General features: G+C 34.0%; 3 protein-coding genes and 1 pseudogene across 4 annotated transcripts; all 4 read left to right on the top strand.

Moving 5' to 3' along the window:
• Window positions 1–34,621: 34,621 nt before the first annotated feature.
• Window positions 34,622–37,997, top strand: LOC108482775 (G-type lectin S-receptor-like serine/threonine-protein kinase SD1-1). 2 transcript variants are annotated; one of them, XM_017785885.2, is made up of 7 exons: window positions 34,622–36,076; window positions 36,160–36,291; window positions 36,438–36,553; window positions 36,648–36,858; window positions 36,953–37,190; window positions 37,269–37,419; window positions 37,505–37,997. In XM_017785885.2, exons 1-7 carry the CDS (start codon window positions 34,795–34,797, stop codon window positions 37,811–37,813), a joined length of 2,439 nt encoding a protein of 812 aa, XP_017641374.1. In that variant the 5' UTR covers window positions 34,622–34,794; the 3' UTR covers window positions 37,814–37,997. The 2 variants fall into 2 exon arrangements, with proteins under 2 accessions (XP_017641374.1, XP_017641373.1); XM_017785884.2 differs by having other exon boundaries at window positions 36,432–36,553.
• A 4,544-nt stretch (window positions 37,998–42,541) lies between these two features.
• LOC108482777 (G-type lectin S-receptor-like serine/threonine-protein kinase At4g27290) lies at window positions 42,542–45,989 on the top strand. The gene is given in 7 exon segments (XM_053030506.1): window positions 42,542–43,975; window positions 44,094–44,228; window positions 44,317–44,438; window positions 44,509–44,757; window positions 44,760–45,073; window positions 45,155–45,305; window positions 45,389–45,989. Coding segments are annotated over 7 exon segments (2,550 nt in total). The 5' UTR covers window positions 42,542–42,699; the 3' UTR covers window positions 45,692–45,989.
• Window positions 45,990–47,178: 1,189 nt separating this feature from the next.
• LOC108481882 (G-type lectin S-receptor-like serine/threonine-protein kinase At4g27290) lies at window positions 47,179–55,700 on the top strand (annotated as a pseudogene).
• A 1,148-nt stretch (window positions 55,701–56,848) lies between these two features.
• Window positions 56,849–60,814, top strand: LOC128279320 (G-type lectin S-receptor-like serine/threonine-protein kinase At4g27290). The gene is made up of 7 exons (XM_053019122.1): window positions 56,849–58,510; window positions 58,623–58,808; window positions 59,381–59,502; window positions 59,573–59,762; window positions 59,861–60,098; window positions 60,183–60,333; window positions 60,422–60,814. Exons 1-7 carry the CDS (start codon window positions 57,250–57,252, stop codon window positions 60,725–60,727), a joined length of 2,454 nt encoding a protein of 817 aa, XP_052875082.1. The 5' UTR covers window positions 56,849–57,249; the 3' UTR covers window positions 60,728–60,814.
• The last annotated feature ends 11,275 nt before the right edge of the window (window positions 60,815–72,089 follow it).

The following is a 72,089-nucleotide window of genomic DNA, read 5'->3' as shown; positions in this document are numbered from 1 at the left end:
AGCCTACAAGGAAAGGTCGAAGCACCCATGTTTATGGAAAAACGAGATCGCTTTGGCTTAGGATTCAAGCCAGATGCAAGACAGAAGAAAAAAGAGCAAAAGAAGAAACAAGAAAGGAGAATAGCGCGTTTGAGCGGGGGAGAGGTTAAGTGGGAGCCGATGACCTTTCCTCACATATCCAGTACATTCGTGTCGGGAGGAATTATTCACGCTGAAGGAAGAGCAACAAGGAAAGGATTTTCTGAAGAAATGTTGGAAGACTTAAGCATTAACGCCACATATAAGGAAGGAGCTAGAGTAGAGAATCTGTCGGGCATCCACCCTTATGAGCCAGAAAGTGTTCTAAATAATTGGACTGTAGAAAAGATTCCTATAGTCTTTAGAACCAATACATAGTAATGCCCAAAACATGCCTATTACTTCAGGCCTAGGAGTAATAAGTGTCCTTTTGTGAAATAGGCTTGTGTCCAAAATCGTTATTTCAATAAAATGCATTATTTTGTCTTATCTCGTGCAAATATTCTCTTATTCTTTCATTCATGATCATACTATACATGTCATTGCTCTTAGATTCTTTTGTTATTTGTATCTTCCTTCACACCTACAGCAGGTCTCCAGATATAAACGATATGAACGACGTTGCTACTAATTCAGAGTCTCCTTTTGAGCGGGATATGTGTTTAGAGGGATCTCAGGACTTTGAAGATGACAGAGACTGTAACTTATCCCCTGATTTGTTAAGGATGGTAGAACAAGAAGAGAAACAGATTTTACCTCACAAAGAATCAGTAGAAGTTGTGAATTTGGGAGATGAACTAGAAAAGAAAGAAGTAAAGATCGGAGTTGGCATTACCACAGAGACAAAGCGGGAGCCTATTGAGTTACTCTGAGAGTTCAAGGACGTCTTTGCATGGTCATATCAAGATATGCCTGGGCTAAGTACTGATATTGTGGTACACAGGCTCCCCATTAAGGAAGAATGCAAGCCGGTTCAACAGAAGCTCCGAAGGATGAGGCCAGATGTTTTGTTGAAAATAAAAGAGGAGGTCAAGAAGCAATTCGGTGCTGGTTTCTTACAAGTAGTCAAGTACTCAGAATGGGTAGTCAATATAGTCTCTGTCCTTAAAAAAGATGGAAAAGTACAAATGTGTGTAGACTATAGGGATCTGAACAAAGCCAGCCCGAAGGATAATTTCCTGTTGCCTCATATTGACACCTTAGTAGACAATACAACAGGTTACTCACTGTTCTCATTCATGGATGGTTTCTCAGGGTACAATCAGATCAAGATGCATCCCGAAGACATGAGTAAAACCACATTTGTAACTATATGGGGAACTTTTTGTTATAGGGTGATGCCTTTCGGATTTAAAAATACGGGAGCAACATATAGAGAGCCATGGTAACCCTAATCCATGATATGATGCACAAAGAAATTGAAGTCTATGTTGATGACATGATCGCTAAATCCTGAACAGAAGAAGAGCATGTACAAGTCTTGAGGAAATTATTTTTGAGGTTGAGAAAGTTCCAACTGAAACTCAATCCAGTAAAATGTACCTTTGGGGCCAGGTCAGGGAAACTGCTAGGATTCATAGTCAGTGAAAAAGGAATCGATATTGACCCAGATAAAGTCAAAGCCATACAAGAGTTACCTCCGCCGCGTATTCAAAAGGAAGTTCAGGGATTCTTAGGGAGACTAAATTACATCGCTCGGTTTATTTCACAACTAACCGAGAAATGTGACCCCATATTCCGTCTCCTTAAGAAACATAATCCTGGTGTTTGGGATACGGAGTGCCAGAAGACTTTTGATAAGGTTAAGCAATATTTGTCTAATGCCCTAGTGCTCACACCGCCTAGTCCAGATAAACCACTGATACTGTACTTGACGGTATTTGAAAATTATATGGGATGTGTACTTGGCCAACATGATGAATCAGGAAGGAAAGAAAGAGCGATATATTATCTCAGTAAGAAGTTCACCGAGTGTGAGACAAGATACTCGCCAATTGAAAAGTTGTGTTGCGCATTAATTTGGACAACCCGAAGGCTGAGACAATACATGTTGTATCACACAACTTGGCTGATTTCTAAATTGGATCCTCTGAAGTACTTGATGGAGTTAACTGTTTTAAAAGGAAGAATGGCCCGATGGCAAATTCTACTTTCTGAATTTGATATCGTCTATGTAAATCAGAAAGCTGTAAAAGGGAGTGCAATAGTAGATTTTCTAGCTAGTAGAGCTTTAGAAGACTACGAGCCTCTGAACTTTGATTTCCCAAATGAAGATCTGACGTACGTGGCAACCACTGAAGAAGACCCTCAAGAAAGTCACCCTTAGAAACTAAACTTTGACGGAGCATCAAATGCTGTGGGTAATGGAATTGAGGCAGTCTTGGTATCCCCAAACGGAGATTATTATCCCTTCACTAGTAAATTAGATTTTGACTGCACAAATAATATGGCGGAATACAAAACATGCATCATGGGCATCCGTGCAGCCATAGAACGCAAGATCAAAGCGCTAGAAGTATATGGAGATTCTGCGCTAGTGATTTATCAACTCAAAGGTGAATGGGAGACGAGAGATTCGAAATTGATCAACTACAGAAATATGGTCCTTGAATTGATTCGAGAACTTGATGATATCGTCTTCTGCTATCTCTCCAGAGAAGAAAATCAGATGGTCGACGCCTTAGCAACTTTAGCCTCTATGATCAAGGTGAACAAACAAAAAGATGTGAAACCGATCCAAATTAGTATTTACGAGGCTCCAGATCATTGTTACAACCTCGAAGAAGAAGCAGAAAATGATAATCATCTCTGGTACCACGATATCCTGCGGTATGTGAAGAATCATGAGTACCCCGACTAAGCTACTGAAAATGACAAAAGAATGTTGAGGAGACTGGCCGGCGACTATGTCTTGGATGGGGAGATCCTATACAAAAGAAGGAAGGATCAGGTACTGTTAAGATGTGTAGACGCTATTGAGGCCAAGAAAATCTTGGAAAAAGTTCATGAGGGCGTCTGCGGGACACACCCTAATGGCTTCACAATGGCTAGGCAAATTATGAGATTTGGTTATTATTGGTCCACTATGGAAGGAGACTGTATTAATTATGCCAAAAGATGTCATAAGTGCCAAATCTATGGAGATAAGATTAATGTGCCTCCTTCACCTCTGCATGTTATGACTTCTCCATGGCCTTTTTCGATGTGGAGCATGGATGTAATCGGGCCAATTTCACCAAAAGCTTCAAATGGCATCGATTCATCTTTGTGGTCATCGATTATTTCACCAAATGGGTGGAGGCCGCTTCATATGCTAATGTTACAAAATCAGTAGTTAGTAAGTTCCTAAAGAGAAAGATTGTCTGTCGATATGGAATGCCAGAAAAGATCATATCCGATAATGCATTGAATTTGAACAACAGTACTATAGCAGAGGTCTGCAGTCAGTTCAAGATCAGACACCACAACTCGTCGCCGTATCGCCCGAAAATGAATGGTGCAGTTGAAGCGGCCAATAAGAACATCAAAAAGATTGTTGGAAAGATGACTGAAACTTACAAAGATTGGCATGAGAAATTACCGTTCGCCCTCTATGCTTATCGAACATCTATCAAGACCTTTACTGGGGCAACTCCTTTCTCATTGGTCTATGGAATGGAGGCTGTTTTACCTATCGAGGTTGAGATTCCTTCCCTTAGAGTTTTGGCAGAAGTAAAGCTAGATGAGGCAGAGTGGATCCAGTCCCGATACGATCAGTTGAATTTAATCGAAGAAAAGAGGCTAAAGGCAATCCGTCATGGTCAAATGTACCAAAAACAGATGATGCGAGCCTACAACAAAAAGGTTGGTCCTAAAGAATTCCACGAAGAAGACCTAGTATTAAAAAAGATTTTGCCTATGCAAAAGGACTTCAGAGGAAAATGAATGCCAAATTGGGAAGGACCTTATGTGGTGAAGAAAGCTTTTTCCGAAGGAGCATTGATATTGACTGAAATGGATGGCAAGACTTTGCCCAATCCTACGAATTCAGATTCAGTCAAGAAATACTTCGCCTAAAAAAAAGGGGGGGAGAGGCTAAGGTGATAACTCACAAAGAGCACCTTGAGACCAAAGGGATTTTGAATTGAAAACCCTAAAGGGTGATTCAAACTTGGATCAAAGGTTGAGCCTGTGGTACTCTTGTAATATCTGAATTAGCAAAGAGGAGAGATGTTATATCTTGGGGCATCGACAAGAGTACTCTAGATCTCCTAAACACATATTAGGCTCAAAAAAGGGGTCTTCAAGAAGTTCATACAGGGGAGTTCATGCTGCGATATTTGGGGCATCTATTTTCCTTTTGTTTATTTTGTCTTCCAGCAATGCCTATGTTCTGTGATTAATCTATTCCTTTCAAATTTTGTTTCTAATGAATTCCAGTTCTATCCATTGTTACGATCTCTCTCAAGCACTTTGTATTGAAATAACGACTAATGGACTAACAACACTTTTGCAAAAGGAGTTCTATATATTACTCTGAAAGTTTCTAAATAGTACAGGAACCTGAAACAGGGCTATTATTTAGAACTAACCAAACTTAAAGATTGGAAACACTCGAGAAGAAAGAGTTTGAATTGGGACTACCTCTTCGGGTTTTCTGTTCAAAGATCTAAGCCGAATAAGAAGACTGGGTACCTATTCAGTGAAAGAACCTTGATGAACAAAGAGCAATAGCAATCCAAACATTAAAAAATGGATCATTCTCATAACATACCGCACTCATGCATTTATAGACCATTCATGGCATATCTAGTTAGGAGCATTTGATTCATTTCGATCATAGTATCCTAATCATTTGACATGAGCATAGATACATGGAATTGATTCTACAGGTGATGTCCCTAGAATCAGTGAATTCACAAGCCTTAAACCCCTAAGTAGTAGTGTAACAGGCTAAATTCACAGATCTTAACCCCTTAAGCAATTGGGAAATAGATCGAAGATGATGGTTCTTAACCCCCTAAGTAGTAGGGTAACAGGCTGGAAATTGCAAATCTCTTTTCCCTGAAATGGCATTGGAGTAGCTAAAAGCCACATCAGATCTCCTTGAAATTTCAGTGGAGTTGATTGAAGTCACAAGTCTTATCTCCCTGAAGTTGCAGTGGAGTAAACTGAAGATATTCAATCTTATTTCCCTGAAGTTGCAGTGGAACAGATTGGAGCTGAATTACAGATCTTATCTCCCTGAGGTTGCAGTGGAGAATATCGAAGCCATTAACCTTATCTCCCTGAAGTTGCAGTGGAGCAGGTTAAAACCACAAGTCTTATCTCCTTGAAGTCGCAGTGGAACAGACTAAAGATAGCAAATCTTATTTCCCTAAAGTTGCAGTGGAACAGATTGAAGCTATAAATTATAGATCTCATCTCTCTAAAGTTGCAATAGAGTAGATCAACACAAGTCTTATCTCCCTGAAGTTGCAATGGAGCAGACTAAAGATAGCAAATCTCATTTCCCTGAAGTTGCAGTGGAACAGATTGAAGCTATAAACCACAGATCTCATCTCTCTGAAGTTGCAATAGAGTAGATCAAAACAAACCCTATCTCCTTGAGATTGCAGTGGAGGGGATCAAAGCAACAATACTTATACCTCTGAGGATACAGAGAGGTTACTTGAAGAATAAAAGCATCAAAGAGAAATCAAGACTTGGCAGGTCCCAGTAAATTTGGCCCCTTTTATAGTCTTTACTCTATTCTCGTTACACGACAATGAGCAAAGAGGGGCAGCTGTAAATACCCGAATTTGCCCAGCCCAATCCTAAATAACCCATTAAACCCAACTAACCCAACAGCAACCCAACCCAAACACAAAACAAAAAAGGGAACTAAAAACCCTAGCCTAATCAGCCCTGCCGCCGCACTTGTCCCATCGCCCATACCGTCTGGCTCCACCCACCCCTCTGTCACTGCCATTGACTCCAGAGGCCTGCAAATAGATTAAAGAAAAGAAAAGGAGACAACAACACGCAAAAAAAGCTGATAGTAGTAGCAAAAAGGGGTAATACCATGTATTTGGCTATATATAGCCAAGCAAAAATTGTAACCTTTCTTTTTTTTGGAGAGAAGAAAAGAGAACAAAAAAAGGAGAAATACAGGAGAAAATCATAAACATTCAAACAAAAAGTTGTTTCTTCTCTCTGTAAATCATCTACTTTCATCTTACGAGTAGGTCTAACATACATACACGTATAGTACACATATACATATATATACATATATAAAAAAGGGAGAAAGGGAGAAACCATTACCGTCTCAGAGATCGGGAAAGCCAGGAGCTGAAAGGTTTCCAGGGTGCGTTTTGATCACTAAAAAGGGCTTTTGCTTGCATTAAACCCGGATCTGGGGAGAGAAGAGCAAAAGGAGCCGATTCGGTGCCACTTTTGCACCTTCAGCCACCATGCGCGGCGGACGCCGGCGACAAACGGGCCTCGATCTGGCGGTCAGAAATCGCTCTCGCCGGAGGGACTTATCCTTCTCTCCCCTTTTTTTCCCTCTGCACTGATGAAATGAAATTTTTACAAAAAATTTTTTCTTTTATTGCCCTCATAGTGCGACATCGTTTTGGAACAGACTTCCAATACCAAAAATGGCGTCGTTTCACGCCGAACCCGAAGACCCGACACAGAAGCGATGAGGATCCGCGTTTCGCTAAGGGGATAATTGTTTATGCAATTCCTCTCTGCATTTCTGCTATGTTTTAATCCAGTTTTCTTTATTTTTTAATTATGTCTTGTAATTTTAATCTTTTTAATTTGGTCCCCTGATTATTGAGGGAATAGATGTTGAGATGGCGTCGTTTAGGGACATGGTATAATAGCAGGATGGGTCCCCCATTTACTTCGTGTATTTTATTAAACCTCCTCCATTTATTTTTATTCCAAATTGGCCCCAGAACTTCATTCTTGTTTCGAATTCAATCCCTTTCTGTATTTAATGAGGTTTTTGCATTATTTTTTTACCCTTTTTGATATTATTTATTATCCTATTCATTATTATTATTACTGTCGTTAGCATATTATCACTATATTTTAGAATTTCTTTTTAAATTTCAATTAATACTTATATACATATATATTTTATATATATTCATATAGTTGTTTTATTATTATTATTCCATGTATACACATTTAAATACCATATCATACTCCATATTATACATATTCATATTAACATTATACCATGTATATAATTTTATAAATATATATATATATATATATATATATATATATATTTAATATATTATATATTGTGTACATACTTTTAACATCATCATGTATTCATTTTAATATATATGTATATATCTACGTAATATCATTAATATCTATTCTTTTTTTAAAAAATATTATTATTTTTAGTATGTATATACTATGTAAATATTACATTTTATTATGTATATATTTTAATACGGATTCATTTTTATATTACATGAATATATCTTTTAATATTGTATTTTTATTGTTATGCATATACCTTAATACTATATCATTTATATATTTTTATTTCTCATATTATCTTATGCTTATGTTTTTTTCTAAACTATACCATGTATATACTACTACTATATATCTATTTATATAGTTATTAATATTTTTTGTGTTTATGATTATTTCTAATATGTATGTATTATGTATTTACCTCTAATACTATGTATTCTATATTCTACTATTATCATTACTATATTTATTATTATTGTTGTTAATTTTATTATTTGACATAGTATTGTTATCAATTTTTTTTCTTTCTTACTATTATTATTATTATTATTATTATTATTATTATTATTATTTATCATTGTTTGTGTTATTTATTTATTTACGTATATATCATTTACTTAAGTTTTTACTTTACTTTTCGTTATCTTTGATCTGTGATTATTTCGCGTGTTTGCTAATTGTTGTTATTCTCGTCTTTTATCTTATTTTATATTAATGCATCTATTATGCTCATGTATGTCATCCCGTTTTTTTTTTATTCCCGATTTACAAATATCACTTTATAACTTCTAATTCTTTAAAACTAATTATTCCCTTTTATTTCAAGTTAAATTATTGTATTTCAAGCCGATTTTATAATTATTTGTTTAAAAATTCTTTAAAACGGAGTCGATGTTCGATGTTTAGCAATTCGGGAAATCTTGCCCTATTGTGTTGGGTTGCAATTTCTCGTTTGCCCAAAATAATCGAATATCTCTTTAGAATTTCGTTCATATTTTCTAAAAACTTTTTAAAACGAAGGAAATATTCGATGTTCGACAATTCGGGGAATCGTGTCCTATCGTGCAGGGTTGCAATTTCTCGTTTGCGCAAAATAATCGAATATCCCTTTGGAATTTCATTCGTGGTTTCTAAGGCGAGGCAATACTCAACGTTTGGAAATTCGAGAGATCGTGCCCTATTGTGCTAGGTTTCAATTTTTTCGTTGGACTAAATAGTTGAGCATCCTTTTGAAATTTCCAAATTATAAATTTTTGGAAATTGAAATCTATCGCGTTTTCGAGGGTATAAAGGATCGCATCCTATCGTGCTGGATGTGGTGCTATATTCCTCTGAAACAAGAAGATTTTGATGACCAATTCGGGTTATTCAAATGTGATCAAAAGTAACCTCATTTCAAAACATTTTAAATCTTAGATCCAAGGACAGTTATTTAGTCGATATGGTACCAATTTTGGGGCGTAATGAGGGTGTTAATCCTTCCTTGTACGTAACTGACTCCCGAGCCTGTTTTCTCAAAATTTCATAGACCAAAATTATTGTTTTAGTGAACCAGAATATTTTATTAAAACAATCAAATTTCTAGGTGATCCAATCACACCTAAACAAAAAAGATTAGTGGCGACTCCACGTTTTGTTTTCAAAAAAGTCGATCCCCGTTTTTTTTTAAAATAAAAATGGTTTCGATATATATATATATATATTATAATAACTTAATAATAGCTATAATAAAATATCTATTTAATATTCAATATCTATTTTACATTTGTATACACATATATAATTACATTTGTCTTTCTTTAATCTATTTATTATATAAATATCTTTTACTTAATAATAATATATAATTTAATAATATACTTATATAATAAGTAAATATACATGTATTTTACAAATGTATGTATATTAATATCACACATGTCACTATACATACCATACATTTGTCAACTTTTTATTTATTTATCATATAATATTAATTTAATAATAATAAATACATTAATATTTACTTAAATAATAAGCAAATAAATATATGTATTACAAATGTGTGTATTATATTTATTATACTTGTATTTTATTTTTGCCATACACTTGGCACTCTTTTTGGTTTATTTACTTATTTAGTCCTTTTAATTTTCTTTATTCTATAATTAAACTTTCACACTTCATTCAATTTAATCCTTTTATCTAATTATCCTTTATTTAAGCTAATTTGCTTCATTAAACTTTAATTAATCACTCTCTTAACTTCGTAAATATTTTTAATAAATATTTAAAAATCTATTTTTTAGAAACGGAGACCCGAAAATGCTTTTTTTTGATAACTGTAAAAATTCAGGTCATTACAATCCTTCCCCCTTAAAAAATTTCGTCCTCGAAATTTGCCTAAAAAGAAGTGGGATACAGAAATCTCACTGTTTCTTTCGGTTCCCATGTTGCTTCTTCAGTATTATAACTTCATCTTTCAATCTAGTATCTCAATTGGTTCTTCTTTTTCATACAACAAATCAGGTCAAATTTCAATATCTTTTGAGTACCAAATCCTGAAAAATCTCATAAAATTTTTTGTAATTGCAGAAGTAAAACCAGTCAATTCATTACCAGTCCAACTCTTTCTATAATCTCAGATAAAAAAAAAAAAGAACGGAAATTCAATTTCCTTAACCAACAGTAATTCAAGTAACTCTTCTGGGAGCATATCAAAATTTTCACATACTATTGCCACTGACTTAAATTTTAACTTAAATACTTTAATATCCAATACCTAAGCAAAGTACCATAACCCCTTTTTGGCACATTTCTATGTTGACATTATTAATATCACAAAGACAAATCATTCAATCTCCTCTGATTCGAAACAAAACATTTCATCATTCCATTCTTGAAGTCACATCAAACAATAATAACATCAAATCGATTAGAAAACAGTAGTATCATTATCAAACAGTTCCTGCAGATCTCATCAACCCATAAATACTGATCCAATAATTTAATGTTTCAATCCAAAAATTTCAGCAAACCCAACAGGCAAATCTTTAATGGATACTGAACTCATGTAATCATAGGAATAGTCAAACCAAGATCAACTTAAAATAATCATATTAGTGTCAATAAAGAAGAAAGTTCCTGTATAACATCCAGTAGAGATAAATCTTCTTATATGCAATTAACATATGCCCTGGCTGATGTTCATTCTTCAGATTTTGCAGTGAAGTCCTTTATCACATTTCGACTATCACTCATATTTCTAAGGTTACAGGATGATCTATCTCTGGTAGTTGTGTTACTTAGTCTTGAAGTTTGATTAATATTTTTTTTCAGCTTGCTTCAAGTAATCACTAAAATAATGATCAAAAGAATTATATCCAGTACATATTCCACTCTTTATTCTACATTTTTCAGCTTTATGTCTTCATTTAAACCATCTTCAAACCATATATATCTTACAGTTTCTGTCGGAATACACTCTCTAATACATTTATTCATTTAACAAATTCCTGTCATACACAGTTTCAATCATATAACTTTGTTTAAGCTTCAAAAATTCTTCACATCCCTGATCAAGAAATCCCTGACCGAAGTATATATATATATATTTCTATCAGAACCCTTTTTAAAAAGTTTCCAAATAACCCTTTTTTAATCACAACATAGATCAACATTTTCTACCACTAGTAAGCTGAATCCTTTAATAAAAATATTATACCTTTTTAACATCTAATCAGTGTACAGAACAATTCATTTATAATCTTGATAACATTCTCTAACCAAATTCCAATTCTTCCAAGACCATTTCCAATTAAAATTCTCAATTCTTCCACACTATGTTCATAGAGTATTAATAGTAGATGACTTACCCGTTCGGTCAATCCTTGTACCTTAAAGCACTTCGGGAACCGATTGAGAAACAGGAGGGGTAGATATCGTAGCAAACACAGTTTCTTTTTACTCACTAAATGCATCAGTCATAATGCTAAATAATTATATATCATCTTTTCTCTATCATTTCATCAGTCAACATTTAGCAATTAATCACTTATTAAGTTAATACTCACTATTCCCAATTCAGTTTCCTTTTTAATTCACGAGACTACTCGTCTCCAGTATACATTTCATAAACAATACCATTGATATGTTCATCTAACATTTTCAACTATAAAACAGTACCAAACAAATATATCAGCATCTGATCCCAACTCAATTTCGACTTAATTATGGCATGCACCTCTAGACTCCTTTTAGTACTCGACTTAATCCTAGAACCGGCTAAACCCGGTTAACTCTGATACCACTAAATGTAACACCCCCTACCCGTATCCATTGCTGGAATAGGGTACGAGGCATTACCGGAGATTACTGAACATTTTTAGATTTTAGAAATAATCATAATGTCTCTCTATTGGGCCCTCGAAGCGCCAAACATACATTAGAAACCAACCGGAATTAAATCGGGATTATAAAAAAAAATTCGCAAAATCTTAAATTTTAGTTTTCATCTAAGTACTTACTATTTCAATGCTCCTTATAATTAAACATGTTACCGTTCAATCAATAGTTTGGCACTTGTCTAAGCGTCAAACAACATCATTGTTAGTATACTTGCACACATTTCATCTAAATTCAACATTGATATACTTATTTTCTCTACATATCGCACTTGAGTTTAATAATAGCCTCAACTTACATAATTTCCTCGTATCAACATATCAAAGATAATCATATATGTACATGTCATGAAACATATCATGCTCTTACCGTTTCTTCATAAGCATATATCATTCATTTCATTATATCAATATTTCATGCTCCATCATTTCCATATATTTTATGTATATTTATTAGGTAATAGTTTATATCAAACTTGACATAAATTATATTCCATGTACTTATACTTATTTTGTTTATTTATCTTCATAATTATTCAATACAACTATTTTGTACATATATTTCCATATGACCAGTTCTTGTAAACATTTCACACAACCATTTCATATAACCATTCGTCATCTGATAAGTATTACCTGAATATCAATTGTTCAATAGATGTCATAGCGTCTCCCATCCATGGTCTTATTTATCTTTGACATGATGCCATAGTGTCTTTCAACTATGGTCTTACTCATTCATTTTCTGTCATGTTGCCATGGTATCTTTCAACCATGGTCTTATTTTTTTCATGTCACATTGCCATGGTATCTTTCAACCATGGTCTTATTCATTTCATATCAGGTTGCCATGGTATCTTTCAACCATGGTCTTATTCTTTTCATGTCACATTGCCATGGTATCTTTCAACCATGGTCTTACACATTTCATATCACGTTGCCATGGTATCTTTCAACCATGGTCTTACACATTTCATATCAGGTTGCCATGGTATCTTTCAACCATGGTCTTACACATTTCATATCGAGAGCACACTCATGAACCTCATCCTTACTGATGGGATTACCGGTCAAAGCTAAATCCACGTAATATAAACTCATAGAGTATTGTCGGGATTACGGTCGGGCTAAATCCCTACAACGACAATTACTCTAATGAGCTTGATCTGAATTACCAGTCCAGGCTAAATTCAGACCCTAATTCAGATTACTCGTCCGGGCTAAATCCATTTTACACGTATTCTTCGGGAGGGCTGTATCAGAATAGGATCACCCGTCTGGGCTAGATCTTTTTTACCGTCAATTCCTTTTCAGAGATCCATAGAATTTTCCTTTCATTCAATCGGGCTTTATTTTCAATTTATATCGAGTATTAGCAATATTTCATCAATTATCATGGATTGAACATTCAAATCATATTTTCATCACATAACCACATATTTCAAGTATTTAAAATACAATTCAAGTTACACAAACTTACCTCATTGCTTGTTTGTGTTTATAATTTCATTAATCTGATATCTTTTATTTTCCACGATCAAGTCTCATTTTTGAGTCGTCCGGATCTTTATAAATAAATTTGATCATCATTTTCATTCATTTCATATTCTAATGCATTTAATTAATGCTCTAGGAAAAATTACCATTTTGCCCCTAAACTTTTAATTAATGACGATTTCATCCTTAGGGTCAGGAAAATAAAATTCTTGCAATTTAATCCTTATTTCTAGATATTATCTCATACATATTAATAAAAATCCATGAATTCTATAAAATATCAGAATTTTCCATAATTTCAACACTTTTCAATTTAATCCCTAAAACATGTTTTCCCCCGATCTTGAACTAAATTAATAATTTCATTCAATTTTGTAATTTAAATAATAAAATAATCCATTTCATGCAATTTGGTCATTTCTGAAATTTTTACAAAATTACCCATAAAGTTTTACTTTTATTCAATTTAGTCCCTGAGCCTAAAACATGCAAATTAGCCATGCTAGATGAATATTCATACATATTTTTCCTCCTCCTCCTCTCCATTCCACATCCTTAGTGTATATAACACACTTGTAAGTAACATTATCTATAATTTTTATTATTTACTTTTATGAATATTCAAGCTGTCCATCTGTGTCATAGTCACTAAATTATTTATAACTCGAGCTACGGAACTCCAAATTAAGATTCGTTAATTTTTCCTGAAACTAGACTCATATATATTTTTACCATAACATTTTCAGAATTTTTAGTTTAGCCATTAGGTACATTTTATTCTTTAAATCCACCCCTATTCTGCTGTCTGACAGTTCCGACCCTTCTTCACTACAAATTAATTATCTCACAGTACAAAACTCGGATAATATTCCCATTGATTTCTCCTGAAAATAGACTCATTATGAATTCTAAAAATATAACTTTAATCCTCTAATTATTTGTCTTCAATTTTTGGTGAATTTTCAAAGTCAGAACAGGGGAACCCGAATTCATTCTGACCTTGTCTCACAAAATTCATTATATCTCATAATTTACAATTCAATTGCTTACACCGTTTCTTCTATAAGAAACTAGACTCAATAAGCTTTAATTCCATATTATTAATCCTCTAATTCAATTTCTACAATTTTTGGTGATTTTTCAAACTTAGACTACTGTTGCTATCCAAAATAGTCTTAGTGCAAAATGTTGATTTTCTACTTTTAATTTCAATTTAATCCTAACTAAATTCACTTACTTTTCTATCTTAAGTCATACTTTATTTCTACTCAATTTTTAACTAAACTCATATTTAACTATTAAATTTCCAGCATATTTTCCTAATTTCGAAAATTCATCAATTTAGTCCCTACAACATAAAACTTATGAATTAATTTACAATTCAATCCTTATTTCATTTCTAACTTGAATTCCTATCAATCTAACCCCTAATTCATCTTTTTATTCAACATGAACAATATTTAAAAATCTAATTACTTTCAAAATATTCACTTAATTTCATCAAAACCTTGTCCCAAAGCTTCCAAAACATCAAAATTAAGTAAAAAGGGGCTAAATTAACTTACCTATTTAACTTTCAAGCCTTGAAATCCCAATTTTTCCCTTTTTCCTTCTTTCTTTTTTCCCTTCCTTCTTTCTTTCCCCTGCTCTCTGTTTTGTTTCATCCTTTCTTTCTTTTCTATTCTTTTCTTTTTATTCCTTTTACTTTATATATATATATATATATATATATATATATATATATATATATATTATAATAACTTAATAATAGCTATAATAAAATATCTATTTAATATCCAATATCTATTTTACATTTGTATACACATATATTATTACATTTGTCTTTTTTAATCTATTTATTATATAATATCTTTTACTTAATAATAATATATAATTTAATAACATGTATTTTACAAATGTATGTATATTAGTATCACACATTTCACTATACATACCATACATTTGTCAACTTTTTATTTATTTATCATATAATATTAATTTAATAATAATAAATACATTAATATTTACTTAAATAATAAGCAAATAAATATATGTATTACAAATGTATGTATTATATTTATTATACTTGTATTTTATTTTTGCCATACACTTGGCACTCTTTTGGTTTATTTACTTATTTAGTCCTTTTAACTTTCTTTATTCTATAATTAAACTTTCACACTTCATTCAATTTAATCCTTTTATCTAATTATCCTTTATTTAAGCTAATTTGCTTCATTAAACTTTAATTAATCACTCTCTTAACTTCGTAAATATTTTTAATAAATATTTACAAATCTATTTTTAAAAGCGGAGACCGAAAATGCACTTTTTTAATAACTGTAAAAATTCAGGTCATTACACTTTTAATTGAGAAAAGGCTAATGTCATTTTTGGGGATAGAGAAAGGGACTCAATCTATTTTTTTATTTATGAACTAATTTCATTTGGATCTTGTACACCCGGAAGGGATGCATTTTTGGAGGATTTTGATGAGGATGACAATCTCTCTTTTTCTTCTTCAAGGAAAATTTCATACCATGACTTATTTGGTTTTGAGGAAATTTGAGTTTTTGTGAATGGTTCTTCTATTTTTCCTTTTCCTTTTCCTTTTCCTTTGTCTCTGAGTTTGGTCGGCATTTTTGAATAAACTCTCTAGTGAGAAAATCAAGCAAAGAATTATTTCTCCTTTGATGTATTCAATATCAAAATCAAATGTGCCCAAAATTGCTTGTCATCTTGCAAATATCTGTTTTGAGGCAATATTTTGAACATCTTTTTGTAAAACCTCTTTTGTTGATTTGCAATAAATTCATAAAAGAGATTTTTGATTTACTAAATCACTTTGAAATTTTATAATGCATAAAACAATTGATAAAATTTCTTTTTCTAATAGTACTATAATTTTGATGAGTTGGATTCCAATGTCTAGAGGTAAACTAGACTATTTGCTCTTTTCCTCCCTTAACTTGTTTCAGGATCCTACCATACCCTATTTTAGAAGCATCTGTTTTTTTTATCTTGGGGGCATTTTGGATAAGCTAAATGTAAATAAGAAAGTTTAGTAATTTGTTTTTCATTTGGGTGTGGTCATTTGTCCACTGTTATGGATTCTTTTTGATCTATCATATAAAGGCTTACACTAATATATTATTCGAATTGTAAAATTCAACTCAACTCAAACTCGAAACTCGAATTACTTATTTGAGTTGATTCAAAAAAATTAAATAACTCGATTTGATTAACTCAAAATTAAATTTTTATTTTTATTTTTCGAATCGAATCAAACTTTGCTCAACCCTACAAAGAATCAAATAGCAAAAAAATTTCGGAGTGTACATATTTGACCTCGCCTATCTAACACAATCTTCTTGAATAGAACCAAGCTTAAAGTTATTCAAAACTTGTTGAAAAGATAATCACTAGCCACGCTCCCAATCAAATGTATCTTTTCTAAGTGAAATGAGTTGGTGTGTGGGAATAAAAATAAACTTATGAGAAATTAACGAAGGCTTTAATGAGTGTATCAATGCCACTTTCTTTATGGTTCTATTTACCCTCACCTATATTATAGTGTGCAAAAGAATTACTGACAAATGAACCTTAAGGATACAATGAAACCCAATGATTGTCTACGTTTTGCACTGAGAGAAACAATTCACTGAGCATTGAAAGGAGCACAACAAATATATCAATTTCTATAAAGAATTTTTGGAGTAATTCTTTATAGATCAATTTAGGAATATAAAAGATGGTGGAAGAATAAAAAGAAATTTTATTTCTATATTATTTTTGGGTGTGTCATACAAATGAAATTTCACTACTATTTATAGTAAGTCTCATGTCTCTTCATAAGAACATAATTACCCAAATGGATAATAATATCTTTAATAATAAATATAATTATTAAATAGATATATACTTGAATAAATATGACTATTTGTTATTATCAAGTGACATAATTTTTAATTTAAGAGACGTAACTCATTAGTATAAATAGTGACAACTTTTGATTAATAACCAAATAACGTAACTTTTAATTACTTATAACTTTCTATTTGTAACTATTAAAATACAATATATATATATATATAAATATTTAAGATATTTTAATAGAATATACCATTACCAATACCAATTCCATTGATCGTTGATCCAAAATTTGAACTCGACAACCTTTCCATCTTTCCTTTCAGATAAAGCAAAGATCCTAGGGAATATAAATTTTAATGTTGAGTTCTTTCTTCTCTAATGTTCCCTACCCACATATCGGTCCAAAAGTTCACAATAGAACCATCTCCTAATTGATCACAAATATTAGCAAGAAAGCATCCTCCAAACTGATTCTAATTAGACGATGATCAAGTGTCCCACCAAACCCAAGATTTATGTCGAGATGCGAGATTTGTAGGGAGGAGATTATTAGCCCAATTTTCATACTAGGTGTTAATCACCTGTTTACAAAGACCAATTCTTTCTATGCCAAACCTCCACAAAAAAATTGAAAATCACCCATTAAAATTTTCAAAATAAATTATTTTATATAAAAATAAATGAATCTCTATCTTCTAATAAAAACCTCACAAAAATACTTTCAAGTGCGTCTGCCTAATTTGGTAAAAATTCTCCTTTCTTTTCAAATTGTATTGATTAATATTTAGAAATTTTAGAATTTAGAATTTAGAATTTTCTTATGATAGTTTATACACTACAGGAAAATAGGGTTTTAGCGGCGTTTTTAGCGGCGTTTTATCAAAAACGCAAAAATTTTAAAATCTGAGCAATAGCGGCGTTTAAGAAAACGCCGTTAAAAAGCGAAACAACAATGGCGTTTTTACTAAAACGCTCTAAAAACGGATCATTAGCGGCGCTTTCGGTAAAACGCCGCTAAAAACCAGAGCATTAGCGGCGCTTTAAGTAAAACGCCGCTAAAAACCAGAGCATTAGCGGCGCTTTCGGTAAAACGCCGCTAAAAACCAGAGCATTAGCGGCGCTTTCGGTAAAACGCCGCTAAAAACCAGAGCATTAGCGGCGCTTTAGGTAAAACGCCGTTAAAAACCAGAGCATTAGCGGCGCTTTCGGTAAAACGCCGCTAAAAGTCATAGAACCCCTAAACCCGGACAAAAATCATAAACACTAAGCTTATAACCCCTAAAACAATAATTATTAAAATTTATGGTTATACAATATATTAAACATTCTCTTATATAATCGTAAAAGAGATATATAGTATTGAATTTAAAATATTAATTAAATTAATTATCATTATAGTTTAAGATATATGGTTTAGGGTTTAAGCAGGTTTATGAGTTAACTATATATGGTTTAAGATTTACGGTTTAGGAGTTAACTAGTAATTGAAGGTTTATGATGAATTATGGGTTTAGGGATTATGATTTAGGGTTTAAAGGTTAGGGTTGAAGTTTACAATGGGACAATTATTAACTTCTTAAGAGATAATTTTCTTTCCAGATTCTTATAACATGCATGGGATGCTATTAAGAAAGGGTGATTTTGAATGTGGAATTAGCATTTGTTGAACTATTAGCTAGAAATTAACTGAAGAACATTTAAGATTCATGCTATTTTGTATATACTCATATTATTTAATATAAGAATATAAACATATATATATATATGTGTGTGTGTTTTAATTTGTACTACACTAACATTGCCCATACAAATTCCCAATAATATGTATACGATTATGGTTTAAGGTTAGCAGTTTTTAAAGTACTTAATTTATAGTTTGGGCTTTATGGTCTAGGAGTTATGGTTGGGTTAAGGTTACCGATTGATTTTGGGGTTAGGGGTTTTGTGTTTGTGGTTTAAGGTTTAGGGGTTTAGAGTATCAAGTTTAGGGTTTTAAATTTAGAGTATAATTGTGTACATGAATTCTGTAATTTGATGTAGATCTTGTAAAATATTTACGCGTTATTGATATAATAAATAGCATCATGTATTTTTAAATTAATTTATATGCATACATAATATGTAATTTAAAATGTGTATTAAATAAAATTAAGTTTCAACTATAGTTAGGGTTTAGAGTGTAAGTTTATTATTTGAGGTTTAAAGTTTAAGGTATAATATTATTATTATTGAATATTTAATATTTAGAATTTTATGAGATTCTTGGGAATTTGTACTAAACCTAATATAAATATATGAAATATAGATATTGTACTACACTAACATTCATCACAGTAACATTATTTAGATATAATTTAAAAGAAATTCTAAATATATAGTTTTAAATTTTGATCAATTTTTATAAAATATTAAGGTATTAGCACGCCACTAAAGATCAGAAATAGCGGCGTTTTTCAAGAAAACGCCATAAAATTTCATTATACATTCTGATAAAAGCAGCGTCGTTTCCTGAATAGTAATGGCTTTAGCGGTGTTTCTGTAATAAACGCCACAACTCGTATTAGAACGGCGTCGTTTTGTATTGTAGATAAAAGAGGCATTAGTGGCGCTTTGCTGAAAACGCCACAAAATTTCCATATTTTAAACGGCGTCGTTTTTTTCTCTCCTAAGGTTTATTGCCTTTACCCGAAATCAATTTCATTTTTTGCTAAGTAATTTTCCCCCATTTCGTATCTTGCTTCCCTAAATCCCTAAAACACCTCTTCTCTTTTTTCCCCAAATCATCCCCTAATTCCCCTATTCTGTTACCCCATCCCCAGAATCGCTAACATTTTCCCTTTCCTCTCGTCGATGGTCATACGCTTCATGGGTTTGAAATGGTTAGTTTTTGAGTCCCCTTCAGATTAATGTTTAGTTACTGTATTACTTTCCTTTTTTTTTTATTTGAAATGGTTTGAAATGGGTTTGATCTCGATGATTATACCCTTGTTTTAAGTAAACCCAATACCGGGTCTGGTGTTTCTAGTGCTGTTTTTCGAGATGTTGATTAGGTTTGCGGTTTCTTGTAAAGCTATATCTTATGGGGAAGTTATGCAAATTGCAATGGGGAGAACTGCTAGGTTTTTGTCTGAGATTTGCATAATTGTCAACAATGCAGGTGTTCTGATAGTTTATTTGATTATTATGGGTGATGTTATGTCTGGTTTGGTTCATTATATTGGGGTTCTCGATCGATGGTTAGGACTGGTTTTTGGGTTCATTCGGTTGCAATCTTTTATGTACAATTTTTGGTGGTTTATGATATATTTGGTTTTGTGAGGAGGGGGCTTTCTTTTTCTTTTTTTTTTCAATTTGTAATCAAACTCTGTTTTTTCTCCTTTGCTAATTTGGTTTAACTTTTGATTCTATTGAAGGAGAGAACTGTACCTACAAATGTTTGAAAATAGTGATTTTGAATTTATTGAATAGGTATTTAAACTGAGTTGAAATCATTATTATAAAAATTTTAATTGAATATAATTTTTTTCCAAATAAAATTAGACTTAGAATATAAAGCAGATAAAACATTTCGATTATCTACATGCATAGCTAGTGTTATTGTTGAACTATGTTTAAAGTGAACTGAATTTGAATTTGAATTTTAATATTTGATTCAAATAGTTGGATAATATGATCCATTTTTATTTTTAATATATTTATTTGATATTATTTAAATTTAAGCTAAGTTGTTTAGGGTAATTCGATATTTACTTTAAATTAAAAATAAATTGGGTCAGTCTCGAATTAAATTTTAAGTGAATCAAAACATTTTCATTGGTTGATGTTAGGTCAAGAACACCTTATTACAACGAAATAGAGTGTGAAAATAAAGGAACCTCTTTCCCATCCATATAATAATAATAATCAGGCTAAAGCTTGAATGGTTTAAAAACTTCTTTTGGACAGTGATGTTTACCTCATAGTTTATGTTCAATGAATCAATCCTATCTAACATGCAACAACAGCTTATATATATTGGATCTAATATGAGGACTATGAGGTAAAAACTTCTTTTGGACAGAGATGTTTACCTAATAGTTTATGGTAAAAAACGGTCTTTGGCATTAACAGTAATATTGTTAGTGCTTATATATATTTGATCTACTATGTTCCCAAATATATGGACAGCTTTCAAATTTACTGGAGCAACAACAGCTTACTGTCTTTTAATATGTATACAATGTAACTTACTATCTTTTAATGGTATTGAGCTTGGTCCTATTTCTCCTGTTAATGTTATACCATATTGCTGGCTGTTTTTTTTAATCATTTTATTTGTTTATTCCCACCTGTTATTATGCAATATAATTAATATTATACCAATCATTAAATGTTGTTTATTTTTAGAACTCATTTGATTGTTTTGTAGACCAGAAACAGACTTTTGTTCTTCAAATGCAATGAGTAGGGAAGTCTCTCGACATTATTAGAGATCAATCCCAAGCATCTCTAAATAAACCCTCAAGAAAACATTTCCATTTCAATCAAGGTAACATTTTTTTCCTAACATTTATGTTTCTTTCAACATGTTTTTCCTTTTATGTTTTCAATGTTTAATTAACATTTAATTACATTCCTAAAGTTTTAATGTTTTTCCTAACATTTAATCAACATTTTAATTACATTCCTAAATTTTAAGCTTATTTCATCCACTCTTTTTGTGTTTTGTCTCGATTTGGATTCCTTCATTAAGTTTCTGTAGAAGCTTACTTATCTTTTATTTTCAAGAAAGCAGATTTAGGTAATGGAAGATGTATGCACGTGTGTTTGTGTCTCTATATATGTATGTATTTGGCACTAGATGAAAGCTTTATTCAGTTTTGAAATATAGACCAAGTTTTGCATACATTGATCAATTTCTCGCTCTTTTCCTTTGAATACATGGTTCTCTTGATACTAAATACTCGGTACTTTCTGCATATTCGTGATTCTTATTAGATAAGTTATATATCAATGATTATGTTAGTTTCCATCAAGGCCTCTGTAAATATAAAGTTGGTATTCTGGTTAGGAGAAGTTAATGTTTATGAGTTTTGTGGAGTATGATTCTGCACATGCAAAGTTGGTTTGTTTCAATCTGTGCATTTTCATGTTTACATAATAATGGTGATTCCATTTTGGTTATTTAGACGTTATTTTGGTCTGTTTTCATGTTTCTATCAACTTATGTGTTTAGTGTGGACTTAGATTGATTTAAGAGTTTATTGCTGTTTTGTTGCTCACGTTTTATATAATAAAATTGTTATATTTTGGTTATTTAGATGTTCTTTTGGTCATTTTTCATGTTTCTATCCAACTTATGTGTTTAGTGTGGACTTAGATTGATTTAAGAGTTTATTCTTTGTCTTGTTGCTCACGTTTTATATTGTTGAATTCCTCTATTCATTTTCTTTCAGTTATGTGAAGAAATTGGCTGTGCTTTGACTGCTTTCTTATCCATTTGTTTATTATTTTTTATTGTTTGAATTGGAATTGTTCTGGGGTAGTTCTGCATTTATTTGCTCGGTAATTGAATGTTAAAAGCGCATTTCTTGTTCTGCGTCTGAAAGGGACCTTTTCGTTTGAGCTTCTTGGGCTGTTGTTTGGTTGTGAAATTTTATAAATAATGTTCTGAAATGTTGGTAATGAACCAAAAAAGAAGAGAATTGCCTGCCATGCTGAAAATTCTTGATGAGAGTCAAGAGAACAAGAGGTGGCTGTTGTCCTTAAACGAAATTGTTAGTATTGGAGTTTTTTCTTATGCTTTCTGTCTTTAGAATATTGATATTATTTCCTATGATGCTCGATTCATGTGTGAGTGGGAATGAGCATGCTAGTATTTGCTTGTACTTATTCGAAACCTGTTTTGGATGTAGGATAATGTGTTCGATTTGGGCACTTTAGGAAAGTCAAGGTTTGAAGAAACAAATTGTTGGATTTGCTAATTGTGTTATGTGCCTTGTATTTACAATTTTTTGCAGAGGTGGAAGTCATTTGTATGCTCATAAAAGATTTTGTATTTTTTTGCGAAATGGTTAGAAAAGATGTGCGTTTTGCGATTTTTTGAAGGGTGCTGACTTCATTTCTTGCTTCTGCTCCTCCTGCAAGTATTGGTTCAATGAAGCGCCATTTAATCTTGAATTAAAATTTGGTACTGGTATAGATAAAGTTTTATATTTTCTTAAACTAAAATATATTTGGTGCTACTCTTATAATCTTACATCATTCTACGTACTATCGAGCACACGAAATAATATTTGGTGCAACTAAATACACCACGACCATTGACATTTGTTCTAGGTACGCATCAGCCGTTTAGTTGCTAAATTTTTTTTCCTTATTTCTATGCATTTTCACTTTAAATTACTTAACAAATATTACTTTTTGGACTCCAGCCTCTGTTTGCTGGTGATAGTGGAGTAGACCAGGTACGTTTTATTAAGTTACGTTTTAAATATTTGAAATATGAATAAGTTTTTATATTTTGGTTCAACTTAAGTATTATTTGATTCAACTTAAGTATGAATTAGTGTGTTTGTGTCTCTATATATGTATGTATTTGGTACTAGATGAAAGCTTTACTCCAGTTTTGAAATATAGACCAGGTTTTGCATACATTGATTATTTTCTGGCTCTTTTCCTTCGAATACATGGTTCTCTTGAAATTAAATGGTCAGGTACTTTCTGCATATTCTGTGATTCTTATTAGATAAGTTATAAATCAACAGTTATGTTAGTTTTGATCAAGGCCTCTGTAAACATAAAGTTGGTATTCTGGTTAGGAGAAGTTAATGTTTATGAGTTTTGTGGAGTATGATTCTGCACATGCAAAGTTGGTTTGTTTAAAGCTGTGCATTTTCATGTTTACATACTAATGGTGATTCCATTTTTTGTTTTTTAGATGTTCTTTTGGTCTGTTTTCATGTTTCTATCCAACTTATGTGTTTTCTGTGCAGTGTTGCCATATTTTGCTAAGGTGTATAGCTTCATTGGCAGTGTCTTTGATCCTGGTACAAGTGGGCACTTGCAAAATTGATATAGGTAAAGTTTCTATATTTGCTTAAACTGAAATATATTTGGTGCTACTCTTATAATCTTACATCTGCTCTAGGTACTATCGAGCTTTGAATTAATATTTGGTGCAACTAAATACACCACGACCATTGGCATTTGTTCTAGGTGCGTACAAGTTTCGTTGCTAAAATTTTTCCTTATTTCTATGCATTTTCACTTTAAATTACTTAACAAATATTACTTTTTGACTCCAACCTCTGTTTCTTTGGTGAGAGTGGAGTAGACCCAGCACGTTTTATTAAGGTAGGCTTTATTTCAAAATTCTAATCAATAATAGTTTTATCATGATGATTTTGGAAAAATTAATATTTTGGGGTTGCGATTTTGTAAAGATTTAATTGCTAGTTCATTTGGAGTAGAACTATTTTGTTTCCAAATTAATTTTAAATATTTGGTTCAACTTAATTATTATTTGATTCAACTTAAGTATGAATAGGTATGAATTAATTTTATTACCGTGTAGCTTGCTTGTCCATTAAAATTACAACAATAGTGACTTTCTCTCCAACCTTATTTTAAATATTTTAAAGATCCAAAGTATATAAATTTGGAAACTTTGACGGGTTGCCTTATATCGAGTGCAAGATATAATGGATCCTCCTAGGTGTAACAACGCCACGTATGATGAATCTTAAAAATTCAAAAGACTTGAAAAAGTTCTATCGAGCTCATTTACTATTGAATATTTATATAACCTTAATTTATTTCCAATTTACTTATAAAAATTAAACTACGATTCTTTTTGATATTATTATATTCAAATTACTATTTTTTATATTAATAATGTTTTATTTTAATATTTAATATTTTTAAATTTCTTTAAAAGTTATAACTACTTTTTATCAAAATTACAACAATAGTGACCTTCTCTCCAACCTTATTTTAAATATTTTAAAGATTCAAAGTATATATTGGAAACTTTGACGGGTTGCCTTATATCGAAGTGCAAGATATAATGGATCCTCCTAGGTGTAACAACGCCACGTATGATGAATCTTAAAAATTCAAAAGACTTGAAAAAAGTTCTATCGAGCTCATTTACTATTGAATATTTATATAACCTTAATTTATTTCCAATTTACTTATAAAAATTAAACTACGATTCTTTTTTGATATTATTATATTCAAATTACTATTTTTTATATTAATAATGTTTTATTTTAATATTTAATATTTTTAAATTTCTTTAAAAGTTATAACTACTTTTTATCAAAATTACAATAATAGTGACCTTCTCTCCACCTTATTTTAAATATTTTAAAGATTCAAAGTATATAAATTTGAAAAACTGACGGGTTGCCTTATATCGAGTTGCAAGATATAATGGATCCTCCTAGGTGTAACAACGCCACGTATGATGAATCTTAAAAATTCAAATGTTTCAATTTAATATGTCCCATCTAATATACAAATATTTAATAAAATATTTTATATAGTTTTAACTTAAATTTAAATTATTATTGAAATATTCTCGTCCGTTTTATCACAAATATTATTCTCCGTTTTATTACAAATATTATCGTCCGTTTTACCATTTAAGTTAAACTTTTATTCAAACTAAATCATAGCTTTTAAGCTAAATACGGATGTCCACACGTTGCTTTAATATGTACTTAAGAAAAGATGACTTGTAAAACATAAATTAAATTAAGTGTGGACTATTTTAACGCACATGTGATTTGTCAAATAAAAGCGAAGCGACATGTATATTATTTAATTAAAATAATTTTTATAAATATTATTTAATTAAATATTATTTAATCCGCTACTTACCTGTAGATACTTGATATTTGATATGTATTATCCATGTGATTTTCCACATCGTGAAATAAAAACTTACATAATACATAAATATATTTGATATCATAATTTACATAACTTATATAACATATATAACTTACATAACTTACATAACCTACATAACTTATATAACTTATATAACTTAGATAAATATATAACTTACATAACTTACATAATACTTAAATATATTTTATATCATAATTTACATAACTTACATAACTTATATAACTTAGATAAATATATAATTTACATAAATATATATCATATCATAAATTACATAACTTACATAATACTTAAATATTTATCATATCATACATAACTAGTTTACAAAATTTACTTAACTTACATAATACATAAATCTATAGTCGAAAATCCGCAACTTGCCTAAATTAGTTTATACCCATTAGAGACTTGATATTTAGTATAATGATATGATTTAAATCAATTGAGAACATTTAAGTAACTGTAATATGTTGTCAACTTTAGATTTCAAGAACTACAAAATGGATAGGAGTTGGATGAAATTGTCAAGGGTAAGCAATGCCTATCAAAATGGAGTACAAACTTTTCTAAATTTTGCATTTCAAAATGCAAGCCAAGAGAATATGATTCTTTGCCCGTGTAATAAGTGTGGCAACATCTCTGGCATTTTCGTGAAGTTGTCTCTGAACATCTAATTGTTGATGGCTTTATTCGGGGTATAAAAATGGATTTTCCATGGAGAGTGTACATCTAGTGGAACTTCTTCAACGATTAATCGACTTATCCCGACATCGATTACCATCGATATGTTAGACAAGATGACATGGAAGATATGTTGCGGGATGCATTTAATATGCGTAGTCATGGTGAGCAATCGTTTCCACCTGACTTTATTATATCTGAGGATTGTAATATTGGTGGAAATGTTTTTTGCGAAACGGGAACAAGTGCACCTAATGAGGAGCCAAATGAAGAAGCGGCTAAGTTCTACAATTTACTTAATGAAATGAATGAAGAACTTTACGAGGGATCAAAATATTGAAATTGTCCTTACGCATTCGTCTATTTCATTTAAAATGTATGGGAGGGTGGACCGGAAACTCTTTTACAATCTGCTAGAGTTTCTAAGAGATGTTTCCGTTTGCAAAATTCCCGTCTTGTCAAGACATGAAGAGACTAATAAAAGATTTGGGCCTTGGGTGCGATAAAATTCATAGTTGCCCAAATGATCGCATGTTGTACTAGGGTGATCAAAAACCAACAATCTTGTCATGTTTGCGGTAAGTCTCGTTGGATGAATAGTAATCTGAAGATGTGAATACGGATGAAGGTGGGGCACGATTAAGAAAGAAGCGGTCAAGGTCTTGCGATATTTTCCCCGATACCAAGACTTCAAAGGTTTTTCATGTCCTCAAAGACAGCCGAATCTATGACGTGGCATAATGATCAACGGACCGATGATGGATTATTAAGACATCCTGCGGATTCTTTAGCTTGGAAATCATTTGACAGTAAATTTCCAAGCTTTGCAAGCGATCCTCGGAATGTGAGGCTTGAGTTAGCAGCTGATGGCTTTAATCCATTTAAAATCATGAGTACTTCGTACAGTACTTGGCCTGTGGTGCTTGTTCCTTACAATTTGCCTCCATGGATTTGCATGAAGCAATCTTCATTTATTTTATCAATGATTATCCCTGGAGAGAAAGGTCCCGGAAATGATATTGACATCTATTTGCAGCCACTTATTGAAGAGTTAAAACAATTATGGTCGGGTGTTGAGACATATGATGTATTGAGAAAGGAGAACTTTAATTTACGTGCAGCTTTATTGTGGACAATTAATGATTTCTCGGCTTATGCTAATTTATCGGGTTGGAGTACTAAAGGACGTTATGCCTGTCCTTGTTGTGCTACGCAAACTTGTTCGAAGTGGTTGTATAATGGGAAGAAGTTCTCTTACATGGGCCATCGTCGGTGGTTAGATGAAAATCATAAATTTAGATTTGAGAGAACTCTATTTGACAGTCTTGAAGAGTCTGGAGGAGCTCTGAAGGCACCGTTGGATCTGAAATCTTGTTTATGTTAAAAGATATCAACTTTAGTTACGGAAGATGAATCAACCACCTATCATGCAAACAAGGAGAAGATCGAGGGATGAATCTGATGATGAATCTGACGAAGAGGATGATCCTAATGAGGCGGAGTTGTGGAAGAAAAGGAGTATTTTTTTTGAGTTGCCTTATTGGGAGCACAACATTTTACACCACAATCTTGATGTCATTCATATTGAGAAGAATGTCTGCGAGAACATAATTGGGACAATTTTAAATGTCGATGGAAAATCAAAAGACAATCTTCAGATCCGACTTGATTTAGTTGACATGAGAATCCGGCGTGATCTTCATCCTCAAGTACTTCCGAATGGGAAATATCGATTGCCGCCTTCTATTTTTCAATGTCAAAGAAAGAGAAAGAAGTTTTCGCATGGTGTTGAAGGATATAAAGGTCCCGATGCGTGTCGTCAAATATATCTCGATGTGTGAGTTTCAAAGATAGAAGATTATATTCATTAAAATCACATGATTACCGCATCTTGATGCAAGATTTACTCCCAATTGCTTTACGGTGGTTGTATGTCAAAAAATGTAACGTCTGTATAATTGAACTATCCAATATAATGAAAGCTATCGTGGCAAAGTTTTGAATGTCGAAGAACTTGAGAAAGTACAGGATCGGCGGCTTTGACTTTATGCAATTTAGAGAAGATCTTTCCACCTTCCTTCTTCACTATTATGGTGCACTTGGTAATCCATCTCCCTCACGAAGCAATCCTTGGTGGACCGGTTTTTTATCGATGGATGTATCCTATAGAAATGTGCTAATTTATTTCTCAAGTATTCATTCATTCACCTCTATACATTTAGTTACAACTTTTGATAAATATTGTATATCGTGTTTAGGTTCCTAAGTAAATTGAAGTCATATTGTCGCAATAAGCGTTATCCAGAAGGATCAATTGCTGAAGGCTACTTGGCAGAAGAGTGCATGACTTTCTGTTCTAGATATTTAGAAGATGCTGAAACACGATTGAATAGACTAAGTAGAAATGTTGGGCTCAATGATAATGACTTGGCCGAAACTTATTTATTTCAAAGTTATGGAGAACCAATCGGCAAAGTTGAAATTGTAGAATTAGATGATATATCGTGGATACAGGCACATCGATATGTACTTTTTAACCACGATTCAATTGAACCGTTGCGCTAGTAAGTTATAAAATTGTCTTACATATTCGTCGTTTTGATTTGTTTATCTTCTAACCAATTAAACTTGTTTTTAATATAGTGAGTACAAACAAATTTTGAGATCTCATGCACGCCTCAAGATTACAACATCGAGAGATTAATAAGTTATTCACGAATCTTTTCATGAATGGTTAAGTCAAGCGGTATGTAACTAAAGTTAATAAGTTACATATAATCGCTAAATTTAGTTAATCAAATAAGAATGTTTTACATAATACATTTTTAATTATTTAATTTACTTTCGATTCAATAGGTTTGGAGTGGGAAGGGCGTCAATGACGAAGTTAAATGGCTTTCCCAAGGTCCGAAACGAGTAATAAAAGATATAGTGCATTCCTCATCAATGGATCTGATTTCATACAAAGTATCGCGAGAGAATGAGGAGAACTCAAAATTGTGGAGTTGTTGTTAATTCTTCAATTACAAGTTATGCTAGTGCTAGGGATAGTAATCCGGTTGAGGGTAATGTGGAGTATTACGGACTTCTTACCGACATTATTGAGTTGGATTACTATGGCGGATGGAAAGTTATCTTATTTGGTGTGATTGGGCAGATGTTAATACTTGCTCAAGGAATTAAAAAGATCAATTTGGGTTTACAATGGTGAATTTCTCTCGCTTGATTCACTTTGGACAACAATTGATGGACGAGCCATATGTATTTTCCTCTCAAGTGAAACAAGTTTTTACTCGAAAGATCCAATGATGAGGGTTGGTATGTTGTACTCGAACACCCTAGAGACTTGTTTGACATGGGTAATGGAAGTAGAGATGACATCGTCGAAAGATCGAAACATTACCTTTTCCGAACAAAACTTAGATGAAAATATCCTAGTACTAATACACAACATCAATGGGTTCGACATGATGTGGATGAAGATATTTACTGAATAATGATGTAGTAAGATTTTACAATTTTTTAATTATATGTAATATTATAATTTTAATCTTTGTCATGTTATATAATTTAACTATTTTATATGTACTACTATTGTTGTAATTTGTTACTAAAACTTTAATTATTTTATGTGTATTGCGGGAAAAATCGTAGAAGAAGAGTACGAGATTTAAGTATTATCCGAATACTCCAAATTCGGAAGAAAGAAATAGTGAACAATGAGCAGTTGTTGGATCTTGAATGTGCTGGAGACACTTGATGAGCTGAAGAATTTCAAAGTAATATTATGTTCATTTTACATGTGTTGACTTTTATTATTGAATTATTTGTCAATTTTACTATAATAATAGTATATCATTTTTCAATTTGAAAGTGGTGGGACACGCAGAGTTCGAGGACGTCGCTACTTAGAGATTTATCGACTTAGATCCTGTTGAGCTTGTTAAAGTAAGTAGAAATACTCATGGTCACTGTTGGATCTGAAGCTCGACTTTTAGCGAGCTATTTGGGCATTTTAGCACGAAATGCAAATATGTTGCCCATCAACTACGAATCATGGCATCACATGCCCGATAGCAACAAAAACAGCTCTCGCTAATATTAAGGTAACAAAATGTGAATGCAATTTATAATACTTTGGTTTAAGTTTCATTTATATTTACATTCTAAACTTATGTTTTTTAGGAGAGATTTGCTTTAGAAGTCTCCGATGATTATATCAAGAAGGCATTAGGTAAAAGATGGAGAGACAATAAAAGCACTTTAAAGAAACAATATTTTAAGAAAGACATAAGCCTCGAGGAAAAGCGAGAAATGTTCCGCCAGAATCTTTGAGGTATCAATGAGAAGATGCGGTTAGATTTTGGAATTCAAAGAAAGGAGAGGTATTGCGTATTTCCAAACTCTTATATATAGTGTTTACTATATACGTAATAATAATTTTATTATGTAGGACCGTGAGCGAGTTGGAACAAGCAAAGAGCAAAAACAAAAATTCACGCTACCAGGAGGTCGAGAAGTTTTGCTTCAGAAGTGAGGCCGAGGTATTATGAATTTATTAATTCTTTCAAATATTAATAACTTTCTATTATTAAATAATATTCTTACTACTATATTGTAGGAAGTCAAATCCGGACAAAAGTTGGACGCCTTCAGTTCTTTGAGATTACGCATAGGAAGAAAGATGGATCTCCTATGACATCCGAAGCTGGAGAAATTATGGTATATTCACTTAATAATATTTGATTTATTCTAAATATTTATAATCTTTAATTATAATTGTTTAATTCAATTAATCATTAGTAGTTTTAAAAAATGTTAAGTTATGTTGCATTTCTTTTTATTATATATTTCGTTTCTAACTCTTTAATTGATTTTTTAGGAGAAACTAAAGGAGAAGAAGGCGGAATATGAAGCGATTGCTTCGAGTGATAGTTCTGTTAATCTTGAGAACATTGATAATGTAATTATCCTTGAAGTTTTAGGTCTGAAAGGTACGGTCGGGTTCGATTTCAAGGATCCGTGTTACCCGACCCAATATTTTGGATCCAGCTCAAACAATACATGCCTTCCTAAGTCAAGCTCAAGTGAAGTTCGAGAGGTTAAGAGACCGAGATAGCTCAGATGCAAGCGAACACAGTTGAGCAAATTGTCGAGGTTCAACGAAAATATGAAGAACTCCAAGAACAACTTAGAGCAGAGGCAAGAGAGAGAGGAGGCGTGGCTGCATGAGAGAGAGGCAGAGGCACGAGCGATGGTAGCGAACGAGCAAAAAGTACAATGACCTCCATTCTGACTTTAGCAGATGATGCATATGTTTCAACAATCGCAAAAGCGCCGTCTTAGACATTAGTTTTCTTATTGTAAGAATGTTTTTAAGTTTTGTCACGTTTAACATTATTGTAAAACTATTTTAAATTATACTTTATTATTAATTATATCATATATCTTTAGTTAAATTTGAAGTATCATTTAGAATTAATATTTTTGGTTGTATTTTTATGTTAAATTCTTTGTTTTTGGCTACATTTTATATTATATTTGTTGTATTTGGTTGGATTTTAATGCGAGGAAATTTGGATATTGGTGAAAAAAATATTACAAATCGCCAAATTTAGCGGCGTTTGTAAAGAAGCGCCGCTAAAAGCCTTGACCTTTAGCGGCGCTTTACGCACAAACGCCACTAAAAAGCCTTGACCTTTAGCGGCGCTTTTCCCACAAACGCCGCTAAAAGCCTTGACCTTTAGCGGGCGCTTTACGACAAACGCCGCTAAAAGCCTTGACCTTTAGCGGCGCTTTACCACAAACGCCGCTAAAAGCCTTGACCTTTAGCGGCGCTTTTCACAAAGCGCTAAAAGCCTTGACCTTTAGCGGCGCTTTTCCAAACGCCACTAAAAGACTTGACCTTTAGCGTTTTTCAATAAACGCCACAAATTTTTGTATGTTACATATATAGTTTTTTTTGCGGCTTTTTAGGAAGCGCTAAAAGTTTTAGGGCTGCCGCTAAAGGCTAAAAAAGCGCCGCTAAAAGTCTGCTTTTCTGTAGTGATAATCTATATGCAAGATTTAGTTTATTTATTAAATGATTTTGGGATATTTAAAATTACTTACATCTTAATTAGGTAATTGTTTTAAAGGTTAACTAATACAAATCCTTCAAAAATTAAGATTGATTGTATTTATATAATCTTAATTTCTTAAATATTGATTAAAAATGTAGCGTTCTTATTTAAAATTTGTTGTTGATAGCGTGATTATTGTGAATCTTGTGTTTGAAAAAATATACACTTCAATTCTTTTTTGTGAAAGAAAAATATTAGTTGTTTGTTGGTTTCATAAAAACCTTTGTGTTTATGATTTAGAATTATTTGTTTTAAATATTTAACAAGAATGAAAAATATTTTAAAAGAATGTTTACTAGTAAAATAAAGGAAGAGCAACAAGAAAAAAGTGAGCAAACCAATTTGAAAAAAAAATTAAAAGAGTCAAATTGAATTTAGCATTTCAAGCCTTTTGGTCAATCCGAGCAAGTACCTTTTCTTATAGTTATTGTTTCAATAATTTTGTAATTATTTTACATTTAATTATATACATTCGATTTATCAAAAGTTAATATTATGTATTAATTTCTTTGAGTTTTATAAACGTATTAATTTTTAATAAACCAATGGACACTGCTTTATCCAACAAAAGGCTAAGAGCCTCCGCCACCAAATTGAAAAGCAAGGGGGAGAGTTGACAACCTTGCTTAAGTCCTCGATTGATAGACAATCAATAGGGGGGAGAACCATTAACTAAAATATAAACGGAAGCTGTTGATATGCACGTGTAAATCCTTGATCACCAACGCGCCCCGGAGCCCATTATTTGCATAACAAAGTCCAAAAAGGCCCAATCAATTGTGTTGTAGGCCTCGTTGAAGCACCCAGAAAAGCAACTAATTGATGCATTAGTGGCTCATTAAAAGTAAAAACTAATAGTTTTATCATTTTAATTTTATTTTTTAAGTTAAAATTTGATCTTATATATTTTAAAAGAGTCAAATTATTATTATTTTAACTAAATTACTTTCTAAACCATTAAAATTTTAAATATGATAATCTGCATAGCAATTTACATGTATTTAATACTACTTTTTATATTTTTATGAACTATTTATATATAATTTTTATTTTTTGAATCTTTTGTAATTTTATAATTATTTCATAAAGTACACATAAATTACTATATAGGTTACCACATCAACATCATTAAAAATTAATATTTTAATAAATATTTTTATTAAAAATATGATTTGACTTCTTTTAAAAAATAAGAGTTAATTTAATTTAAAAAATAAAAATTAAATTGATAGAAAAATATAAACATTAAAAGATAAAATTATCATTATATTTTTCTGAAGAAAATGCAAGGGTTAATAATCAATTAAATGCTTGTCCTATTGGAAAACAGGGGTAGACCCTAGATGTTACTGTTGGACCTGACAGGCCAACTAATGGCATTAAATTTGCTGTCAAAGTGGAGAGAAGGTGAAGGATTTGATCAATTCAATTGAAAATTTATAATTACATAGAAAGTGGAGTTGATAATTTGACAATTCTTAGGAACATTTAACAATGAGATATTAGTCGCAAAAGCATATGCCTGTACAAGCTCCGACGCATCAAGGGTTCTAGATACCTTAAAAAAGAAAACTGGGTAACTTTTTAAAGTTAATGTATAGTTGAAAGCAATTATTGTAATGAAATAGGTACAAATCTGCATTATAATCCATTTAAGAGTAAATGTTATTTGCCTTGCAATTTTCTTTATATGCCTGCAGTTGTCAAGATTGAAGTTTGTTTGAGAGCCCATTTGCATCAATGTGTTTTTGGATAAGCTTAGACATTATAGTTAAATGGAAAGGTGGTTATTTTATATCAGCATCATGCATTAATTTTTCATTAAATGCATGGAAAAGTTGATCAAGTCTACGTTGATTCCATGTGGGAGCCTGGTAGGCTAATTAACACTGATTTGTATAAGTGGATTGAGATATTTATTAAATGCTTGGCACTCTTCAGAAAATAGAATTTGCATTGAATCTTCATTGAACTACTAAAATTATTAAGGTCTGCTTTAAGCTCTCGGGCTGATAAATGCAGCTTATTCTCTTTTTTTTTTTTTTTTTAAGATATCAGTAGTTTCATATTGAATTATGGAGAGAAAATCAACTGAAGGTTTTGGAAGGTGTTTTTTGTTGGCTTATATGCTAGTATTTGTCTTGGCAGCCTCTGCTGCAACAGATAATATTACTCCAGGCCGATCTATCAGAGATGGGGAAGCTCTAGTTTCAAGTGACGAAACTTTTGAATTGGGATTCTTCAGTAGCCCAGTTAATTCAACAACACGTTACCTAGGAATATGGTACAAAGTTTCTCCTGAGACTGTCGTTTGGATAGCCAACCGCGAGGCTCCTCTTCTCGATCATTTCGGAGTTTTAAATGTCACTAAGGAAGGTAGTATTATTCTCCAGGATAAGAAAACTGGCATTATATGGTCATCCAATAGAACAAGAACTGCTGAAAATCCAGTTCTGCAGCTCTTGGACTCTGGAAATCTTGTCGTAAAAGATGGAAACGACAGCGGCTCGGCAAACTTATTATGGCAAAGCTTTGATTATCCTTGTGATACCTTACTGCCAGGGATGAAGCTTGGGAAGAGTTTCATTACAGGAATGAACTGGTCTCTATCATCTTGGAAGGGCCTCAATGATCCTGCCCCAGGCCGGTTTTCGGCCTTGATAGAACCCGAGGGGTTTCCCCAGCTAGTTGTGAGAAATGGAAGTGCAATCTTTTACAGAGGAGGGTCATGGAATGGGGAAAGGTTTACGGGGACTCCTGATCTAAAACAGGTTGAATCATCTAACCTATTCAAGTTTACATTTGAGTTGAATAAGAATGAGGTGTACTACAGAGGTGAGCCCTATCCTTCATTGATTTCAAGGTTAGTTGTGAATCAATCAGGCTTTTTGCGGCGCCTAGTGAGAACGAAACAATCGCAATCTTGGATTGAGATCTATTTTGCTCCTCTCGATGAATGCGACCATTATGCTGTATGTGGTCCATATGCTAGCTGCAGCACCAACAACTGTGCTTGTTTGGATGGATTTGAACCAAAGTACCCTACAGAGTGGGATCATTCAAAATGGTCTGGCGGATGCGTTCGAAAGACTGAATTGGCTTGTCAAAATTCTGTCTTTACGAAGTATAATGGGTTGAAATTACCTGACACATCGAATTCTTCTTTTGATGCAAGCATGAGCCTTAAGGAATGCCAAGAGAAGTGTTCAAAGAACTGCTCTTGCATCGCCTATGCAAATTCAGATATCAGAAATGGAGGTAATGGATGCTTGCTGTGGTTCGGTGACCTTATTGATATGAGAATATACCCTGACGGTGGGCAAGATCTCTACGTACGGATGGCCAATTCAACATTAGGTATCATCTCGAATTTAAACCGATTATTTTTTATCATAACCGTTCGAGAAGCTAATTGTTCAGTTACAATTCTGATGTTTCAGGTCACCTCGTTGCAAGCAAAAACTTGAGTAAAAACAAGATAGTAGCCATTATTGTAATCGCGGTCATATTAGTTGGACTGATTTTGGGAGGATTAATTTTCTTCTTGAGATGGAAGAAACTCAGAAAGCAAGGTAAGTAACTAGGTTTAGGAACTAATGTCTATCAATTACGAGAAATGAAGCTCTATTGATGTTTGATACGTATTTATTATTATTTGATCATTTGGTTTTGATGGTAGAGATTTTTACTTCAATTTGATTAATGTATGAAGCTGAAGGTGGAAAGGATGACATGGAGTTACCGGTATTTGATTTAAGCACCATTGTGAAAGCCACTGATAACTTCTCCGATGATAATAAGCTAGGACAAGGTGGTTTTGGACCTGTTTACAAGGTAAATTTAAGAAAATATACCCAGATGAGCTATCCCTTTTTTTTGGGGAATGAGGAAAATGTGAATGTTAAGCCTTTCAAATGATGATTTCCAGGGTACCTTGCCTGAAGGGCAAGAAATAGCAGTGAAGAGACTTTCAAAAAGTTCTGGACAAGGATTGGAAGAGTTTAAAAACGAAGTCGGATTGATTGCTAAGCTTCAGCATCGCAACCTTGTGAGGCTTCTCGGTTGTAGCATTCCAGGAGATGAAAATATGTTGATCTACGAGTACATGCCCAACAAAAGCTTGGATTACTTTATTTTCGGTTTGATCCTCGAACCACATTTTTTCTGAAATACTTTCTCTGAGGATTTAATCAGTCGAAGCACTAATGTTTATTTTGATGAGACAATAATCAGATCAAACAAAAAGCGAATTACTAGACTGGAGAAGGCGAATGCACATCATCGATGGGATTGCCCGAGGACTTCTTTATCTTCATCAAGACTCTAGACTAAGGATTATACATAGAGATCTCAAAGCCAGCAATGTGTTACTAGACAGTGATATGTGCCCCAAAATTTCAGACTTTGGCATGGCAAGAACAATTTGGGGTGATCAAACTGAGGCAAACACTAACAAAATCGTTGGAACTTAGTATGTAGTGTAAACATACTCTAACTTGAACCAAATGCCTAATTGTGTTATAACTTTCTTCTTCATCTCAATTTTCAGTGGTTATATGCCTCCTGAGTACGCTGTAGATGGACTATTTTCGATAAAATCCGATGTATTTAGCTTTGGTGTGTTAGTACTCGAGATAGTTAGCGGGAAAAAGAACAGAGGATTCTTCCGTCCAGAACACAGCCATAACCTTGTTGGGCATGTAAGAAGGAAGAACAAAACATTATTAATTACTATTCTTACTATTAAACAATAGATACTTGACATGTTGGTTCTAATGTTTCCAGGCATGGAAACTGTGGATGGAAGAGAAGCCATTGCAGCTAATTGAAAGTAACTTGGGAGATTGTTTTGTGGTATCTGAAGTTCTAAGATGCATTCATGTGGGTCTTTTGTGTGTTCAAAAACGACCAGAGGATAGACCGAGCATGTCATCCGTAGTTCTAATGTTAGGTAGTGAGAATCCATTATCTCAACCGAAACAGCCTGGGTTTTTCACCGAAAGGAGTCTGCCTGAATCGGATTCTCACTCATCAACCCACCATGAACCAGCTTCTAGCAATGGAGTTACCATTTCATTGTTAGAGGCGCGATAGAAAGCATGAATAGCGTTAACATCCTATGCTGTAATTATTTACCTTTTGTATTAAGAGCTATAATGCTCTCTGTATGACTTACCGTGCTAGCAAGCAGGTAGGTTTGTATGTATACAAGCAAATAGCACGTGATGGGTTGAAGATACGGAATTTTCATGGCAATAATGAGCTAAAAAGTTGGAAACTAGTTCTGTTGACATCTGCTCATCTCGTTCTATAAAATCACCAATAGTAGTTAAGCGTTTAATAGTTAATAGAGTTAGATTATTGTCTCATAATAGTTTGATTAGGGCCTTACTAAGAGGTAACTAGGTTCCTGGATGTCTCCCCTGAGCCATCCTATGTGGGAGGATTTCGATGTCTCCCCCTCAAGCCTAAAATACTCACAGCAATTAAATTAATATGACAAATTGGAAGTATCAACTACGAAATTTTCCGAATCCAGGAGTTGTTGGTATATTAGAAGACCAAACAATGCCTTTGGTGACCAGGTCTTAATTAAGCAGCCACTTTGACTTTTAAAATTACTTTTCTTTTATAATTAAGCAGTCCAATAACAATTTGTATTTACATTCTCCTCCATGATGATACCTTTATTTAAATGCCTTCCAACTCATTGCGGTAAAATTAACATAAAATATATTTTTTTCAAAAAACAAATAAAGTTACAAGCATTAATAAAAAAAATTAATATCATTATAATTATTTAAACATGCCAGAATTTTTTTTGCTGGAACATGGACCAAATTGGTAATAACAACAAAACATTATTGCTGACAGAACATTATAACATTGTTGCATTGACCAGAAAATTAATTAAAGACCGTATTGGGAAAATTAGACCAACGCATCATAATTAAGGGACTCAATTTAATAATTATTTTAAGATTAAAGTATTTATTTAGTAATTAATTAGTAGTTCGAAAATGTAGAAGTTAACTTCTTCTCCAAACATTTAGGCTAAGTTCAAATTTTAGATTACTCATTATTGGTGAACAATATTTGAATACCACCTTCGACCTGAACAAGACTATGCTTAGTCTTAAAAGTGAGTAAAATTCAATTTCACTTAATTTTTTTTTTAAATTTTGAGTTAATTGAACTAAGTTATTAGGTTTTTTTCGAGGCAACTTAAATAAATAATTTGAGTCGAGTTAAATTTTACAATTTGAATAATTTTAATGATTCAAATAACTCAAATAACATATTGGTGTAAATATCCTTTGATCTTTTCAGTTTTAAAAATGAGCAAATTAATCTCTCTCAATAAAAATTTTAAAAAATCAAAATAATTTTTAAAAGAAAAATATTTAAAATTTTCAAAATTTAAATTTTTAAAAAATTATAAAAATTTCAAAAATAAAAATTCGATATATATATAAAGTTTAAAAAATTGGGTAAATTACCTGGGTGATCACCCAACTTTTGGGTAAGTTCTATTTTGGTCACCCAACTTCAAAAAACTTTCAATTTCATCACCAACGTTTTCAAAATTTAAAATTTTAGTTACCCATAATTAAATACTTAACAAAAAGTTGATGCGATCCTTTTATATTGGCCTAATAATAAATTTAGTTCTCCAATGTTTATACATTTTATCAAATTGATTCTAAATCTAAAATTCAATGATTTAGCCCTTAATGTTTACTGAAATTTGTCATTTAGTTTTAATTTTAAAAATCAATAAATTTACAAAATTTTCCAATTTAATTTTAATTCTAAAATTTTAAAAATAAAAATATTTTAAAAATCAATAAAAATTCATTTTGTCATTTAGAAGCTCTTTGAAAAGCATATGCAATAGCTTTTTAAATAGCGATTTAGAAGATCCCCAACAAAATCTTTTCTTTTATCATAAAATTGAACTTCTTTTATACATACCTGATAAAGGGTGAGTAACATATAAGAGAAATATGATTTTTATCGAATTTATCAAAAAATTTAAACTTTTAAATTTATAATGAAAATAATAAATTTTACACATAAGTACTTTTAGATAAATGTTTATTGCTATAAATATTACAAAGTGAATTAATTTAAAAAATTAATTTCTCTCAATAAAAATTTTAAAAAATCAAAATAATTTTTAAAAGAAAAATATTTAAAATTTTCAAAATTTAAATTTTTAAAAATTATAAAAATTTCAAAAATAAAAATTCGATATATATATAAAGTTTAAAAAATTGGGTAAATTACCTGGGTGATCACCCAACTTTTGGGTAAGTTCTATTTTGGTCACCCAACTTCAAAAACTTTCAATTTCATCACCAACATTTTCAAAATTTAAAATTTTAGTCACCCACAATTAAATACTTAACAAAAAGTTGATGCGATCCTTTTTATATTGGCCTAATAATAAATTTAGTTCTCCAATGTTTGTACATTTTATCAAATTGATCCTAAATCTAAAAATTCAACAGATTAAGCCCTTAGTGTTTACGAAATTTTTCATTTAGTTTTAATTTTAAAAATCAATAAATTTACAAAATTTTCCAATTTAATTTTAATTCTAAAATTTTAAAAATAAAATATTTTAAAAAATCAATAAAATTTATTTTTGTCATTTAGAAGCTCTTTGAAAAGCATATGCAATAGCTTTTTAAATAGCGATTTAGAAGATCCCCAACAAAATCTTTTCTTTTATCATAAAATTGAACTTCTTTTATACATACCGATAAAGGGTGAGTCACATATAAGAGAAATATGATTTTTATCGAATTTATCAAAAAATTTAAACTTTTAAATTTATAAAAAAATAATAAATTTTACACACAAGTACTTTTAGATAAATGTTTATTGCTATAAATATTACAAAGTGAATTAATTTAAAAAATTAATTTCTCTCAATAAAAATTTTAAAAAATCAAAATAATTTTTAAAAGGATAAATATTTAAAATTTTCAAAATTTAAATTTTTAAAAATTATAAAAATTCAAAAATAAAATTTGATATATATATAAAGTTTAAAAATTGGGTAAATTGCAGGTGATCACCCAACTTCAAAAACTTTCAATTTCATCACCAACATTTTCAAAATTTAAAATTTTAGTCACCCACAATTAAATACTTAACAAAAAGTTGATGCGATCCTTTTATATTGGCCTAATAATAAATTTAGTTCTCCAATGTTTGTACATTTTATCAAATTCATCCTAAATCTAAAATTCAATGATTGAGCCCTTAGTGTTTACTGAAATTTTTCATTTAGTTTTAATTTTAAAAATCAATAAATTTACAAAATTTTCCAATTTAATTTTAATTCTAAAATTTTAAAAATAAAAATATTTTAAAAAATCAATAAAAATTCATTTTATCATTTAGAAGCTCTTTGAAAAGCATATGCAATAACTTTTTAAATAGCGATTTAGAAGATCCCCAACAAAATCTTTTCTTTTATCATAAAATTAAACTTCTTTTATACATACCTAATAAAGGGTGAGTAACATATAAGAGAAATATGATTTTTATCGAATTTATCAAAAAATTTAAACTTTTAAATTTATAATGAAAATAATAAATTTTACACACAAGTACTTTTAGATAAATGTTTATTGCTATAAATATTACAAAGTGAATTAATTTTAAAAAAATTTAAACTTCTATTGTAGCTATTATAATTGTTTTCTAACCGATTTTTCTAACAAATAGTTGTGTGAGCCATGGACATCCATGTTCACTACACCAAATTGTTGATGTCAAGATGAAGTTAGGCTAAAATAAGGCGTGGATTCACCTTGATAGGACGGAAAGCCATCAAGAAAAGAGGAGAGAGGAGAAATAGGAGGAGAGAGAGAGACCGTTTCCCCCTCAAGTTCTCTCCTCTAGTATTTATATGGGGAGTTAAGGTGCCATGGGGAGTATTCTATTGGTGAACAAGTCAGTTCGTTGTTTTTCAGTAAAAGTTATGATATGACACTATAAAGTGAGTTAGTGATTGATGATAATTATCCTATTTGTTAGAGAGTTTCGCTAGAGAGTTTGTGAGAAGTGACGAACCAATCATACTTGATGAGGGTGTGTAGAACAGTAGTAGTACAATCTAGTTAGAGACGTAGAGGTGCCTGCTAAAAGAGGTGATATAACAAGCATAGTTTTAGTTGACATGGGTGTATTAAATACACCAAAATATTGGCATTCCGCTTTATTTGCTAAAATATTAAAATCCCGCAACTATACATAAACTATCGTTTAATGTGTAATTGTATACATGAATTATAGTTTAATGTGTACCAAATTAAAATTTATATATACAATTATATATAAAAACAAAATTCAAGTATCCCTATTAAAAAACTAAAAGTATTTAGAATAATAAATTTTGGGCCCATTTGCAATTGTTTAAATTATTTTGAACCAGTCTTCTTCTATCTTCAGTTTAAATTATTCTGCGCTGTTTGTTCCTGGATTCTGGAGTGTGAAAAGACACACCTTTCCACATCAATAGTAGTCAAGCATTGTTTTCAGCTTTGACCGAGAATCATTAGGATGATCAGGTCATGCTTAATCATCCTTTTTTCTTTTATACATTTATATACTTTACATATATTATATACGTATGGCAACCCTTTGACTTTTCAAAGCCGAAGATATATGAACTTGGATTCAAACTCATATTTTAACTTAATAAATCAACATTTAATTTTGAAAAGAAATTTAAAGATATAAAATCCTAAACCCTTACAATATTTAATTTGGTAAGAGGCGAGACTAACATCAATCTGAAATTCATTTGATTTTAAATTTAGAAAGTCAAAGGGGCTGCTATAATGAATAGAAAAATAAATACATACAGATAGGGACGTCTCACCCAATAATATTGATATAGAGTTTCTCCTTGCATCTATTTTCTTTAAAATGAGTAATCTGTTTTCCTTATTAGGAAATAAATGGAAGCCTTTTTAATGGAGCTTGTTCTGTGTTTGCTTCTCTTCTTCACAATAAGAACTTGGGCAATAGACACTTTAACCCCAGGGCAGTCAATAAAAGATGGTGAAACTCTTGTGTCAGCAGGTGGAAGCTTTGAACTGGGATTTTTCAGTCCTGGGAATTCCAAGAGTCGATACGTGGGAATTTGGTATAAGAAAGTATCAACTGGAACTGTTGTATGGGTTGCCAATAGGGAAAATTTAGTTTCTGATGCCTCTGGAGTTTTAAGTATCAACGAGAAAGGCATTCTTTCAATCATGAATGGCACCAAAGGCATTGTTTGGTCTTCAAACACATCGAGGAATTCAGCAGAGGAGCCGATTGCACAACTCCTGGATTCGGGAAATTTCGTAGTGAAGGACCGAAATGATAGTGATTCGGAAAACTTTCTTTGGCAGAGTTTTGATCGTCCTTGCGATACCTTTCTACCAGGAATGAAGATTGGAATAAACTTTGTCACCGGTTCCGAGAGGCATGCATCATCCTGGAAAAACACGGAAGATCCTGCTCCGGGCATATATACTTACAGGGTTGACTCGCAGGGGTATCCACAGGTTGTTGTTAAAAAGGGAGCTGATATATTATTCAGAGCAGGTTCATGGAATGGTCTTTATCTCACAGGAAGCCCACTGCCTGTTAATCCATTATATTCATTTGAGCTTGTCTTGAATGAGAATGAGGTCTACTACACATACCAGGTGCAAAACAATTCAATCTATACAAGATTTTTATTGAATCCATCAGGTCTAATACAACGCACCATATGGAATGAGAGGACAAATAACTGGGAGGTTTACGCCACATCGCAATCGGATCAATGTTCAATCTATGCCTATTGTGGATCATATGCTACTTGCAGCACCAACGAATCTCCACCTTGTAAATGCTTGGAAGGGTTCATCCACAGATCAGCATCTCCCAGGGATATTAATTCAGTAGATTGGTCATATGGATGTACTCGAAGGACACCGCTGGCATGTCATGGTGGAGACAGCTTTCTCAGGAAAACTGGCCTAAAATTACCGGACACTTCGAAAACTTGGGCAAACATTAGCATTGATCTTAAGGAGTGTGAGAAATTGTGTTTGAAGAATTGCTCTTGCACTGCATACGCGAATTTAGATGTCCGAGGGGGAGGCCACGGCTGCTTGCTGTGGTTTGGAGACCTAATTGACATCATAGAATTCAGTGAGGGTGGACAGGACCTTTATATCAGGCTGGCTACTTCTGATCTGAGTAACGTTCCTTCTTTGTTTTCCATTTAGATTGATAAATAAAATTAGACATAAACATTTGGGGTATATGTTCAAACATGAAACCATTTTTTTGACTGATTATCCGTTAATTCTTTCAGATCATATACGAAGCAAAGGAAAGCTAAATGAAAAGCTGAAGGCTGTAATCATAGCCATCTCTGTAATAATAGCCAGCGGAATGACAATACTAGCATTGTTGTTGTATGTTCAGAAGATCAGGCTTAGAAACACAGGTAAACAGATCAGTTGCCAATTAAAACCACTATCATATAACAAAATAATCATTTTCAATCCATCTTATACTAATTCAATGACAACCAGGGGAACATGGAAAGGAAGATTTAGAGTTGCCTGTTTTTGATTTCACAACCATAGCTACGGCAACTAATAACTTTTCGAGCAACAACATTCTGGGACAAGGTGGATTTGGTCCTGTTTACAAGGTATATAAGCTGTATTCTGCAAACCATATTTCACTCACTATTTAACCATTTTGAACATTATAAATTTTAGGGAACATTGATTGAGGGGCAAGAAATAGCAGTGAAGAGACTTTCAAAGAATTCGGGACAAGGACTGGAAGAGTTCAAAAATGAAGTAACATTGATTTCCAAACTCCAGCACCGCAATCTTGTAAAGCTTTTTGGTTGCTGCATCAGGAAAGATGAAAAGATGTTAGTTTATGAGTACATGCCTAACAAAAGTTTGAACTACTTTATTTTCGGTTCGAAACCTACCATCTCAGCACTTCTTTTTCTCCCCTTCCTTCCTCGCCCCCTGGTCTTGTGGTACCCATTTTCTTTTTATTTCTTTTTCTGATGTCTTTTTTATTGGTTGCAGATCAAACAAGAAACAAATTACTGGACTGGCGTATACGAATGCATATTGTCGATGGAATTGCTAGAGGGGTTCTTTATCTTCACCATGACTCTAGATTGAAGATTATCCATAGAGATCTCAAAGCAAGCAATATTTTACTAGATCATAACATGAATCCGAAGATATCAGATTTTGGCTTAGCTCGGAAGTTCGGAGTAGATCAGACTCAGGCCAAAACTAAAAGAGTGGTCGGAACATAGTATGTATATAAGCGAGACTTGTTTGGTGCATTATTCCAAGTTGCTTTTAAAGTTCTAATCTACCATTTTTTCTCCTGCAGCGGTTATATGTCCCCTGAATATGCTTTGGATGGGCTTTTTTCAATGAAATCCGATGTCTTCAGCTTTGGAGTTTTGGTTCTGGAGATACTATCAGGAAAGAAAAACAGGGGATTTTCCCATCCAGAACATGACCATAATCTTCTTGGACATGTAAGACCTGAAGACTGAACTGTAGCAAATCATGTTTTCTTTTGTCTCAAACAATAATATCATTTGCGGTTCCAACTTTTCAGGCATGGAAATTGTGGATGGAAAAGAGGCCATTAGAACTAATCGACCCTGCATTGGGCGACTCGTATGATGCAACCGAAGGGTTAAGATGCATCAATGTAGCTCTATTATGTGTGCAACAATGCCCCCCGGACAGACCTAACATGTCATTAGTTTTGGTCATGTTGTGCGGTGACAGTGTATTGCCCCAACCAAAGCAGCCTGGGTTTTTCATCGAAAGAAATCTGCCTATGACTGACTCTGTCTCAGTCAAAAATGAAACTTCCTCCATGTATAGATCTATTACATCATTAGAGCCACGATAGACGCTTGTAAAATACCTTCATGAGATGTTTGGATAAATCAATTAGGCCTTGCTTCATTCATACACCGAAAGAAGAGAAGAATTTATGAATTTCTGCTTTGTACTGCCTGCAATAGTGCTTCTATATTACTCACAAGTCAGGTAGTTGATGTAGCCCTTCTTTTCCTTTTCTTCCTCTTCTCTAAAATTATCAGCTTCACTTCCTGAGAAATACAACACATATCGGAAACTTCTCTGTATTAAATAATGATAATTAATTTTTAATTTTAGAAGTTAATATATAATTGAATTAAACATAAGTTTGAAATACGTAATCTTAGTAGAAGATAAAAATAATTTAATTTTATACTACTTCGATATAATTTAGAGTAATTAAATTTTATTATTTTGTAATACAAATAGACCAAACTGAATAAAGTAAATAAAAAGTACATGATAAAAATAGTAATGGTATAATTATTATTTTACAAAAAAATAATACTTAATAAATAGTGTTAAATAGTGTTAAATTTTTGGCCTGCAATGCAACAAGAAACCAGCATCCAAGCCTAACCAGTGCAGCAACAACTTTTGTTCATTTGTAACTTGATTTAGTTTCTTTGTAATGTGACTTCAAGTTAGTAGGAATTATTGTTGTTCATTTATGTTTGATGTAATAGCTGATATGTCAACTTCTTTTGTGTGTAATTTTAGCTTAACTTAAGTCATATATTAGTGGTAGCAGTTAGATATTAGGTAACTGTCTTATTCTATTGTATCACATATACTTTAGCCGGATGAAATGGAAAGTAAGAAAAATTCATTTTTTCCAAAAATTTATGCTTTGTTGGTAGTTTCTCTCTGCAAGTCTAAAGTCTTTGAAGTTTAAACTTCTTTCATTCTTCATTCGGGTTTATTACCTTGTTACTTTATTTTCAGACAGAGCTTCATACTTCATCCGGATTACTTGCTTCTGTTTTCCTCTTTTGCTGTTAAAACCCAACAAATAGATATGAAGGTTTTATATTATTTTCTTCGAACATGGGGAGGTTGTATTGCACACCAAACTAGAATTAATTCAAAACCTTCCTAATTGAATAAAATTGTTTTGATTTGATTTGTTTTGTTTTGTTTCAATCAAATCAATTTCATCTGGTTGACAATTTTTCTGTTACCCAGATGTGCACCAGAAACCAGAAACTATGCTATGAAGGTGAAGAAAGTTAGAAATCAACAATCAGGATTTTGTTTTGCAATTTTCACCATTCCATTATTTTGGGGGGAAAATTGTTATGTAGATTTGAAAGTTTCATGGCGGTTTTATATAGCACCCAGAAAACAGGATTTCTGTTGAAAATGCAATAAATATTCAAGCATGATGGCTACCATGCAGTCAACAATTATGTAACATATTATGGTCAAAGCAGCCAATTTTCAATGTTATCTCTTTGTTTATATCTTTTGTCTGGTCCATATAAATAGGCTTATATCAACGTCGCTATTGTCAGATCTAGAAATGATGAAAATCTAGGAAAAGGAATAACCAAAGAGTACACTCCTTCTATCTATTATCTCTAAAATGGAAGAGGCCTTCTTAATGGTTCTTTTTATGTGCTTGCTTCTCTTCTTTACTACAAGAACTTTGGCACTAAACACTATAACTCCAGGGCAGTCCATAAAAGATGGTGAAACGCTTTTGTTAGCTGGTGGAAACTGTGAACTGGGATTTTTCAGTCCTGGGAATTTTAAGAGCCGGTATATGGGAATTTGGTACAAGAAAGTGTCGACTGGGACTGTTGTATGGGTTGCCAATAGGGAAACTTCAGTTTCTGATGCCTCTGGAGTTTTAAGTATCAACGACAATGGAATTCTTTCAATTATGAATGGCACCAAAGGCATTATTTGGTTTTCCAATACGTCAAGAAATGCAGCAGAGGAGCCAATTGCACAACTCCTGGATTTGGGAAATTTCGTAGTGAAGGGCCGAAATGATAATGATCCGACAAAATTTCTTTGGCAGAGTTTTGATTATCCTTGCGATACATTTCTCCCGGGAATGAAGCTTGGAATAAACTTTGTCACCGGTTTTGACAGGCATATATCATCTTGGAAAAGCGTAGAAGATCCTGCTACAGGCCTATATTCTTTCAGGATCGAGCCACAGGGGTTACCACAGCTTGTTCTTAAGAAGGGGCCTGAAGTATTGTTTAATTCAGGATCATGGAATGGTTTTTATTTTATGGGAAGATCATTGCCTAAAGATTACACAGTATATTCATATGAGTTTGTCTTGAATAAGGATGAGGTTTATTACAAATTCAGGCCTCGAAATAAGTCTATCTTTTCAAGGTAATTTATTGAATCCATCAGGTCTAGTACAACGCTCCGTATGGAATGATAGAAAAAATGACTGGGAGGTTTTTTCCTCTACACAATCAGATCAGTGTTATATCTATGCCTATTGTGGACCATATTCTAGTTGCAGTATCGATAAATCTCCTTCATGTAAATGCTTGGAAGGGTTCATGCGCAGATTAGCATCTCCTGGGGATTTGGGTTTGGTAGATTGGTCAAAAGGATGTACTCGAAGAACGCCATTGGCGTGTGATGGTAGAGATAGCTTTCTCAAGCAAACCAGACTGAAGATTCCGGACACTTCCAAATCTTGGTCAGACATTAGCATCAATCTTAAGGGCTGTGAGGAATTGTGTTTGAAGAATTGCTCTTGCACTGCATACGCAAATTTAGATATCCGAGAGGGAGGCCGTGGCTGCCTGCTGTGGTTCGGAGACCTAATTGACATCATAGAATTCAGTGAGGGTGGACAAAACCTTTATATTAGGCTGGCTACTTCTGATCTAAGTAATGTTCCTTCTCTGTTTTCCATTTAGATTGATCAATGAAATTGAGTATAAACATTTGGGATATGTGTTTTAAACATGAAACCATTTTTTCGACTGATTATTCATATTTCTTTCAAATCATATTCAAAGCAAAGGAAAGCTAAAAGAAAAGCAAAAGGCAGCAATCATAGCTAGCACTGTCATAATAGCCAGCAGAATGACAATACTAGTATCGGTGCTGTATGTTCGGAAGATGAAGCTCAGAAACACGGGTAAAAGAACACAGTTGCCAACTATAACCGCAATCATAACATTGTTAGTTCTACAATATTTCAGTCAAGCTCATACTAGTTCAATGATAATCAGGTGAAGAAGATTTAGAGTTGCCTGTATTCGATTTTGCAACCATAGCTACGGCAACGAATAACTTCTCAAGCGACAACAAGCTGGGCCAAGGTGGATTCGGTCCTGTTTACAAGGTGAATAAGCTGCATTCTTTAAATTATACTTCACTCGTTATTTAACCATTCTGCACATTATAAATTTAAGGGCACATTGATTGAGGGGCAAGAAATAGCAGTGAAGAGACTTTTAAAGAATTCGGGACAAGGAATCGAAGAGTTCAAAAATGAAGTAACATTGATTGCTAAACTTCAGCACCGCAATCTTGTAAAGCTCTTTGGTTGCTGCATCAGGAAAGCTGAGAGGATGCTAATTTATGAGTATATGCCTAACAAAAGTTTGGACTACTTTATTTTCGGTTTGAGCCTATAATCTCCGAAATCTTCTTTTGCCCCCACCCCTCGGGTTTTCTGTTATCCATTTTGATATATCTTTTTTGATGGTTGCAGATCAAACAAGAAGAAAACTATTTGACTGGCGTATCCGAATGCATATTGTTGATGGAATTGCTAGAGGGGTTCTTTATCTTCATCATGACTCTAGATTGAGGATTATCCATAGAGATCTCAAAGCAAGCAATATTTTACTAGATAATGACATGAACCCAAAGATTTCAGACTTCGGCTTGGCTCGGAAGTTCGGAGTAGATCAGATTCAGGCTAAAACTAAAAGAGTGGTTGGGACATAGTATGTATATAAGCGAGACTTGTCAGATGCATTTTCCAGGTTGCTTTAAAGTTCTAATCTAACATTTTCTGTTGCAGCGGTTACATGTCACCTGAATATGCTGTTGGGAAGAAATCGAACAACCGAAACAAAGCGAAAGCACAACCGGTGTTCTTTCTCTCCTTATAACTCCTATCAAAAATTATGGCAAGCACAATAGCACAAGATATGTTCTCTAGCAACCTTAATCAACCACAAATCAACTAATGCAACCACAACAAAAATAAATAGAGACACCGGTATTTTTACGTAGAAAACCCTTTTAAATCAAGGGTAAAAACCACGGGACTTTAGAGTCAGATCAAGAGTTCCACTATCATCAAATGTTCAACTACAAGATCACAATATCAAGCCTACAACAAGCATTCAACTCCAACAAGGCTAACAATATATAATCTTTAGCAAAAGAGAGAAAAATAAGAGAATATCACCAAAAATGCAGCTACTGAAAAATGGGTATTTTTGATGCTGCAAGACTCGATGAAAAATCCGATCGTACAAAGTCAAGAACACCTTATCGCCTAGCTGTTGTTCAAAAATCAGCTTAATCGAACCACAGATGAACCTTCGATCGAAGAGTTGATCACTGCTGCACCAAACTTGAAAAACTAAAATTTTCTTCTCTCTTTCTCTCTGTTTTAATTTGAGATTTTTTTTTTTAGCTCTACAAAAATTTCTACGCATATCACCCGTTAAAGCCCCCAAAATGGCTTTTGACAAAACCAAAAGAGACAATAAAATATGGCGAAATTATGGGTTTCCCATATAGTGGGACCCACACCTAACAAATCTCCCCTCCAACTATGTGGGAATGCCTCCATCTGGGAGGTCAAACAACATGCTTCAAACTTTCCTCTTGGTAAGGCCTTCGTCAACATATCAGCACCATTATCATTAGTGTGTATCTTCTCAAGCTCTAATGACTTAGCTTCAAGAACATCTCGTATCTAATGGTACCTCACATCAATATGCTTAGATCTAGCATGAAAAGTTGAGTTCTTACCAAGATGAATAGCACTCTGGCTATCACAAGACAGACATACTTCTCTGAGTAAAACCAAGCTCATGCACAAACTTCTTCATCCAAAGCATCTCCTTACACGCCTTCTTTGCAATGAACTCGATTCGGTGGTGGACAATGCAACACATTTTGTAGTCTCGATTGCCATGCCACGGCTCCCCCTGCATAAGTGATTAAGTAACCTGAAGTAGATCTCCTCGAGTCAATGTCTCCGGCCATGTCTGAATCTGTATACCCAACAAGAACAGGTTTCTCATTGCGAAACAAAGTTTCATGTTGGAAGTGCCACGAAGATATCTCATAATCCACTTCTTTGCATTCCAATGCTCTCTGCTGGATTAGAAAGAAACCGACTAAGCTGTACCAACGGCATAAGCCAAGTCTGGTCTCGTGCAAACCATTGCATACATCAAACTACCCACGACTGAAGAGTAAGGAATTTTCTGCATCTCTTCCTTCTCCTTTTCTATGGAAGGACTATGCTTAACACTCAATCTAAAGTGCATAGCAAAGGGAGTATTCACCGCTTTAGCTTTGTCCATACTAAACCTTTAAAGTACTTTCTCAATGTACCTCTCTTGTGATAATTATAATTTCTTGGCCTTTCTATCACGTGTCAGTCTTATGCCAAGAATTTGCTTTGCTGGCCCCAAATCCTTCATTGTAAAGGATTTACTCAACTCTTGTTTCAACTTCTCAATTCTAGAAGCATTCTGACCAACAATAAGCATATCATCAACATAGAGCAAAAGAATAATAAAATCATCACCAGAGAATCTCTTAACAAATACACAATGATCAGAAGTAGTCTTCTTGTAGCCTTGCTCCCCCATAACAGACTCAAACTTCTTGTACCATTGCCTTGGAGCTTGCTTCAAACCATACAAGCTCTTCTTCAATCTGCACACATAGTCCTCTTTCCTTGTGCAACAAAACCCTTTGGTGCTCCATGTAAAGCTCTTCTTCCAAGTCACCATGAAGAAAAGCGGTTTCACATCCATTTGTTCAACCTCTAGGTCATAACAAGTCGCCAAACTCAGTATAGTTCGATAGAGGACTCTTCATAAGCGGAGAAAATATTTCTTCAAAATCAACCCTTTTTACGAGTATAACCCTTGACGACCAATCTAGCTTTGTATCGTGGAGATGAAGACTTCTCTTCTTGCTTCAACTTTGTAAACCCACCGATTATTCAAAGCTCTTTTGCCCTTAGGCGCTTTCACCAATTCAAAAGTATGGTTCTCATGCAAGGATTGAAGTTCGTCTTTCATCGCTTCAACCCACTGATCTTTGCATTCACTCTCCATAGCCTCTTCATAACATTCAGGTTCTCCCCCGTCAGTCAAAAGAATATATTCATCAGGAGAATACCTGACAGAAGATCGTCGATCTTTGGAAGACCTTCGAAGTGGAACTGCTGGTGGAGCTATAGGTGCTTGTTGTTGATCATTCACAACATCATCCATGGGAGTATCAAAGTCACCTATAGTCTGATGGTCACCACTAACATCACCATGCACATCATCCTGGATAGGATCTGGTGAAGAGTCTAGGGGAATCGGATTCACATCGATCAAGTCACCACTACCTTGTGAATCCACTTTCTCCGTCTTATCAATGTCATCAATGGTCTGATCCTCAATGAAGACAACATCTCTGCTTCTCACGAGTTTCTTCTGAACTGGATCATAGAGTCTATAACCAAACTCATCATCTAGACCATAACCAATAAAAATGCATTGTCGAGCCTTGGCATCCAACTTGGATCTTTCATCCTTTGGAACATGAGCAAATGCTTTACAACCGAATACACTAGGTGATCATATGACACGTCTTTACCAAACCAAACTCTATCTGGCACATCACCTTTCAAAGGAACACTAGGAGACAGATTTATCACATGTGTCACTGTATTCAAAGCTTCAGCCAAAAACGATCTTGGTAACTTTGCATCTGACAACAAACATCTGACTCTCTCAATCAATGTTTGGTTCATTCTTTCAGCTAACCCATTTAACTGTAGAGTCTTTGGTGGTGTTCTCTGATGTCTGATTCCCTGTCGCAGACAATACTCATGAAACGACCCTGTGTACTTGCCACCATTATCAGTACGAATGCACTTCAACTTCTTCCTAGTTTCCCTTTCAACTGATGCTTGAAACTATTTAAACACCTCAAAGACTTGATTTTTAGACTTCAAAGTGTAAACCCATAGCTTTCTTGAACAATCATCAATGAAAGTCACAAAGTAAAGTGCACCACCATGTGATCTTACTTTTATCAGACCACAAACATCTGAATGGACCAACTCTAGCAACTCTGATTTCCTATGAGGAGGATGGCTTCTAAATGAAACTCTTCTCTGCTTTCCTGCTAGACAATAAGCACAATTCTTCAGTGTAGCATTCTTTAAACCCGAAAGTTGATTCTTCTTTGCTAAACAATAAGCCCTTCTCACTCATGTGATCGAAGTCGTTTATGCCACAACTCGGTTGAGCTGTCATTCGATGTCACATTCACCGCTCTCGAGAAGTCAAAGCTTGTATCAAGTGCAAATTTGAGCTCTTCTTTCCTCGAGCCACAACCAAGGAGCCTTTAGTCAGCTTCCACTGCCCTTCACTGAAGGTGTTACAGAATCCCTCATCATCAAGCTTTCCTGCAGAAATCAAATTCAAACGGACATCCGGTGCATTCTGACATCCTTGAGAGTTAACTTTGTTCCATTGTTACTCACCAAGCTAATATCTCCCATACCAATAACCGAAACCAAACCATCATTACCCATCTTCAATACCCCAAAATCACTAGGAGTATAAGATGTGAAGAATTCCTTCCTCGACGTGACATGAAGTGATGCACCAGTATCAATCACCCAACTAGTCTCGTCGCATGCTAGGTTGACCAAATTCTCATCACAAATAACTAACAGATCTTCACGGGTAACAGTAGCAACACGCTCGGATTTTTTATCGTCATTCCGATCGTGTTTATCAGCACCACCTTTGTTCTCTTTCTTCCACTTGAAGCAATATTTCTTGATATGACCTTTCTTACCACAATGATGACACTCAAGATTCTTGTATCTCGATATTGACTTGCTTCGGCTTTTATCTCTACCCTTTCCATTTTTGTCTCTGTTTCTCTCCCTGTTCTCGATAACCAACACCTCGGACTGTGATGTAGAACCCTGAGATCTTCTTCTAACCTCTTCATTCAACACACCACTCTTAGCCAAATCCAAAGTAATAATACCCTGTGGGGCAGAATTAATGAGTGAGACTCGAAAGGTCTCCCAAGAGTCTGGTAGAGTAGCAAGCAACCAAAGTTCTAAAATCTCGTCATCAATTTGACACCCATACCAAGCAACTGATTCATCACACTCTGAAATTCACTAACATGGTCAGCTATAGACATTCCTTCTTTATATTTCAGCGCCATCATTTTCTTCAGCAAAAACAACTTGTTATTGCCCGACCTCGAAGCATACAAGCTTTCAAGCTTCTCCCACAATGTTCGAGCATGTGTCTCCTGATCAATGTGGTTGTAAACATTTTCTTCAACAAATTGCCGAATAAAGCCACACACTTGTTGATGCTCAAATTCCCATTCTTCATCACTTTTCGAATCGGGTTTTGAGTAGTAAAGACGGAAGATGCAAAGCCTTCACAAACAACAAGTCCTTCATTTTATTCCGCCAAAGTTGATAATTTGTGCCATTCAACATAATCATCTTGCTCAGTATTAATTTCCATAATTATCGACACAATAACCAAGCTCGATACCGGTTTGTTGGGAAGAAACCGAACAATCAAACAAAGCGAAAGCACAACCTGTTCTTTCTCTCCTTATAACTCCTGTAAAAAATTATGGCAAGCACAATAGCACAAGATATGTTCTCTAGCAACTTTAATCAACCACAAATCAACTAATGCAACCACAACAAAAATAAATAGAGATACCGGTATTTTTACGTGGAAAACCCTTTTAAATCAAGGGTAAAAACCACGGGACTTTAGAGTCCGATCAAGAGTTCCACTATCATCAAATGTTCAACTACAAGATCACAATATCAAGCCTACAACAAGCATTCAACTCCAACAAGGCTAACAATATATAATCTTTAGCAAAAGAGAGAAAAATGAGAGAATATCACTAAAAATGCAGCTGCTGAAAAATGGGTATTTTCGATGCTACAAGACTCGGATGAAAAATCCGACCGTACAAAGTCAAGAACACCTTATCGCCTAGTTGCTGTCCAAAAATCAACTCAATCGAACCACGGATGAACCTTCGATCGAAGAGTTGATCACTGCTGCACCAAACTTGAAAAACTAAAATTTTCTTCTCTCTTTCTCTCTGTTTTAATTTGAGATTTTTTGTTTTTTAGCTCTACAAAAATTTCTGCCCACATCACCCGTTAAAAGCCCTCCAAAAATGGCTTTTGACAAAACCAAAAAGAGACAATAAAATGTGGCAGAAATTATGGGTTTCTCACATAGTGGGACCCACACCTAACATATGCCTTGGACGGGCTTTTTTCAATGAAATCTGATGTCTTTAGCTTTGGGGTTTTGGTTCTAGAGATACTATCAGGAAAGAAAAACATAGGATTTTCCCATCCGGACCATGATCATAATCTTCTTGGACATGTAAGACATAAGACTGAATAACAAAAGTACACTTTTTGTTTTCTGTTTCAAACAATAACATCATTTGTGGTTCTAACTTCTCAGGCATGGAGATTATGGACTGAAAAAAGGCCATTAGAACTAATCGATAAAGCATTGGGCGACTCATACAATGCAACCCAAGTTTTAAGATGCATCAATGTAGCTCTCCTGTGTGTGCAACAAAGCCCCTCAGACAGACCAAACATGTCATTAGTATTGCTCATGTTGTGCGGTGAGAGTATATTACCCCAACCGAAGCAGCCTGGGTTTTTCATTCAAAGAAATCTGCCCATGGCTGACTCTATATCACTAGAAAATGAAATGTACTCGATATATGAATCTTCTACTACATCATTAGGGCCACGATAGATGCTTCCAACATACCTTTATGATATGTTTGGATAAATCAATTAGGCTTTGTTTCATTCATACAATGAAAAAAGAGAAATCTATAAATCTCTGCTTTGTGTTGTCTGCAACAGTGCTTCCCTATTGCAAAGAAGTTGGGGGTAGTTTGGTATTGAAAAAGATAACCGAAAAAGGCCCTTCGAAAAATCTTCTAGGAATGATGATTTAAGTAGAAGAAGATGAGATGTTGACAAATGAAACTTCAGGATAGCCAGATGTCATGTTTGTTTTCTTTCATTTACTTTTAGACAGTCACCGTTTAATGAGCAATGCCAGATCCATTATGTTATCAATTTGTCAAAGTCAGCCCATTAACACATAAATGGATGACTTTTTTTATTTTTGCCGCTACATCTTCTAAGCATCTTTGCGTGTTCAATTTGTTTATTCAATGAAAGGAATATTGCAGTCTCACTCATCAAGCCACCAAGAATCATCTTCTGTAGAAAACATCAATTGGTATAATTATTTACCTTGTCTGAATTAAGGCCTGTAGAAAACATCAATTGGTATAATTATTTACCTTGTCTGAATTAAGGCCTATATTGTTTTCTGTTTTGCTTAATGCACAAGCAAGCAAGCAGGTTTGTATGTATATTCCTGAATCTACAACATGATGGGTTGAAGGCATGGAATTTATTTGGCAATAATAAGCTAAGAAGTTGAAAACCAATTCTATTGATATCTGCTCTCCTCTTTTTATAAAATCACCAATATTACTTAGCTTGAAATAATTGGATCAAAATAGTTAGATTACGACCAACATCTTGTTTTGTAAATTTCATCATCCGAATCTAATTTTTTGTACCCAAACATATGTTGAAAATTCTATAAAAAACGCAAGCATGATGTGTTGAGGTTATCAGCAAAAAAAAAAGAAAAAGAAAAGAAACTGAAAAATGATAATCAAAATGATCTCAACACACTGATTTTCATTGAGGCATTGTTTTAAGTTACAAACAATTATCTAATACTTAACAACTCCCACTAATGACATTGAAAATTACAAAACTTAACTTGCACACATAAACAAGCTGACTTATCAGCTAAAATCAGCACCTAACCATCAGTACATAACCAAGCTAATCAGCTAACTAGTCTTTGTACATCAACAATACTGATTACAAAATAAACTAGACTAGTTTGAAGGTAAAACAAGAAACAGCTGCATGGTTAAGTGCCAAAACATCTTTGTTGCTGCATTACTGGCCATCGTTCAACATGATGACTACCCGACAGTCAGCAATGATGTAAAAAATTATGTTCAAAGCAGCAACTTGTAACCTTATTTTTTATTTTGACTCTCTTTTTTAATCTTTTGTCTTGTCCGCGTGAAAGGACTTGGGTGTTTTCTGTTGAATAATGCTACTGAAACATCGCTATTGTCAATTCTAGAAATGATGAAAAACATGGAAAAAGGAACAGGGATAGTTTTACTTTTCTAACTCCTTGCATCAATTATCTTTAAAATGAAAAATCAGTTATTAGGAGATGAAATGAAGCCTTCTGAATGGTGCTTCTTCTGTGTTTGTTTTTCTTTACTACAAGAACTTTGGCACTAAACACTATAAGCCCAGGGCAGTCCATAAAAGATGGTCAAACTCTTGTGTCAGCTAGTGGAAGCTTTGAATTGGGATTTTTCAGTCCCGGAAATTCCAAGAGTCGGTACGTGGGAATTTGGTACAAGAAAGTATCAACTGGGACTGCTGTATGGGTTGCCAATAGGGAAGCTTCAGTTTCTGATGCTTCAGGAGTTCTAAGCATCAATGACAAAGGAATCCTTTCAATTATGAACGGTACCAAAGGCATTGTTTGGTCTTCCAACACATCAAGGAATTCAGCAGAGGAGCCGATTGCACGACTCCTGGATTCGGGAAATTTCGTAGTGAAGGACCCAAATGATAGTGATCCAGAAAATTTTCTTTGGCAGAGTTTTGATTATCCTTGCGATACCTTTCTACCAGGAATGAAGATTGGAATAAACTTTGTCACAGGTTTCGACAGGCATATATCATCCTGGAAAAGCATGGAAGATCCTGCTCCAGGCCTATATTCTATGAGGATTGATCCGCGGGGTTTACCGCAACTTGTAATCAAGAAGGGGCCTAACATAACGTCTAGAGGAGGATCATGGAATGGTCGTTATATTACAGGAAGACCGCAGCCTACAGTTAATCCAGTATATTTATATGAGTTTTTCTGGAATAAGAATGAGGCCTATTACAAATATGAGATGCGAAACAGTTCTATCTTTTCAAGGTATTTATTGAACCCAGTAGGTCTAACACAACGCTCCATATGGAATGAGAGGAAAAATGAGTGGGAGGTTGACTCCACATCACAAGCGGATCAGTGTTCGATCTATGACTATTGTGGATCATATGCTACATGCAGCACCAATGAATTTCCACCATGTAAATGCTTGGAAGGGTTCATGCAAGGATCAGCATCTCCCGGAGATTTGAGTTCTTTAGATTGGTCAAATGGATGTACTCGAAGGACACCATTGACATGTGATGGTGGAGATAGCTTTCTTAAGCAAACGGGACTAAAACTACCAGACACTTCAAAATCTTGGGCAGACATTAGCGTTGATCTTAAGGAGTGTGAGAAATTGTGTCTGAGGAATTGCTCTTGCACTGCATATGCGAATTTAGATATCCGAGAGGGAGGCCATGGCTGCTTGCTGTGGTTCCTAGACTTAATTGACATCACGGAATTCAGTAAAGGCGGACAAGACCTTTATATCAGGTTGGCTACTTCTGATCTAGGTAATCTTCCTTCTTTGTCTTCCATTTAGCCTGACTTTTGGGAGATGTGTTCAAACCAGAAACAATATATATATATATATTTTTTTTACAGATCATTCATCTAATATTTCAGAGCATATTCAAAGCAAAGGGAAGCTAAAAGAAAAGCAAAAGGCAACAATCATTGCCATCTCTGTCATAATAACCTGCGGAATGATGATACTAGCATTGTGGTTATATGTTCGGAAGAAAAAACTCAGAAAAACAGGTACACGAAAAACTCAGAAAAACAGGTACACGAATTCAGTTCTAACTGAAAGCACGATCATATAATAAAATATATCTATCAACTACTTGATGTTTTCTTGGAATATTGCTATTGTTAAAATTGTTCTTTCCTGTACTTGGATAAAAATAATACACCAACATCTGAGGATTTAATCGCTCCATTATATAGAAGTAATTAACGTCTATAGATAAGGGTCTTTTTCCCCTTTTTGTGCAAATATATATATATATATATATATATATATATAAAACTACAAGAAAAATATACAGTTACAAAAAATATAGAAAGTTGTATGATTTTAACAAGCTGCGTAATTCGTGTTTGGCAAAAAAAAAAAAAAAAAGTGAGAGTAATGAATAATTGAATTAAGGCAAACTATACATTACCACCCTAAGATATCGATCTTTCAAAGCTATAGTTGATAGCATCTTCGATTTGAAAGCTACTAATATCCGGGAACTGGAAACACTAAGATACATAGTTTATATTTGACTGAAAATTTGAATGGAATGCAGACTAATTAGCCATTTGGTTTATATTTGAACATTGCAAGTTTTGTATTCAGTTTTCAATCCACCTTATACTAAGTCAATGACAACCAGGGGAACATGGAAAGGAAGATTTAGAGCTGCCTGTATTCGATTTCGCAATCATAGCTACAGCAACTAATAACTTCTCGAGCAACAACATTCTGGGACAAGGTGGATTTGGTCCTGTTTACAAGGTATATAAGCTGTATTCTGCAAACTATATTTCACTCACTATTTAACCAATTTGAACATTATAAATTTAAGGGAACATTGATTGAGGGGCAAGAAATAGCAGTGAAGAGACTTTCAAAGAATTCTGGACAAGGACTGGAAGAGTTCAAAAATGAAGTAACATTGATTTCCAAACTTCAGCACCGTAATCTTGTAAAGCTCTTTGGTTGCTGCATCAGAAGAGATGAAAAGATGTTAATTTACGAGTACATGCCTAACAAAAGTTTGGACTACTTTATTTTCGGTTTGAGCCTTATATCTCAGAACCTTCTCCCCTCTGGTCTTTTTGTTTCTTTTCTGATGTCTTTTTGTTGGGTGCAGATCAAACAAGAAGCAAATTACTGGACTGGCGTATCCGAATGCATATTGTTGATGGAATTGCTAGAGGGGTTCTTTATCTTCATCATGACTCTAGATTGAGGATTATCCATAGAGACCTGAAAGCAAGCAATATTTTATTAGATAATAACATGAAGCCAAAGATATCAGATTTCGGTTTGGCTCGGAAGTTCGGAGTAGATCAGACTCAGGCCAAAACTAGAAGAGTGGTTGGAACATAGTATGTATATAAGCAAGACTTGTCTAGTGCATTATTCCCATGTTGCTTTTGAAGTTCTAATCTAACATTGCTTTTTCCCTGCAGCGGTTATATGTCACCTGAATATGCCTTGGATGGGATTTTCTCAACGAAATCCGATGTATTCAGCTTTGGAGCTTTGGTTCTGGAGATACTATCAGGAAAGAAAAACAGGGGATTTTCCCGTCCGGAACATGACCATAATCTTCTTGGACATGTAAGACATTATGAGCCTGAAATACCAACAGTTCACCTTTTGTTTTCTGTTTCAACCAATAACATTATTTGTGATTCCAACTCTTCAGGCATGGACATTGTGGATTGGAAAGAGGCCACTAGAACTAATCGATACCGCATTGAGTGACTTGTACAATGCAACCGAAGTGTTAAGATGCATCAATGTAGCTCTATTATGTGTGCAGCAAAGCCCCCTTGACAGACCAAACATGTCATTAGTATTGCTCATGTTGTGCGGTGACAGTGTATTGCCGCAACCAAAGCAGCCTGGGTTTTTCATAGAAAGAAATCTTCCAATGACTGATTCTATATCAGAAAAAAACGAAATGTTCTCAATATATGAATCTACTATTACATCATTAGAGCCACGATAGTAGCTTCTCACATATATTTATGGTATGTTCTGATAAATCAGTTAGGCATTGATTCATTCATAAAGGGAAAGAAGTTAAGAAATTTAATTTCTGCTTTGTGTTTGTCTGCAACAGTGCTTCCATATTACTCGGAAGTCAAAGGGTAGTACTAGTTAGGTATTGAAAAAGATCACCAAATAAACCCCCATGAAAATTCTTCTAAGAAAGATGATTTTAGTGGGAAATTGACAAATTGGACCAAGTAGAAGAAGATGAGTCTTTGGTCAACGATCCACAATGTCAACAAACGAAACTTCAGGATAGCTAAGTTTCCTTCGTTCATACATAAGTCATCTTTGTTTTCTTTCATTTACTTTTCGACAGGTACTTCTTACTATAGCAACGTCAGACCCACTAAACTTATGCTACCTAAATAAATGGGAAAATTAGGAAATATATCAACTTTTAAAAATATTTAAGGTTTTAGGTTTTTGTTTTTAAATTTAGAAAAATAAGTTAATTTTAGAAAAACGAAGTGGTAAAAGTTCGACGAAATCCTTCTCATAATTAACACTCACGTGCAACTTTTGTCGCCCTGTAAATGATTTATTTTTAAAAAAATACATATTAACCATTGGATCACCAACAGTTAAAAATCAGGGTTGTTGATTTTATAACCGACCAACGAATATTGAAAAAAAAAAAAGTACCCAATGACTAAATCCTCAATGGTTAATTTTTTTTTCATATATATACCCTCTACCAAATCAATTGTCTTCATTCAATTTTATTAATCTATTCTCTCAACTCTTTTATTCTTAATTTTCTTCCTAATCTCTTAAAATTTTCTCAAATTCTTCTTCTCTCAATTTTCTATCTTAATTGTTTGTAATTTCTTAGATTTTATTCGATTTTCATCATTTTAAAGATTTTAAAATATTAATATCTCTAATTCGTTTGGATAACAAATACATTTTTGACATCCAATTACAAATGGTAAGAAAATATTATTATATATTTTTATTTTAATTAATATCGTTATTAAGTTGTTAATATTTTTTTTATATTTATATAATTAGGACAAAAATCAGATTATTGAAACGTATACACACAACTTAAGTGCAAGAGCACTGTCTATTATTAAAAAAAACTTGGAAGAGGCGGGATTTGTTTACGTGTCTCGTATCCTTGGTAGGACTAAATTGGAGCCAACACTTATTAGTGCTTTATATTTATATAATTAGGATGAAGATCAGATTATCGAAACATATACACACAATTTAAGTGTGAAAGCACTTTCTATTATTGAGCAACACTTGGAAGAGGCGGGATTCTTGCCTAGTCCAGTATGCTTGGCGGGACTAAATTGGAGCCCACACTTATCAGTGTTTTGCTGGAAAGATGAAGACTCAAGACACACGTATTTCATCTTCCATGCGGTGAGTGTATAATTACACTCGACGATATGACATTACAACTCGTTCTACCTATTGATGGGTCAGTTTTTATAGGGGTAGTGTGCGTTGGTGGTTAGATTTAGATCACAATTTACCAGCAACTAACTATTAGGCAAGATGTCGGACAAGTTTAGTGGTAACCGAATAGATATAAAATAGTTAGAAGATAATTTCTCACATCTTGACAACTTTTCTATTACGGTTGAAAGACAACAACTTGCTTGAGCATTCATATTAAGGTTGATCAAGAGTCTTTTAATGCCAAATAAATCACGCAATCTGAAACATTTAAGGTGACTCCTATAACTAATCAACCTAAAAGAAGTCGGGCGACTCAATTGCGGATCAATTGTCCTGGCCACATTGTATCGAGAGATGTGCAGGGGAACTAAAGCACAAAAAATTAGAATTGGTGGTTGTATACTCCTTCAGTCATGGGTATGGCACTACTTACCATTTTTATGTCCTCGAGTAAACTTCCCTTATCAATTATCATTCATATTAATGTAAGATTCATTTAATAATATAATTATGTTTTTCATTATTATATTTTTTGAATAACATTGTAACGCCCTGATAAATTTATCTACGTTTCTGTAAAATCTGACATAAAGGTGTATCTATTTTAGTGGTTAAGTGCTCTGAGTGTGTGCAAAAGGTCTTGGGTTCAAGTCTTCCTTTTTCCAATCTCTATTTTTTTTCTAATCCTAGCCTTACCGTTGTTGAGTGGACTTATATAGCATTTTTTGTAAATTCATATCAGAATGAGCCTGTTGGTTCGAGTGGTAAGGAGTTATCTTATGGAGGTCTTGTGTTTGTTAGCATATGGAGGTTCTGTGTTTGAATCCTTACGCGAGCATGGAAATTATTTTTTCTCGGTTATGTGTTAGTGTTTCTGTAGTGTTGGATTTCTGGGAAGTTGGTTATTAGTGGGTTAGTGGGGAGTGAATCGAGGGATTTAGTGGATATCCAGATTATTTTACTCTTTTTGACTATTTTCCTCTCTCTTCCAAACTCAAAAGAATTAACGTCTATTTTTGTTTTCTTACTTTTAAAATTCTATCAGAATCTTGTCATTCAATCCCTGGTTTTCAGTTCTTCGGTGTTTTTGCGTGGTTTGGTAAGTGTAAGGGGTGTTTTTGTGTGGGTTGGGGAAATCGTGTTACTGTTCAAATCAATGCTATTCTTTTCTTTTTGTTGTTGATTTCAAGTTCTAGCAACAGTGAATCGGGGAGGAAGGGACTCTCCTCTTGCGAAATCGTAGCCAAAATTGTTCAGAGTGTTGGGGTAAGTGGTGAATATTAAATTGGACTGTTGTCAGTTTTGGTGGTTTTAGTTTAATCATGAATTATGACTGATTTTGGAATTTGGTTTGTCAGTTTTAGGTTCTGTTCATCTCGAGTGTATTCTCGCATCAAAACCAAAACAGGTGTGTTCCCAAAATGCAAAAAACGAAGTTTCAAAAAAAGCTAAAAATGCCTACTGTCGACATCACACGGGTGTGTGGTCACTCGTTTGGTAGGTCGTGTGCGAGATACGACCGTGTGTCTAACGAAGGGGCGGCTGTTCACAAGACAAGACCGTGTGATGGTGTGGGCTAGGCCAAGTTGGGCGTGTGGGTCACACGGGCATGTGAGTTTGGGCCAGGTCGTGTAGGCCACAAGAGCAATGCTAATCTGAGTGTGTGGGCCCACATGGGCAAGCCACATGGGCATGTGGCCCAAAATTTTAAAATTTTCCTTAGGGTCACATGGGTTGTTCTGATCGACTGTGGGCCTACCGTAAGGTCAGTAAGCGTTAACTAAACCCTAAAACTATGTGATCTGCTAGTTTGATATTCTGTTCTAAACGTAACACTGTTATGCATGTTTGGTTAATCTGATGTATGTATATATTCAATATCTGTATATGAGCATGTAAGCATGAAATTTTGATTATTATGTCTGATTGGGGTGGGATTTATATATGTGGAGGAAGTGTTCTGTATGGCGTTCATCGCCTATATTCTGGTAGCTTAGCTGCACTTTATCTGATATGTGTCGTAATGGCACGATATAGTGCGTAGGGTTGGGTGGTTATTTAACTCCATATAGTGTAATGGGATGGTCGGAGTTGGTGTGTAGAGGATGGGTGTAGGATTCTGTTTATCTAATTTGCATATCCGTATCTGTTATCTGTATCTGAAATAGACATGAGTCTGCATTTGTATCTGACTGTATATGAGGTTTCTATATGTTTTGCTTGTCTATTTTTGTTGGGTTACACATTGAGTTTATGAAAATTCACATCTATTTGTCTATTCTGTTCAGGTAATCCACAGACTTAGGCGAATCGGTGCAGCGGACTCTCTCAGTAACCACTAAACTATGGACTGATTTAAAATAAATGTTTATTTTAAATAAGGTTTAATTCTGAGAGTTTTGTATTATTTGGACTCTCTGAACTGCTTGAATTAGTTTTTAGGATTTGGATTTTTCTTTTAAATACTTTAATTATGCCGGTTAGCTAAAAACACAGTTTAATTAAGAACACAAGTTTTCCAAACTTACGAACGGGACTTTAAGGAAACAACGATTACCAAAACTTTCACTGCAAACTGTATTTTGGCAAATAAATCTGTTAAACAATGTTTTTTACTATAAACAAACAAATATGAGTTTTTAAGCTAAGATAATGACTTCGTTTTCAAAACTCATTCTTTATGACATCTCCAAATTTGGCCATAACGTCTAGGCTGGATTTGGAGTGTTACATTTAGTGGCATCAGAGTCAGGTTGCAAAACTCAGCTGTGAATTTTGGGTTCCAAAATTTTGTTTCAAAAAGACTTGGTTTTCAAAATATTTTGGATAATTTGAGAAAGTATGTGGTACATCGAGTCTAAGGCGCCGATCTTGTAGTTAATACTTTCTGAAAACACTTCTGAACTTCTGATAATTTATGCATAAAATATCTACTAATAAATACTGGAATTGATGCATAAAATTTTTTAACGTAGATAAAATTTAAAAATTTATGATGAGCGCTAGTGGAACTCGTGAACGAGGTATTCGTGGTTGTGGTAGAGGCCGTAGGGGGCTCGAGCTGAGTCTTTCTTTCTGGGCAGTATGCCAAATTTAGACACAAGTGAGACACCGATTTCGCTTGCTACTGAGACTGGGTCTCAAAGTCATTCGGCCGGGGATGGCCCACTATCCTAAGCCATGTTGAGGATATTAGAGAGGGTCACTGACCCATTCTAGATCTGGAGGCTGTGGGCCGGTAACTGAACGACTCCAGTCTAATGGTGCCGAGCTATTTAAGGGTGTCACTAGAGTTGCCCCCACTGTGACCAAGTATTAGTTGGAGGCTACCGAGAGGATTATGAATGATATAGATTATACTCTTGAGCAGAAACTTAATGGTGCAATCTCTTTGCTTCGCGATGAGGCATATCAGTGGTGGGTATCGGTTGATAAGGCGAGGCAACTTGTACTGGTTTATGCTGTTCGACACTGAGAGGATAGAGATGCTACTGATGTTATCACCAGTACATTATTTGTTTTTAATGCACTTTATACTACTCTGATAGACATAGGTTCTACACACTCCTATGTAGCTAGTTTTGTTTCTGAAAATTTAGGGATTTCTGTTGAGAGCACTTCTAGTGAGGTTACTGTATTGAGTTCATTGGGGCAGTCTGTTTGGGTTAGTAAACTTTATAGGAGTGTTCCGTTGGTGGTGTAAGAGACTGTTTTTCTGGAAAATATGATGAAGCTTTCGTTTGGGGAATTCGACTTGATTTTGGGTATGGACTGTTTAGTTGAGCACTGAGTTAGCTTGAATTGCACAACTAAGAGGGTTGTTCTGAGAACTGAAGATGATAAAGAGGTGGTGGTGATTGATAAGCGTTAGGATTATCTATCTAATGTGATTTCCACTCTTCTGGTTGAAAAATTGGTGCGAAAAGGGTATGAAGCGTATTTGGCTTATGTTAGTGTTTCTGTTTCTAGAGACTCTTCTATTAGGGATATCAAAATAGTGAGGGATTTTTTGGATGTCTTTCCTGAGGAGTTACCAGGTTTATCTTCAAATCGAGAAGTTTAGTTTGGTATTGAGCTTCTACCAGGTACAGATCCGGTGTCTATCGCTCATTACTGAATGGCATCGAAGAAGCTTACAGAGCTTAAGGCTCAAATTCAAGAGCTTCTGGATCATGGTTTCATACATCGTAGTATGTCTCCATGGGGGGAACCTGTTGTTTGTTAAGAAAAATGATGGGACCATGAAGAAGTGTATTGATTATTGGCAACTAAATAAAATGACGGTGAAGAATAAGTATCCATTTTCGAGGATCGATGATCTATTTGATCAGTTTTGAGGGGCTTTAGCGTTCTCGAAAATAGATCTCCGTTCTGGGTATCATCAGCTAAGAGTTAAGGAAGCTAATGTTCATAAGACTGCATTTAGGACTTTTTATGGACACTACGGGTTCTTGGTTATGCCTTTTGGTCTGACAAATGCTCCGGCTACATTCATGGATCTGATGAACTGAATCTTTCAGCCATATCTTGATCAGTTCGTCATGGTTTTCATCGACGATATTCTGGTTTACTTTAAGACCGAATATGAGCATGATGAGCATCTTAGAGTAGTGCTCCAGATACTCCGAGAAAAGCAGCTCTATGTTAAGTTGAGCAGGTGTAAGTTCTGGTTGCGAGAGGTAACTTTTGTGGGGCATGCTGTTTCTGCTGAGGGGATTCAAGTTGATCTTAGAAAGATTGAGGCGGTGCTTAATTGGAAACAGCTTAAGAACGTATCTAAGATCCATAGTTTTTTGGTTCTTGCGAGATATTATCGGCGATTTATCGAGGGGATTTCTCTTATTGCGGCACTGTTGACTAAGCTTTTGCTCAAAGGTGTTCCTTTTGTTTGGACTAATGCACAACAATCGAGCTTTGAGAAGATCAAGTCTGTTTTGACTCAGGGTCCTGTTCTGATACAGCCTAAATCTAGTAAAGAGTTTATGGTGTACAGCGAATGTGTTACACATGGGTTTGGGGTGTGTACTGATGCAAAATGGTAAGGTTGTGCCTTGTGCATCTCATCAGCTTAAGACACACGAAGAGAATTATCCGAAGCATGATTTCGAGTTAGCTGTTGTGGTTTTTGCATTGAAAATCTAGAGGCATTATCTGTATGGTGAGAGTTGTATCATCTACACTGATTACAAGAGCTTCAAATACCTCATTGCTTAGAAGGAGTTAAATTTTAAACAACGTCGACGGATAGAGCTGTTCAAAGATAATGACTGCACGATAAAGTATCATCCTAGTAAGGCCAATGTGGTGGTCGATGCTCTAAATTGTAGAGTGATGACTTATTTGAGAGCGATGTTTGCTTGACTTAGTAAGTTTGAGAATGGAAGTTTTTTAGTCGAGTTGTAAGTTAAGCCGACTTGGATTGATCAGATTCGAGAAAAGTAGTTAAGGGATGAGTCTCTGGGTTTACGGTTTCGTCAAATTGAGAGTGGCAACACTTCGTATTTTGGGCTGAATAATGATGGTGTTCTATGTTTTCGAGGTCAGATTTATTTGTTGAATAACTCTGACTTGAGGCAGTCGATTCTGAGGGAGGTGCATAGGAACTGTATTGATGGCCGAGTTTGAAACATAAGGTTACAGACTTTGTTTCTCGTTGTCTGACATGGCAACAAGTTAAGGTTGAGCACCAATTACCTTCGGGTTTGCTGCAACCCGTTAAGATTCCTTTGTGGACGTGGGAACGAGTAACGATGGACCTTGTTAGTAGGTTACCCTTGATATCTACTAAGAAAAATTCCGTTTGGGTTATCGTGGATCAATTGACCAAGTCTGCTCATTTTATTCCGATTTGGATGAACTACTCACTGTAAAATTTATCGAAGCTCTATATATTCGAGATTGTAAGACTGCATGAGTTTCCTATTTCGATAATTTCTGATAGAGATCCTCACTTCACTTCTCAGTTCTAGAAGAAATTGCATGAGGCTCTAAGTTCGAGATTGGACTTCAGTACTACGTTCAGATACTAGAGAGTGATTCAAATACTAGAGGATATACTTCAGAGTTGTGTGATTGATTTTTTAGGAAGTTGGGAGGATTATTTGTCGTTAGCTGAGTTCGCCTACAATAACAGTTTCCAAACTAGCATCCAAATGGTACCTTACGAGGCTTTGTATGATTGTAAGTATCGTATTTCGCTATGTTGGACTGAGTTGGGTGAGCGATGAATTTTAGGTCCTGGGTTAGTTTTTGAGACCGAAGATAAGGTTAGACTAATTTGGGACGTCTGAAGATGACTTCTGATAGACAGAAGTCCTATGCAGATCTGAAGATGAGAGATATCGAGTACTTTGTGGGTGACTTCGTGTTTTTTAAGGTTTCTTCGTGGAAGAAAGTTCTAAGATTCGATCGTAAAGGCAAGTTGAACCCTAGGTTCATTGGGTCGTATTGGTTTCTGAAGCGTGTGAGACCGGTCGCTTATCAAATAGAGCTACCTCCAGAGTTGGACCGTATCCACGATGTGTTTTACGTCTCGATGTTAAGGTAGTACCGGTTTGATTCATCTCACGTTGTCTTTATTAAGGAGATCGAGGTTAGACCAGATTTGACTTTTGAGGAGAAGCCGGTTTAGATTTTGGATCGTAATGCTAAGGTTCTGAGGAGGAAGTCCATTCCATTAGTAAATGTTCGATGGCGGAATCATGGCACTGAGGAAGCCACGTAGGAACCTGAGGACTCGATGCGTCAGTAGTATCCTTATTTGTTCTGATCAGGTAAATTTTGAGGCCAAAATTTCTTTTATGGGGTGGAGTTGTAACGCCCTGATAAATTTATCTATGTTTCTGTAAAATTTGACACAAAGGTGTATCTGTTTCAGTGGTTAAGTGTTCTGGGTGTGTGTAATAGGTCTTGGGTTCAAGTATTCTTTTTTTCAATTTCTGTTATTTTTCTAATCCTAGCCTTACCGTTGTTGAGTGGGCTTATACAGCATTTTCTGTAAATTCATATCAGAATGAGCCTTTTGGTTCGAGTGGTAATGAGTCAGCGTGTGGAGGTCTTGTGTTCGAATCCCTGCGTGAGCATGGGAATTATTTTTACTCGGTTCTATGTTAGTGTTTCGGTGGTGTTGGGTTTCTAGGAAGTTTCTTATTAGTAGGTTAGTAGGGAGTGAATTAAGGGATTTAGTGGATATCCTGATTATTTTACTCTTTTTCACTATTTTTCTCTCTCTTCCAAACACAAAAGAATTGACGTTTATTTTTGTTTTCTTGCTTTTGAAATTCTATCGGAATCTTGTCATTCAATCCCTAGTTTTCAGTTCTTCAATGTTTTTACGCGGTTTGATAAGTGTAAGGGGTGTTTTTGTGTGGGTTAAGGAAATCGTGTTGCTGTTCAAATCAATGCTATTATTTTCTTTCTATTGTTGATTTCGAGTTCTAGCAGTAGTGAATCGAGAAGGAAGGGACTCTACTCTTTCAGAATCATAGTCGAAATTGTTCGGAGTGTTGAGGTAAGTGATGAACGTTGAATTAGATTGTTGTCGGTTTTGGTGTTTTCAGTTTAATCATGAATCATGACTGATTTTAGACTTTGGTTTGTCGGTTTTTGGTTCTATTGATCTCAGGTGTGTTCTTGCATTGAAACCGAAACAAGTGTGTTCCTAAAATGTGAAATACGAAGTTTTGGTGAAAGTCGAAAATGCTTACTGCTGACGCCATATGGGCGTGTGGTCACCCATGTGGTAGGCCGTGTACGAGACACGGCCGTGTGTCTGACGAAGGGGCGGTCGTGCTCAAGACACAGCCGTGTGGTGGTGTGACTGTGGCCTTGTGGGCCACACGGGCTAGGCCCAAAATTCTAAAATTTTCTCTAGTGTCGCACAGGTCATTCCGATCCACTGTGGGCTTACCGTAGGGTCAGTAAGCACTAACCAGACCCTAAAACTATATGATCTGCTAGTCTGATATTCTATTCTAAACATAACACTGTTATGCATGTCTGATTAATCTAATGTATGTATATATTCGATATATGTATATGAGCATGTAAGCATGATAACTTTCATTATATATGTCTGATTGGGGTGGGATTTATATATGTGGAGGAAGTGTTCTATATAGCATTCATCACCTATATTCTGGCAACTTGGCTTCACTTTATCTGATATGTGTCATAATGGCACGATATGGTGTGTAGGGTGTGGTTGGTGTTTTTAACCCTATATGGTGTGATGGGATGGTCAGAGTTGGTGTGTAGAGGATGGGGGTAGGATTCTGTTTATCTGATCTACATATCTGTATTTGTTATCTGTATCTGAAATAGACATGAGTCTGCATTTGTATCTTACTATATATGAGATTTCTGTATGTTTTGCATGTCTATTTCTGTTGGGTTACACACTGAGTTTATGAAAACTCACGTCTGTTTGTCTGTTCTGTTCAAGTAATCTACAGGCTTAGGTGGATCGGTGCAGCGAAGTCTCGCAGTGACCACTAGACTATGGAAAGATTTAAAATAAAGGTTTATTTTTTTAGTTCTGAGAGTTTTGTATTATTTGGACTCTCCGAACTATTTGAATTAATTTTTGGGATTTGGATTTTCCGTTTAAATACTTTAATTACGTCGGTTAGCTAAAAACATGGTTTTATTAAGAACAAAGGTTTTCCAAACTCACGAATAGGACTTTAAGGAAACAACGATTACCAAAACTTCCGCTGCAAACTGTATTTTGGCAAATAAATCTGTTAAATAATTTTTTCGACTATAGACATAAACAAATATGAGTTTTTAAGCTAAGATGATTTAACGTAACGACTCCGTTTTGAAAAACTATTCTTTGTGACATATTCGGATTTGGCCATGATGTCCAAGCCGGGTTTGGGGTGTTACAAACATATTATTTGAATAGGTGGAACAATGACACGAGTCATGTGGGTATACCGAATGAGCTTGAAGATATCAAGTTATTGTTAGATCAACAGCTTTTCAAGGTTAATTTTTTTAAATTTTCAATTACATAACAATTACGTAATGATTTGAAATTTAATATTAGGTACGTAAAAAAATTAATAATTTTTTATTTCAATTTGAATGGATGCCATACTCTAATCCGATAATTCAAGTCTTAGCCGAATTTTTGACGAATCGTAATCTAGTACGTCAAAGTGTCATTGATAGCTTTTGCAAGAGTTGAGATGTATGAATCTGATCGAGTGATGCGCCAGTTTGGGTTTGTACAAAATAGTCCACCCTCGCCCCAAAACCTCAATGAAGTCACAAGATTGACTTGTAGGGGAGAATTGATGAAGATTAACCTAAATTCTATACGAAGTATATCTACTTGTGGGAACATAGGTATCATTTCTTACTTATGCTTGAACCAATTGTCAGATTAGATTTGGCGACATTTTCGGATTACATGACATTGTTTAGACTTTATGGTAAGTCATATCTATTACCAGAGGAGGAAAGGAGATACAAATTCATCGTAGAAGGCCAACACGACCCTACATGAGGTTGCGACCGGGAGTACATGCATCGGGTTCATCATCATCATCAACTCCAACTTTGAATCCTATACTAATGGATGCACTTTCTGATTAGCATGATTCATATTTTTCTTGTGCATTTACTAACCCTATGTTTTTCACACAAGCACAAATTATACACCATCATACCATGCATAAACACCTTTTCTAAGAATATTTTTTGGAACACCTCCATTTGCAGGAGGATATTAAACCTCAATGAACTCACAAGATTGACTTGTGGGGGAGAATCGATGAAGATTAACCTAAATTCCATGCCAAGTATATCTACTTGTGGGAACATAGGTACGATTTCTTACTTATGCGTGAACCAATTGTCAGATCAGATTTGGCGACGTCTGCGGATTACATGACATT

Source organism: Gossypium arboreum, chromosome 1 (genome assembly GCF_025698485.1).
Source record: "Gossypium arboreum isolate Shixiya-1 chromosome 1, ASM2569848v2, whole genome shotgun sequence".
In the NCBI taxonomy this organism is placed as follows: Eukaryota; Viridiplantae; Streptophyta; class Magnoliopsida; order Malvales; family Malvaceae; genus Gossypium; species Gossypium arboreum.
This window is presented reverse-complemented; position numbering and strand designations above follow the sequence as displayed.

Coding starts and splice junctions, on each gene's coding strand:
- LOC108482775 (XM_017785884.2), top strand. CDS start 34,795: ATGGAGAGAAAATCAACTGAAGGTTTTGGAAGGTGTTTTTTGTTGGCT. Junction 36,077..36,159: donor GATGGCCAATTCAACATTAG/GTATCATCTCGA, acceptor CTGATGTTTCAG/GTCACCTCGTTGCAAGCAAA. Junction 37,420..37,504: donor GCCATAACCTTGTTGGGCAT/GTAAGAAGGAAG, acceptor TAATGTTTCCAG/GCATGGAAACTGTGGATGGA.
- LOC128279320 (XM_053019122.1), top strand. CDS start 57,250: ATGGTGCTTCTTCTGTGTTTGTTTTTCTTTACTACAAGAACTTTGGCA. Junction 58,809..59,380: donor GAATTCAGTTCTAACTGAAA/GCACGATCATAT, acceptor AATGACAACCAG/GGGAACATGGAAAGGAAGAT. Junction 59,503..59,572: donor GATTTGGTCCTGTTTACAAG/GTATATAAGCTG, acceptor TATAAATTTAAG/GGAACATTGATTGAGGGGCA.